Source organism: Miscanthus floridulus, chromosome 16 (assembly GCF_019320115.1).
Source record: "Miscanthus floridulus cultivar M001 chromosome 16, ASM1932011v1, whole genome shotgun sequence".
In the NCBI taxonomy this organism is placed as follows: Eukaryota; Viridiplantae; Streptophyta; class Magnoliopsida; order Poales; family Poaceae; genus Miscanthus; species Miscanthus floridulus.
The window spans coordinates 60,084,973-60,157,061 of record NC_089595.1 but is presented as its reverse complement, the minus strand read 5'-3'; the positions used below and the strand labels follow the sequence as shown (position 1 = coordinate 60,157,061).

Genomic DNA, 72,089 nt, shown 5'->3' with positions numbered 1-72,089 from the left:
ACACTTTGTGATATCCTAGTGGTTTGTGAGTTTTCGGATGTATTTCCAGAGGAATTACCATGCTTACCACCTGATAGGGAGGTGGAATTTAAGATTGAGTTAGTGCCAGGTATGGCACCCATTTCAAGAAGGCCCTATAGAATGCCACCCAATGAGTTAGCAGAACTTAAGGTTCAATTACAAGATCTATTGGACAAAGGTCTTATCCAACCTAGCTCATCTCCGTGGGGATGTCCAGCCTTGTTTGTGAAAAAGAAGGACAAGTCACTGAGAATGTGTGTAGATTACAGACCACTCAATGCTGTGACCATCAAGAATAAATATCCATTGCCCCGAATAGACATCTTGTTCGATCAGCTAGCGAAGGCAAAGGTATTCTCCAAAATTGACTTGAGATCAGGCTACCATCAGATCAAAATCAGACTGGAGGATATACCTAAAACTGCTTTCTCTACTAGGTACGGCTTATATGAGTATTTGGTTATGTCTTTCGGACTAACAAATGCTCCAGCCTACTTCATGTACCTGATGAACTCGGTATTCATGCCCGAGCTCGACAAGTTCGTGGTCGTGTTTATCGATGATATATTGATTTATTCAGAAAATGAGTCAGATCATGAAGAGCATCTGAGGATTGTTTTATCCAGATTGAGGGAGCATAAGCTATATGCGAAATTTAGCAAGTGTGAATTTTGGTTGAGCAAAGTACCTTTCTTAGGTCACATCTTATCAAGAGATGGAATCTCTATAGACCCATCAAAAGTACAAGAGGTCATGGAGTGGAAAGCCCCAACTTCGGTTCATGAAGTTTGGAGTTTTCTAGGGTTAGCAGGATATTATCGTCGGTTCATTCTAGATTTCTCAAAGATAGCTAAGCCTATGACCAGACTACTTTAGAAAGATGAGAAGTATAAATGGACACCAGAATGTGAAGCAGCTTTTCACACCCTCAGAACTTTGTTGACTACAGCACCTATGCTAGCACAACCAAACATTGAAAAGCCGCTTGATGTATTTTGCGATGCATCGGGAATAGGTTTGGGATGTGTGCTTATGCAAGAAGGAAGAGTTATTGTATATGCTTCTCGGCAATTGAGAAAGCATGAAGTTAACTACCCTACGCATGATTTAGAACTTGCAGCAGTTGTTCATGCATTAAAGATATGGAGACATTATTTGTTGGGCAATGTATGTCATATATATACTGACCACAAAAGTCTCAAGTATATCTTTACCCAACCAGAGCTGAACATGAGACAAAGAAGATGGTTAGAGCTAATTAAGGACTATAATTTAGAAGTGCATTACCATCTGGGTAAAGCTAACGTAGTAGCAGATGCACTTAGTCGAAAGTCTCATTGCAACACTATAGAAGCATTATTGGAAGATGGTTTCAACTTGTTACACCCTACTGTACTACACAATATCATGATCAGTTGTTCACTTGAGAGCAAAATCATAGAGCTACAGCAGACAGATGTAGGAATAAGTCACATCAAAAGAAAAATGCAAGAGCAGAAGACCAAGCATTTCAGATTGGACGAAAGAGGTGTTTTATGGTTTGAGGACCGACTTGTGGTACCAAAAGACCGCGAGCTAAGGAATCAAATTTTAGATGAAGCTCACTCGTCCAAATTGTCTATCCATCCGGGTAGTAGTAAGATGTATCAAGATTTGAAAACACATTTTTGGTGGACTAAGATGAAGAAAGAGATCGCAGCCTATGTCGCTAGGTGTGATAACTGCAGTAGAGTAAAAGTTGTTCATATGAAATCTGCCGGATTACTTCAGCCATTGCCTATTCTAGGATGGAAATGGGATGAAATCAGCATGGACTTTATCACAGGCCTTCCAATGACACCCCAAGGTCATGATTCAATATGGGTTATTGTTGATCGTCTCACCAAGTTAGCACACTTTATACCCGTGAACACATAGTATATAGTTGGGAAATACGCATAAGTATATGTTTCCCATATCATGAGACTGCATGGAGTACCCAGGACTATAATCTCAGATCAAGGCCCACAGTTCATAGCTCGTTTCTAGGAGCACTTACACCAGGCTTTGGGAACCAAGCTAATCAGAAGTTTGGCATACCATCCGCAAACTTCAGGACAGACAGAGCGAGTGAACCAAATCCTAGAAGATTTGCTTAGAGCTTGTGTTATATCTTCACAAAGTTCATGGGAGAAATGGTTACCTTTAGCTGAGTTCTCCTATAACAATAGTTATCAAGCGAGTATCAAGATGGCTCCATTTGAAGCATTGTATGGCAGAAAATGTAGAACTCCATTAAATTGGATTGAGCCTGGTGAAAGGAGATACTTTGGTATTGACTTTGTCAATGAAGCTGAAGAGTAAGTACATGTCATCCAGTAGCATATGAAGGTAGCTCAATTGAGACAAAAGACTTATGCTGATAGAAGAAGAAGACCACTAACTTTTGAAGTGGGTGACTATGTATACTTGAAAGTATTGCCCATGAAAGGTGTGAAGAGATTTGGGATGAAAAAGAAGCTTTCACCTAGATATGTGGGGCCATACAAGATTTTGGAATGGAAAGGAAATCTTGCATATAAGCTACAACTTCCACCAGAGATGAGTGCAATATTTGATGTCTTCCATGTTTCTCAGTTGAAGAAATGTCTTCGAGTACCTGAAGAAGCTATTGCACCCACCAACGTGCAGCTTCAATCGGATTTGACCTATGAAGAAAAGCCAATTCGAGTATTAGAGGAGTTGGAAAGAGTAACACGGAGTAAGATTATTAAGTTCTATAAGGTGGTGTGGAACAATCATAGTGAACAAGATGCTACGTGGGAAAGAGAAGATTATTTACGAGAAGTTTATCCCGCCTTTTTCCAAGAATGGTAGGTCTTGCAAATCCCACGACGAGATTTTTATAAGGGGGAGGGGCTGTAACACCTCAGGTGTTAGCCTTGCATAACTTGACTTGCATAACATGAGCATGAGCATCAAGCATCCATAAACAAGCATTTACAATTGAAACATTGGATTGAAACATCTGCAACATTTGCTTGTTATCGCATGTTTCCTTGAACATATGCAACTTTTCTCATTATTTCATGTCTCCATGTGTAGATGCATATGATCATGAGTGTATACATGTAGATGGTTGATATGAGTCACAAAAATATCTTGGCAATACTTAGGTTAGCAAATGGAACATGGTTCATGAATGTCACTTCCCATAATCAAGCCCTTAAGTCATGTTTCATGTGATTTCACTAAATATCTCTATGAGTGACTAATACATGAAATGATTGTATGACCTTGCAATTTGCTTAAACATGTTTAGAGTATCATTATGAACAACTTTGATATTCATGCTTAGGGGTAATTAGGTCATTAAGCCATGGTTTGAAGTGTATCATCATTTAAATGTGACATGTTTGACCAAGTTTGAACTAGGTGTTAGAGACCTTGCATGGAGGTGGTCACTAAAGCAAAGTTGTAGTATTTGATATAAGGAACAACTTTTATTTTTGGGTCCTTGAATGATTCAGCTCCTAACATGTTTGAAATTGGATCACAAGAGTCAGCAAAACAAACAATTCAACACTTATAAAATTTTTTCTAAGTCATGTTCAATGACCGACTAATAGGCTAACATTGGGGATGATATAACTTTGTTTTAGTTGCGAATTAGCACGAGATCCTTGAATAAGAAATGAAGCTGGTACATAGGTCTACCATTTCAATGTAGAGCGTTTGCACGTTGGAGCCACGGTTTAGCGGTTACATCGGCTTGAAAACCCGCTGTTAGGCTGATCGTCGCGTTCACTGACGAACTGACCGAACCGTTTTGGTGGCTGACCATCACCAGGACAGGGCCGCCGCGTGGACACGAAGAACGGCCACGTGTCGCCGTTGCACTGACCACGCAGGCCACGGTGCGCCAGAGTCGGCCGTTATCACCCCAGCTACCGCCCGCTCCTGCCCGCGCCTCCATTTTCGCATTTCCGGCTCCTCCTTCGCCGTTTGCTCGCTCGTAGCAGCTGCAGCCTCAGCGCTGAGAGCCCGCCATCACCGTTGAAGGCACCAGCTCGCACCTAGCTACTCCATCACCACCGCAGCACTCCACCGCCACCCCAGCAGCTCACCGCATCCACCCATGCCCGTTGCCGGTGCTCGGTAAGCTCCAGCCCCGCACGCAGCCTCGCCGGAGTTCGCCGTTGCACCACGACGCCGTGGCCGGGACATCTCCGACCACTTCTAGCAGCGATAGTGAGTGCAATAGCTCCATAGTCGTGTGTCGATGCGTGTACGCGTATTTGATTGAGCCGCCGTGGCTTCCACCGGCATAACGCCGTTGTCCCGTGCCACCACCCCGCCATTGATGCCGCCGTAGTCGCTAGCTCTGACGAGAGGTCCCACCAAGTAGTCCAATAGACGCGTTAGGTCACAGGGATCACCGAGTGATGATGTCACCGCCGGCGATTTCGCCGTTGGCGAGCTTTGGCTGCGCCACCGTCGTGCAGCGTAGTTGCTCTGTTCTTGTCTCACTGACGCGTGGGTCCTCTGACCGGTGGGTCCCACCAGTCAGCGGCAGTGAGAGTATAGGATAGTTCATATATTCCAGATTTGAGTGTGTTTTGTAATTTTTAGATCTCCAGTTTGGTAGCTTCAAAAATTGTGAAATAAATTTGGTAATGTTCCTTAGGATGTTTAGTATTTAGGAAAAATATGATCTTGACACTTACAGTAGAAATTTTGGAAGATTTAAATGGAGTTTTGAAATGTGTTTTTGAATGCATGCAAATTTGTTTATTTTATATCTAGAGTTCCTGTGCTCCAAAAATTATGAAATTTTTGTGGTAAGCTATTCTTGTCATGTATGAGCTCTGGTAAAAATTTGAGGATCAGTGCATGTGTAGATTTATAGTTATAGATTTTTCTTTTATAAATAGTTAATCCTTGTATGAATTTTTATAAATTATTTATGAATCCAAAATTCATGAAATTTGTTGGGGTAATCCTAGTACCATAAGGATGCTCAGAAAAATAGGAAATCTGTTGCTTGACACTTTTCACTAGGGTTTTCTATTTATGCTATTTTAAGCCTTTATGCTTTGTCTTTTTTGTATAGAGTGTTTTACTGAATAAAATGGCATGAAACTTTTATAGTTGTCTTTTGGTAGCATTAGTAAGGCACTGTAAATTTTTAAGAATTTATTATGCACATTTGATATATATTTATTATTTAACCTAAGTATTTAAATAACATAATAAAGGCATTTAAATAAATAGTTTGGGCTTCACCATTATATTTTCTTGAGTGTATTTGGTATGCTTAAACTGGTGGTAGACTTTGTGTTGTCAAACTTTGAATGATTACATGAAGTAGAAGTATTATTACATTGTAATGCGAATTGGAAGGATTTCGGATAGATTCTGTAGTTTGATAAGTTGCATGATAAAAATGATGATTACTGTAAAAATGGTCAATAACAAAGTTGTAGATAATTTTATAAGCTTTCCAGAAAGTTTTGGATCACTACATTTGGATAATTAGAACCCCAGTTATGAGTAAAATAAGTAGCTGCTGTTTGTGAAGTAGTAGATGCATTGTCGAAGTAATTAATTACATAATCAAGAAGAGATATGCACCTACTCAGTAGAACATGATGCACTTGTTAACATATATGCATTCGCAATATCTTATGCCATATTCACGCATCTAGGATTGGAGGAAGAAATAACGTTGCTGGAATTCGACAAGGTAGAGGAAGGGGACCAGCAGGAGAATCCTCAAGTCGCAGCTCCCGAAGGCGTGGAGCAGAATCCTGAAGAGCTTCCGGAGTGTCCTGACCACCGCCCCACTTCCTTTCTATGAGGTAAGCCTCGGAGCATTCTAAGTCTCTCAGTATTTTACAAATGATTACTTAAGTACTTATGATTGATGCATTAGGTTATAAGAGTTGAATGGAACCACTTGATGCATATACATTCCTTGTCCAGATATTACACCTTTAACCGGTATAGGTCCAGGATCGAATATATGCTTAGCCATGCTTAGACCAGTAGAAGTCGGGTGATGTCCTGTCACCTACGAGATATAGGTGGATACCGGAGCATGGTTGGCTATATTTGCTATCGTGGAACAGAACCATGGGGTAAAAGAAAATCAAGACCGGGCGGGATGTCGATAGAGAAGCAACAAGACATGGAGGTCTTGGGTGTGGATCTATCCCCGTCTATGTCGATTAAAGACCGTACCGTTGTTGCCGCTTCTGACAAGATTGAACGCATGCCTCTCACTTAGCTGGCCGGATAACTCGTTCCGACCGCGAAGCCGAGTAGCTCAACTCAGGCCGGGACCCATTCTGTTGTGCGCTCCTTCCGGGGAACGATCAGACTGAGCCCAAGGGCAGGCTAGGCCTGAACGTTCTGGCATCTGGTGTTCCAGATTGTGCAGCGTGGTACGAACCCGCGACATGTGGACCTGAGTTGTACCAAAGGTGACCTAAGGCTGCCTTCGCGCGGTATGCCTGGGTTTGTGTTAGGAATAAATTCCCAGCTGGTTGAAATCGATTCGAATCGCCGTCTCTCCCGGATAGTGAGAAACTTGGCTAGTCCCAACATTGTAGTAACTGTGTTATGGAACATGATGGTTCGAATGAATATGGAAGTACAATACCTTCTATGGTTACTATTGTATGCTTTTAAATTGATATACCACATGTTTGGCACAGGATAGTTGCTAATCTAGAGATGGATAGTTATAATTAATTGATAAAGGAATCCTAATTGTACAACTAAGTCAATTGCCTTTATGCAAAATGTTGTCAAGCTATCTCCACTTATACAGCCTTGCATAATCCTTGGAGTCATTTTATTTCTGGTTTATGACGGGTAAGTCTAGCTGAGTACCTTCTCGTACTCAGGGTTTTATTTCCCATTATTGCAGATGGCACTATGTATCATGGTTATTGCAAGAGTTGCTTCTATCCTGCCGTGGATGAGGAGTAAGCCTTGGGTAGGCTTCTTTATTAATCCCTATCTTTGCTTTTGTGGACCATGATCCTACTTGGCACTGTATCAAACTATGTTGGAAACTTTATTTTCGAACTTAATTGCTTCCACTTTATCTATCAAACTCGGTTTGTAATAACTTTTTATTCGTACTCTGATGATGAGATGTATCTATGAACTTTATGTAATATGTGGCATGTATGTTGAATCATGTACGATCTTGGTTGTTGTAATCGTTTATTGAGACCCGTCATGGTACTCGACGGACTACCGGGTTTATATGGGTTCAAGTATGACAGTGCGACCGCTTGCGGGCTGCCATTGTACTTGTACTCTTATAAATTGGTCGGTTCTGCGACACCAGCCATCCTATGCGACATGGTCTTCGTCATGGCCTTCATCACTGCCTCCTGATCTCCTAGGGGCATCATACAAGAGTTGATAGCCACCCTAAGGACTTTGGTTGTATTGCTGCTCATGGAGTCGATGGCCACGATCCCGGTTCTGGGGTCATGGCCTATGTTGGCCTAGGTGGCCTTGAAAGTCAAGGCTGTAGCTACGAGATCCATCCCATAGTTCGTGGGATTGTATGCCCATCGCATTGGGCTATATTTGGACAGTGATCACCTTATCTGTCATCACCGCCTAGCGGTCCTATCTTGTCTATGATGTGGCGTAGGGATGGCGCCTGCTCCAAGATGGATGTCTCCTTGGTCCTAGTAGACCGAGCAGGCATGCCTATCCTTGTTTTGATAGTTGTCTAATGAGGCTCGACCCCTCCTCACCCCTTTTGGGGGTTAGAATGAGAGAGAGGGTCATGCGGGTGGTCCTCTTTGGGCTTCTAGATGGGTCATGTAAAGTTTGATGCGATTTGGAGAAGGTTTGCTTCGGGTTTGGGGCTTTTTTCTCTATGTGACTGGGCCCTGATTTACCTGCTAAGTGGGCCATCTCCCCTTGGGCCCATGTCGGGTCTGTGTTACGCTTTGTCTAAATGTGCATATTGAGCACTTTTTCTATGTTATCCTGATATGTCCTTCCGTAAATGAACAATCACCAAAACTCATGAAATTTGTTAGTTCATAAACCCTAATACCAAGTTTGGTGTTCATATGAAAATTTTACGTGGGATTCGGTGGTTAAATTTAGGACCGCCAATAATGTTGTAGAAAGTTGTCATGGCATTCCATAACCACACAATCAGATATGTCTATTCCCCTTGATTCTTGGACATCTTGGCACCATATGTCTAGATTCTTTTTACTTGTCAGCATAGAGGGGGGGTTTGGGCTATTGGACCTATGATGTCCTCCTTCATTGCACCAATAGCACCTCTCCCTCCATCTTGTCCTCGCTAGTCTCTTTCCTCACTTTTTTTCCTCATGGTCCTTCAAAAGCCTATATCAGAGTTCTTCCTCTTTGAGACAAGCACCATCCATCTCCATCCTCCTCTTAAAGCATCTTTCTTATTCCCTCTTAGAGTGGAACACCTCTCCCCCATGCTCAAACATGTGTGCTCCTCATCTCTATCATCATTCCAGTGAGATTTGAAACACATGTTTCCATCATCCTCTCCCCTGGCCTAGTTCCTAGCCTTTTTTATTCCTCTATCCCCCATACCCCCTTTGGTAACCCCTTAGTTCCTTGGCCACCTCCTCCCCTCCAACCCATGAGACCCATTTCTGGCTACCTGAGCAAACGAACGTGAGTCAATAAGCTTTGCCCTCGATGCAATCTCTAGATCAACTCCATTCTTCCTGGATAGCCATCACTGCCGCATCAAGAACCCTAGTCTTTGGCACTCAAACCCATCTTTCTGATTTGATGGGGACATAGGAGTTTGCATATACAACCACACACACATCCTGGGCTAGAATATCTTTTGGACTAGGTCCAAGCCCATCACCCAACTCTAGCACCACCTTATTGTCTTCCCTTTCATCCTACTCTAGTTGATCAACTCACTATGGCAGGATATGGATTCTGCTAATATCTTCTACCAAGGCCTCTACCACCTACCTCCAACTCACCATCAACCACTTCTCGTATATCAAGGAACTTGGAAATCAACCTCTTAATTTATTCCTCTTACCACTTCTCCTAGGCCAATGCTGTTGTACTCACATTGTACACTAGACATCCATGTTCTGCCTATGTTGTGATAGACTAAAGAATACTCATGGGTTGACACCCGAATGTGGCGTCATGGTGGGATCACCATCGGTGCTGTTTCTGCGGTGGCCCTATACAATATGACACAATCATGATTAGTGAGCAGTGGGGTGTTGCAATGAGTGAGGGTCACATGGTTCAGAGACCGAAGCAACCGAGATGATTTAATCAGGCACAATCATCGTTGTAGTATTGATTTGACATGATAGGTTGTCCGCTAAGCGTAGTTTGTCCCCAAGTCAGCCGTATCATGTGATGGGTTATGATTCTACATGAAGTGTCACTAGACAACAGGGGTTAGGAGAAGATAGAGGATGTTTTTCGAGTCCTCATTGGGAGCCCCAAACTAGACACTTGTGGTTAGGGATGAAAACGGTACATATATTTCCCAATATCTGACTATCTCGAAAGGGCCAAAATCCTTTATGGATAGTCCGTATCTGAATCTAAACATTTAATGTACGTACTATATCTGAACCTAAATACTGAAATTGGAATTCTAGTATTGTTGGGGTTATGATACCCTAGGTATCTCAAGACACCGATTAGTTAGCCACTTAGGTGGCCCATGATGCACAAGTTGATATAAGCCCGAATGACCATGGCCCAACTAACTGTGTAGACATGGGCTAAATGCTATGACATGGAGTTAGTTACAACCTCTCCCTCCTCCATTCGCCGCACACCGCATGACCTCCCTCTCTCATCTCGACCCCTAGAAGGGGGCAAGGAGGGGTCGAGCCACACCGGGTATAACTGTCTAGACAAGGATAGGCATGCCTGCTTAGTCTGCCAGGACTGAAGGGACAACCCTCTCAGAGCAAGCATCATCCCTATGCCACACCACAAATAAGACTAGACCGCCAAGTGGTGATGATAGATATGGTGACTGTTGACAGTCACTAAATTCCTATTTTGACCATCAACATTGCACTTGGAGATCTTTGCTCATGTAAGAAAACTATACAAAAATGTCAAATATCAAGCACTAGAAGGCAAGTGGACGTGGCAAAGGGTCTAGGCTCACTTGGTGGGGCCAGCTAGCCCCACCTGGTGCCGCCCGATGCCCCTTGGTCCCCTGCCATGTCACTGATTCACCCCAAGTGCAAGAAACACACTCCCAAGCCTTCTCCACAGTTGATTCCAAGTCGGTGCATGATCAAGGGCCAAAAAGAGGCATCACATGGATTGCTGACACCATTCGGTATGTCAGGTGCTCAAATGAACAAATGGTGTTCGTACCCACACCCTACTACACCCCTGGGGCCACCACGCTGAAGGCAGAGGGCCCACTCCATAGTGGCACTCTGGTCAGTGCCCCCCCCCCCACACCGCCCAGCACCCCACTTTCACTCCACCGCCTCTCCTTTGGACACATACAAGGAAACACACTTGGGAGCAATCCTACGTGTCAGTTTAAGGTGGTTCATTGGTGGTTTGATCTGAGGGCAAGGAGAGGATGTCACTCGGATCACTAACATGGCGATGGAGTAGCCCCTACTCCACCTCCCACTATAAATAGGACCCTCACCCTTGACTCGTAACACACCCCTACATCAACACACCAAAGAGATGTAGCTCTCTCTACTCTCTCTCAAGATGTAGCTCTTCTTGTAGTAGCTAGTCTTGGTGGGAGCTCTGGACCAGCCTTCAAGAGTCTAGTATAGCTTTGTCTTTCTCTTATAAGTACTTTATTTTAGTATGTTACTTTCTATGCAAGTATTATTTCAAGTCATTTTCTTTATGTACTAGTCTTGTTCTCTAGTTATACTTTGGTTATGCTTATAATTCCAATGATAAGTGGGCTCTCTGTAGCATGAGTTGTTCATCACTAGTTGATGCTCTAGTCTTAATGTGAAGCTAGGGTAGTATCAAATAGTGTAAGCATGGTGCTTATACTATTGGGTACCTTGCAATGTGGCTAGGTCTCTGGATAGATTGGGGTAGTTGGTAGGTGGTGATAGCCCTATCCATCCTATGTATTCCCCCACGATAGACCTAGTTGTTAAATCATAGGGCAAAGGTGCATTGTGTTCAATCAACCCTCTAGGTGAGTTTGGGGCGGGTACATCCGAACTCTTATTGCATCCTACCTTGCATTATCATTGGTTTATTAGTATGGCCACAGTCACTAGCTAGAATACTGCTTGAATAGAAGTAACTTAGGATTCTAAGTATTCTCTTTATTATTGTCCATCTACTTAGTTATGTTTCCAATTTACCTTTTCATGATTGGATCCTTGTGTGTCACCACACCTTATTGTTTATCACTTACCCCCACTTTAGTCTAGTCGGTATATTAGTTAGTAGATACATGATGGTTAAGTATCTCCATCTTTAACCCTTACTTCCCTACGTGGTATAATATAAATAACGATAACCTAGAATACTCCTGGGGTGAAATGCTACAATGATACTCTAGTGCGCTTGTGGAATTATCTACTTGAGCATAAGAAATATCAACAAGCATTTCTGGCGCCGTTGTCGGGGATACAAACCTAGTAGCGAAATTAAGAAATGTCAACAAGCATTTCTGGCACCATTACCGGGGAAGCCATTGGCGTAAAGATTTTGATATAGACCTTGATGTCTGCTATTCTAGTTTACCACTAGCTTTTGTGGGATTATAGTTTTACCGCTGCATGTTTGCTTGAAGCATAAATGTTTAGTGCTTTCTTTGGGTAGCTCCTAGATTCTAAATTGAAGTTGGGCACTATGCCTAGTCTAGGTAGATGACAAATTTCCTTTGTTATCTATCTATTTAGGTTCTTAGACTAGCTTTGTAGTAGACATAAGTTAAACAGGAGCAACGGATTCATATGTTGGCTATGCCATTCAGTATGATATCAGCTGATGGTTTGCGCTATGGGAAAAAGCTAAGTGTTGATAGTCACTAACACCAATTATAAACCATCAACATAACCTGTATTTATACTTAATTCCATCACCAAACATAGGTATAGGGGTTTAAACTAATAAATTCCATGAGTTTTGGTGAATCTATGTTTTCAGAAGGATATATCCAGAAAATAGCAACCGGAACCACTATTGTACACTCCAAACAAGCAAACCGACGACAACAAGTGATTCAACCCACGAAAATTATGAAAGACAACTCTAGAAAGTTCCAGAAGACAACACGCTGAAGCTTGGGCCAAACGGCCACAAAAGGGGGTCGGCTGGCCCAAGCCATTGGCCAGTCGGCCTGCTCCGGAGTCCACTCACCCTCCGCCGCTTCTTATGTGTTTCCAAGATCTACACCGTTGATGTTAACTCGGTTATAGGTCGGTTTATCCAACAGTGATCGGGGGAGTTGATGTCGATTGATGACATGGCGATTCCTTGCCCCTACTCCACCCTAATTCCTTGCCCCCTACTCCACCTCGGCCTATATATAGCGGCCCCCCCTAGAGCCATCCTAAAACCCTAATTCATATCATGAGGATCAGAGCCAGCTATCAAGAGAAGATTAGTCCTCCATAGGATCTAGTCTTATAAATAATAGTGAGATAGATAGTGAGGTAAGAGTTTGGAGGAGGTGCCGGCATGTTGGTGTTTTCTCTACGGCTTGTACCTTGGTGGATTCAAGTTCTATCTAAGCTTGCGTCTAAGATTTCTCTTGTAATCAACTTCTGAATTCAAGTAAGAGTCTTGTTTATATTGTTCTTCAGGTTCACGACTCTTTTTTGAGTGCTTTACTCTCTTCCTAGGGGGAGTAGAGTATCAATGATAAGTATAAGCGTGGTGCTTAGACTTAGGTTAATCGTGGATGCACCCTACATTTCCGAAAGGTGGTAGATTGCGTGAGTGACATAAGTTCTATATAGCCTGTACTATATAGCTTCGTTGATCCTTTGTAGTCCACCTCCTGTCTGTAGGCGCACTGTATGAATGCAGATTGCGAAGGAAAGCATCCTCTACTAGTGTATTTCCCTAGTAATGGCCCTAGTTGAATAGTCAGAAGACATAAGCTTACCTAAGTCAGAACTAGAGAACGTTAGTTATCCTCTCTATGCTCCTATTTATCCTAACCTTGTTGCTACCCTTAGTTATGTTAGACCATAGTTAGTCTCACATGTTTCCCTAGTGGATATGATACTTGGAATACCTCTAGGTGAAAGCTACAGCAGTATTCATGCACTTGCAGATTTATCTATGTGTGTTAAATATACCAACAAGCTTTCTGGCATTGTTGCCAGGGAAACGATTGTTGAATTAACTTCAAGCCTAGCTTAACGTTTTATCTTTTATTCTTTCTTTGATTTTATTTTTTCTTTTATAATGGATTCCACTCCTATCTATCAATATGCTAAACCCACGAGCGCAAGCCTAAAGCCACCAGAATCTTTAGAGCCTATCATAACACCTGGCTATGAGCTGCACCCGTGTTTTATAAAACTGATTTAGGATCAATCCTTCTCAGGAGAAGGCTATGAAAACCCATTCTCACACCTACAAGAGTTTGAACAGACCTGTGCATGCTTGCATATCGCTGGCATGCTGACAAAACCTTAAGATAGAAGTTGTTTCCGTTCTCTTTGACGGAAAGAGCCAAACAATGGTATAGTCAAACCGTAGGAAGTATGCAAGGAGATTGGGAAATGTTATGTTCTAAATTTTGTTTATGTTTCTTTCCCATCTCTAAAGTGGTTAGCCTTCAAAAAGAGGTGCTAAATTTTAGACAACTAGAAGAAGAATCTCTTGATACATCATGGGATCATTCTAATGAACTCAACATCACTAGCCCAGACCTTGCCATTCAAGACCCTAGTACTTCTTCAATATTTTTACATGGGTCTTAGCAAGGATTCCATAGAATCCCTTAATGTAGCCTCTAGAGGAGCTTTCCTTCATTTATCTGCTAGTGAAGCAAGATCTGTGCTTGATAGAATTAGTGGAAAGACTCCCTGCACTAGCATTCATAATGAACTCCTCGAGGCAGAGAAGGAAATCATCTCCCAAACAAGACAAGGAAGTTTTGATAGCCAAATCACAACCACCCCAATCCCAAGATTTAGCTACCGATCTTGAAACCATCAATATCCGAAAATCATCCAAGGAATGAAGAAATTCAACCTTTTGAAATTTCTTGTGAGGATGATCTTTTTATGCTGATTTTGGGAAAGGCTTAAACTTCTAATTCGACAAGAGACCTTCGAGCGAATATAATTCAAATCCTCTCAAGAAGGGATCTCTTGGAAAGCATCCTTATTCTCATATAGGACATTGGGAAGAACACAAGGGTGGCATGCCTAGTGAAACCATAGAAGGAGAGCTAAGCTATCTAGAACCCATTCCTATTCTCTCCCCTTCTATGCCCATATTAGATGTCTCATCTAATCAAATCTCTAAACCCATCCTTGACCCCGATGATCCCTCTTATGCTCTCTCTCTCCTAAGTCTCATGATGACCCTAGAAATCCGCTAAGACAACCAAAGCATAGGAATCATGAAGGCCACAAGGATGACCAAAAAGAGCAACGACAATGGCTGGAATGTATTAAGAACTTGTATGTTGTTGCTAAAGAATGGATGGACAAGGATGAAGCCTTATGGGTAGAATCCAAACTTGGCTTAGATCCAAACGGTGAGCTTAAATCAATCTCTTTAATAAACATGACTCTTCCAAGTTTGGAGGAGGCCTTAGACGAGAACAACTCGAGAGCCACCAATCCATGGGAAATCTTGGACAATAAAACATCCAATGAATGTCATAGCATGGAATGATGGAGACAATGTTTCCGCCTATAGACATTCAAGAAGAAACACCCTTAGAGCATGAACAGAAAGATAACATCAACGAGCATTGAAGTTATTTCATGAACACCTCATCAAATCCATGCTCGCATAAGAAATCTCCTAAATTAATTGGTCTCTCCAACAGTGCCACACACGAGATCTTCAACCCCCTCATTCTCCTTGTTCATAAAGACTTTGAAAGGGTGGTTGTAGATGCATATGTTTATCATAAAATATTGTAGATCTCGTTGTGTGAATCTTGATATAGGTACACAAAGGTTGATGTTGGAGGGGAAACCACTTCACCAACTTGAGTGCAATTAGAAGGTTTCCCAAGGATGAGCTTTTGTCCTAAAGCAAGAACTTTTGGGAGATAACATGAGCTTTCACTTTTTGTTGTAATGCCCTTGTGAAGTGAGCATAGAAACATAATTGTGAAAATATTTCTTCATGTATTTTTGACTAACCATTCCAGGTTTGAAGCAAAAAGAATGAAGAATGACAACTCAAGGTATGTCCAACCAATCATCATGCAACACTGAATCACATCCATCCAAACTTGACTTTACCTTGCAAAATTCAAGCCTGGGGGATGGGCTTCTTTGAAAAATCTTATGCCATGTTGCTAATTCATCTTGGTTGTCTCTACCTTTAAATCAGGCTCAACTTGCTAAACAACAATCATGTTCATTCATCTCTATTTGAATAAATCTCTACAATACTTTCATGCTACCTTTGTTTATGATAGTATGCCTTAGTAGATACTGAATATTTTGTTGGACTAACCCTATGCAGGAAACTTTTAATTCAATGTTGGTAAGTCACGAGATGAATTCAAATCGGAGATGAAGCAAGACACAACTCTTTCATTATAGATGTAAGAACTACATACCTCATTCAACATGGATAAAAGAACTATAAGTACCAAAGTTCATTCACTTTGTCTTTTGCTGCAAGTTACCTTTGCCTTGAGCCATGCTTGTATAAAACATGATCTCTCTACTAAAGTAATCCCAAAACCATCTTTTCATTAGCATAGAGGAAAATTACAAAATTTCGGACAAACAACTCGTGTTTCAAAATTGTATATTCCTTCAGGTATGTGTTGTCCACTAATCCTTTGCAGGCATAAAACAATGAGTGAGGCAAAAGGACTAACAAGGTGTCAAAAGATTGAAGAGCAGAAAGATGGCACGACAAAAGGATGAGAAAGAATAGGTGTGAACTAGGAAACAAGAAGCTTATGAACAGCTCAAGCTGCGAGACTAGCCGAACAAGGAAAACTTCAAGCAAAAGGGAAGGACCATCATGAGTCATCTACCCATCATCATATGGTGACATTATGCTCCAATGACAAAGGTAACATCCTAAGGTAAATGGTCATTATTTAAAAAGCTTTGCCTTGATTCTGGTAGGCACATAAATAAGAAACAAAATATGTTTGAGTTACAATTTACCTGATCAGACCTGATTAGCTCAACATGTCTTGTTCTTTAAGCTTGTTCCTAGCACCACTTTCTTGATCTCATAGTTTTGACCAAATGAGCTAAAATATTGCACATCCTATCTCAAAAAATGATAGTCGTAATCATATAAAGATTGGTACATTATTCATGGATAGACAATCCTTCCATGGGTTAAGCAATTCAACCCTTTTGGCCAAATATCTTCAAATGCTACATTCATGTTCAATCTTCTGATCTTATCAACCATGATATAAATGAACAAAGCACACAACATCAACTTCATCTTGTTCAATGTGCCTAAGGATAGAGAGGAATAAGTAAAATTTTGGTTATGTTGGTGTTCTCCCACCAATAGAGCCCATGCACTTGATCTCTACCTTGTCTTTTGAACAGGACACACTTCAAGCAAAGTGTGGGGCAAGACATTCGATTCCCCAAATTTCTATAAGTGAAGGTAGTGAATCTGTCAAACCAAAATCAAAACTCACAACCAAGATAGGTTGGGCGAAAGAAGGTGACATCACCATTAGAGACGTCATCACAAGAATCCTCATCTTCAGAGCGAACAGAGGTACTTGATCAATGAACTTAACAAGGAGAAGTCTAGATCGATGGACTTAAAACACCAAACCCTCATCGAAAGAGCTAGCTTGGGGGAGAAGCACTCCCATATATCCAGGTAAGTATGCTTTCCTTTTGTTCTAGTTTTAGTTTATTTTAAATAGTTAAGAAAATGGTGAATGAAAACAAAATCAAAATTTATCTTTGCATTAGTCATTTATAGTAATAATGTGTGATCTATTAAAATTGAAAACAAAATAAAAGGTATGTCTAGTTTCCTTAAATTTGTTTTTAAGAGCTGAATAAAATAAAAGAGGACTTAGAATAAACTCTTAAATGGAAATGATGAATAGTTGCTCTATTGTAATTCCTTTCAAGTACCTAGCTTTTAGCCTCGAATTCTCCTGAGTTTTGGATACGACTGATTTGATATAAAGATTTACTCTGAACTTAAAACTCGTGGGTAGAGAATGCTTGATCTATGTCTAGGTAATTGACGGATATGATATGAGAAGGTCTGAATTATTGTTTATCTTGTTCCAAATGACACTAAAGTTCTAAAGATTTATCTTTAGAAAAACACAAAAATGCAACATGATGAGTTCCTGTATGACAAAGCTTGAATTCCTACCATAGCCATACATATTATTTAGGCTAGGAAAACTTTCACATATATGCTGCTTGTAATTGCATTGAGTTTTGTCAAGCTTTGTTGATCCTTATGAGAGGTTTTTCATGCTCTTTAAATCAAGATCACATACACACCACTCAAATATGCACTACTCCTACATTGGGGGTAGGCGCAAAAAACATACTTTCCATCTAGATTCACCCCCAAAATGTTATGTTTCTACACTAGGAGTGAACACCAAAAATATGCTTGTTAGGTTTCTCATCCACCAAATAAATGCTCCAAGTTCTTGTTGCTATCTCTCAAAAGTTTTGTTGCAGAAAAGAGACATGGGGCTATGCAAAAGTTATTTATAAAAAAGAAAGAAAAAAGAAGAAGAGATGAGAATAAAAATGGACAAGTATCTGAGATATTTAAAACGATGGGTACTTAGATGCCCATCTAAAAAAAAGAGAAGAGAAAGAGAGATGAATAAGATAGCCCCTGCTCTCTAGCAAATGTTTTCAAGTTTTAAAGGAGAGATATGTTTTCAAGGAGCATAGTAGAATTAGGTTAGCCACCATCTATATCCACCATATATCCACACACATGCACATCTTGATTGGATTGTATGACTTGACTCTCTTTGGATCCGTTGTTTGACTTTGCAATATATGCATTGCAAGTATGCTCTAGCTTTCTCCCAACCTATGAACTCCACATAAGCCTTAGTAGAAGGAAGAGAAATGGCATAACATATTTATTGCCTTGGTGAGGATCCACAAATACCACATATATTAAGAGACTTGAGAGCGTCATATAATGGAATCTCTGAGTTTTATTTTGAAAACTTATAAAAACTCTAGAACAATGGTGAAACAAAGAACTTGAGACATAGTGCTTGATTTGATTGTTCTGTCTTTCAATTACTCAAGACCCAAGTGAAGGTTAAGAAGCCCCATGGTTGAAGGTAATATGGGTAAGTTTGAAAGTCAGATCAGTTTATTCTAATCTAGAGGAGAATTTTTTATTGAACGCATGTGTACTTTTGAGGCGTGAAAACATTATAGCAACTCCTGATCCATTGCTGAGTTTAGCTTTGCTCAGGGACTAGCAAAGGTTAAGCTTGCGGGAACTTGTTGACGGTCACTAACTTCAATTATAAACCATCAACATAACATGTATTTATACTTAATTCCATCACCAAACATAGGTATAGGGATTTAAACTAATAAATTTCATGAGTTTTGGTGAATCTGTATTTTCAGCAGGATTTATCCAGAAAATTGCTCCTGGGACCACTGTCATACACTCCAAACAAGCAAACCGACGACAACAAGTGATTCAACTCGCGAAAACTACGAAAGACAACTCTAGAAGGTTCCAGAAGACACCATGCCGAAGCTTGGGCCAAACGGCCACAAAAGTGGACCGGCCAGCCCAAGCCCTAGGGCAGCCAGCCTACTCCGGAGTCCGCTCACCCTCCGCCGCTTCGTATGCATTTCCAAGATCTACACCATTGATTTTAAGGTGGTTATAGGTCGGTTTATCCAATGGTAATCGAGAGAGTTGACACGGATTGATGACGTGGCGATTCCTTGCCCCTACTCCACCTCGGTCCTTGCCCCCCTACTCCACCTTGGCCTATATATAGCAGCCCATAACTCCCCTAGAGCCATCCTGAAACCCTAATTCATATCATGAGGATCAGAGCCAGCTATCAAGAGAAGATTAGTCCTCCATCAGATCTAGTCTTATAAATAATAGTGAGATAGAGAGTGAGGGAAGAGTTTGGAGGAGGTGCCGGCCTATCGGTGCTCTCTCTACGGCTTGTACCTTAGCGGATTCAAGTTCTATCTGAGCTTGTGTCTAAGATTTCTCTGATAATCAACTTCTGATTCAAGTAAGCATCTTGTTTATATTGTTTTTCAGGTTCATGACTCTTTTTTTAGTGCTTTATTCTCTTCCTAGGGGGAGTAGAGTATTAATCATAAGTATAACCATGGTGCTTAGACTTAGGTTAATCATGGATGCACCCTGCATTCCGAAAGGTGGTAGATCACGTGAGTGACATAAGTTCTATATAGCCTGTACTATATAGCTTCGTTGATCCTTTGTAGTCCAGCTCTCGTCTATAGGCGCACATAGGACGCAGTTGCGAAGGAAAGCATCCTCTGTTGGTGTCTTTCCCTAGTAATGCCCCTAGTTGAATAGTAGAAGACATAAGGTTACCCAATTCATAACTAGAGAACTTTAGTTATCCTCTCTATGCTCCTATTTATCCTAACCTTGTTGCTACCCTTAGTTAAGTTAGACCGTAGTTAGTCTCACATGTTTCCCTGTGGATACGATACTTGGAATACCTCCGGGTGAAAGCTACAGCGGTATCCATGCGCTTGCGGATTTATCTATGTGCGTTAAATATACCAACACTAAGGCATAGACATTTATGCTTAAGCATTAATTTAGGTAGCTTTCCTTTCTAAAGAACATGGGAAAACTATCCGTGCTAACTAAATAGCAGTGCCAACTTGTCGTTATCATAGAAGAATACCTTTAGCCTCAATGACAACAATCACCATTGTTTCTTTGTGAGTTCCTTTGGGTATGTGCTGTCCACTAACCTTTGCAGGAAAGAGAAATGGAGATCAAGATGGTGTGGCGGAAACACGAAATTCAAGCTGAATTCAATGGGGAAGTCATGCTCAATTGACTTGACACAAAAAGGCCTCACCGACAGGTAAATCGGTATGTATCCCTTATTTAATTTTCACAAATTTTCAGTCATGCATAATAAATTAGAATAGTCATGTCTTAGGTGAAAAAAACTAAAACTAAAAATAATAATAATAAAATAAAGATTTACTTGCATTGTTTCTTTGCATAATAAGCTTGCAACCACTCCTTGAATAAAGCCTCTCTTAAAAAAAGCAATGAGGGAAGAACATGCTTCTAGGGCAAGCTCCTTTTGGGTATGTTTGTTCACTAACTATTTTTAGATTACAAAGAACCAAGGGGAGTACCGTGTCCAAGAACATAATTCTTGCATCAACTCTATACATCTTGATACTTTTTGGCATTGGAAGATCCTTCTAGATATACTCCAATACTTACACTTGGATTTTGATTTCATAAAAGTCCAAGTGTAGGGGAGCACCTCTTGTCCTGATCCATTCTTGCTAAATTCTATTTTAAGCTAGAGATGTTACCCCTTGCCTTGCTTTGTGAAAAAAATCATGTTTAGTCTCTTCTCTTTGTTCTCACCCGAAAAAAAGGAGAAATAACTTTGTAAAGTGAGAACAAAAAGCATCTTGTAGAACATGTATCCTTCGAGTATTTGTCGCTAAACCTTTCAGGTTGAACACAAAAGGATGAAGGATCAACACAACAAAGGTGACAACAACTTGAGAAAAATGCTATATACTAAAATCAAACTTAAAATGTGAATCATGCCAAACTATGAACATGACTTTATAAAGATTGTCCAACATAAATTTTATTCCTAGTTCATAAACTTGTTACTTGTGGACATATCTTTATTAGGAAAACATGTCAACTAAGTTGTTGTGAAGTGAAGTATGATAAAGACTAAAGACATCCTATCTTTCTATGTAAGCTCTTGGAGATTTCTGTTTTGATAAAACATCAAAATTTATAGCCTCACTTCTCCTCAATGGTGAGATTTCCTACAAAAGCCAAATATAATATTATATGTTAAGAACCTTCCACACATGCTACTTGTCTTCGAATTGAGCTTTGTCAAATTTTGTTGACCCATGTTGAGAATTTTATCATGCTCTTAAGATCAAGGTCACGTACACTCCACCAAATATATGCTATGCTTCTACACTAGAAGTAAGCAAAAACATGCCTTTCCATTTACAGCAAAAAAATACTCCATGTTTGCTAGCATGGTTTTTCTCCATCATTATCATAAATGAGGCATGGGCTATAGTATTCAAAAAAAAGAAAAAAAATGTGGACACATGAAGGTCTATAAAAAATGTGAGGACACATTTTGGTCTAGAGTTATGCAAAAAAAACTAGCCCTGCTCTCAAATAAAGGATGGAGAAAGAATCATTGCTATGGAGTAATCATGCTTATCCCATTTCCACACACATGCACACCTTGATCTAAGTGTATGATATTTTTCTTCATGGATCCATTGTTTGACTTAGCAATATATGCAATGCAAGTGTGCTTTACTCTTATCCTACCCAAACTCCACATAAGCCAATTAGAACTAGGAAGGAAGGCAAACATCAATGCCTTGATGAAGATACAAACACCATTGAGTGACTTGAGAGTACCATTTGATGAGAAGTATCAGCTAAGTTTTCAATTGCAAAAGTTATAAAAAAACTCCAAGTATGCTTCATAGGGGATAGTGATGACTTGATGTCAAAGCAGTTTCACTTTTCAACCGCTCAAGGCGACATGGTAGACACTTCAAAATCCACAAGGTACGAGGTATGACTTGGCATATCTTTTATGTTAGCATCATATCTTTTGAAATCTTGTTTCATATTAAATTGCACCTGAATCTATGTTTTCCCACTTTGCTTGAGACGAGCAAAGGTTTAGTGTGGGGGAGCTTGTTGATGGTCACTAAATGCCTATTTTGACCACCAACATTGCACTAAAAATGGGTCTAAAGTAACAACATAGTAGTGATTTATGTTTATAATTCACCTATTTCCACTTTTACTTGGAGATCTTTGCCCATGTAGGAAAACTATACAAAAATGTCAAATATCAAGCACTAGAAGGCAAATGGATGTGGCAGAGGGTCTGGGCCCACTTGGTGGGCTAGCCGGCCCCACCTAGCACTGCCCAGTGCCCCTTGGTCCCCTGCCACATCACTGATCCACCCCAAGTGCAAGAAACACACTCCCAAGCCTTCTCCACCATTGATTCCAAGTCAGTGCATGATCAAGGGCCGAAAAGAGGCATCACATGGATTGCTGACTCACCATCCGGTATGTCGGGTGCTCAAATGGACAAATGGTGTTCATATCCACACCCTACTACACCCCTATGGCCACCACACCGAAGGCAAAGGGCCCACTCCATAGTGGCATTTTGGCCGGCGCCCCCACCATGCCACCCGGCGCCGCACTTTCACTCCACTGCCTCTCCTTCGGACACATACAAGGAAACACACTTGGGAGCAATCCTATGCATCAGTTTAAGGTGGTTCATTGGTGGTTTGATCTGAGGGCTAGGAGAGGATGTCACTCGGATCGCTGACATGGCGATGGAGTTGCCCCTACTCCACCTCCCACTATAAATAGGACCCTCACCCTTGACTTGTAACACACCCCTACACCAACACACCAAAGAGATGTAGCTCTCTCTACTCTCTCAAGATGTAGCTCTTCTAGTAGTAGCTAGTCTTGGTGGGAGCTCTAGAGCAGTCTTCAGGAGTTTGGTATAGCTTTGTCTTTCTCTTGTAAGTACTTTATTTTAGTATATTACTTTCTATGCAAGTATTATTTCAAGTCTTTTACTTTATGTACTAGTCTTGTTCTCTAGTTATACTTTGGTTATGCTTATAATTCCTATGATAAGTGGGCTCTCTATAGCATGGGTTGTTCATCACTAGTTGATGCTCTAGTCTTCACGTGAGGCTAGGGTAGTATCAAATAGTGTAAGTGTGGTGCTTATACTATTGAGTACCTTGCAACGTGGCTTGGTCTCTGGATAGATTGGGGTAGTTGGTAGGTGGTGACAGCCCTATCCATCCTATGTATTCCCCCATGATAGATCTAATTGTTAAATCATAGGGCAGAGGTGCTTTGTGCCCAATCAACCCTCTAGGTGAATTTGGGGCGGGTACATCCAAAATCTTATTGCATCCTACCTTGCATTATCATTGGTTTATCAATATAGCCACAGTCACTAGCTAGAATAGTGCTTGAATAGAAGTAACTTAGGATTCTAGTATTCTCGTTATTATTGTCCGTCTACTTAGTTATGTTTCCAATTTACCTTTTCATGATTGGATCCTTGTGTGTCACAACACTTTATTGTTTATCACTTACCCCCACTTTAGTCTAGTCGATATATTAGTTAGTAGATACATGACGGTTAACTATCACCATCTTTAACCCTTGCTTCCCTGTGGTAAAATATAAATACTGATACCCTAGAATACTCCTGGGTGAAATGCTACAATGATATTCAGTGCGCTTGCGGAATTATCTACTTAAGCATAAGAAATATCAACAAACATTTCTGGTGCCGTTGCCGAGGATACAAACCTAAAGCGACGTTAAGAAATGTCAACAGTGACCATCATCTAGATATGGCTCGATGCGACAAGCATAGGGCCCCACACACTATGGGATGGACTCATAGCTATGGCCTTCACTTTCAAGGGCACCTAGGCCAACATAGGCCATGATCCTAGAGCCTAGGATCATGGCCATTAGCACCACGAGCAGCAAGATGGCCAATGACCTTGGTGCAGCTACCAACTCCTGTATGATGCCCCCAAGAGATCAGGAGGCAGTGAGGAAGGCCATGATGAAAACCATGTCACACAGGACGGCTAGCGAACCAGCACCATGCCAATAGTGCCGCCACAGCTGGCGCCACCCCATACCATGACATGAGCACAACACCATGACGACAACCACACTCGGACATACGCTACACCAAGACAAGATGGCCTTCATTGCCAGCCAAGTAGCTAGTTCCCCACCCTTAGGCTCACGACTACACGGTCAGGAGAATCTCCTTGTTTGTATGTAGCCTAGCCCCGGACTCTATATAAGGGCAGCCAGGGCACCCAACCCAGGGGTCAAACTCTCAAGACTTCATTCAGGCAGTCCCTCTCCACTCTCCTACCTCTTTTGCTCTCTTGCAACCCCCATTCTAAGAACTACAGAGCATTCAACCGAGGAACATGCACTCAAGCTTCTCTGAGACTGGACAAGGGCTCTAGCCTAAACTAGTATAATTCCTTGTGTCTTTTGGATGCTACCATTGTCTTCCTAGAGCAGCGCGACATTCATACAAATTCACTAGTCGATCGATAAAATACCGACAGTTGGCGTGCCAGGTAGGGGGCAATCGCGCACTCTCTTTGTTGAGAAGGAGGTGATGGCTCCTCACGCCATTGATGGATTCACCTGTGAAATGGCCCCCAGTGGCTGTATCTACCATGGGAACCCCAAGTTCACCAATGTCGATGGGCCAGCACCCATGTTCGCCTTCGGTCCTGGCCAGGTCCTCCGCCCTAGAGTCCTAGACTCCGTGGCCTACGGCAGACACGGTCTTGGAATGGCCTCTAGAGGACGCATCCTAGAGTTCACCAACATAGGAGGGCAAGTACCCCCTATTATTTCTAGCCATGGATAGGACTTCCACTAGGAAACCCAAGACTCACAGCTCATGACAAACTCACCCATGGAATGGCCCTCAGCAGCTACATCTGCTTAGGAGATCACGCGTTCACCCATATTGACGGGTTAACGCCCGTTGCAGACTTCAACCCCATCCAAGGTCCCCACAAAGGGAGTATGGATCCCATGGAAGGATCATTTCCTGAGCAGCATCTTCACCACCCATAGGACATGGTAGATCAGGGTGCACACGAGCAATGAAACCATCCACCGCCATGCGGTGTTGTCGCAAGTGACCAAACGGCCATCTGGCATCATGCCTCTCAAGGTCAAGCCTGGGGCCCAGGCCAAGCTGCACATGCTGGACCGACCGTCCACCATGTCAACATGAACTGTCAGCTCCCCCACGGAGGCGTGTTCATCTGAGGACATGTGTCCTCCGAACGCACGCCACACTGCGCCAAGCCAATAGGGCCATGACATGTTCGGCTGCACTCACAATAGCAAGTCCTGCTTCCTCTTCGTTATGAACAATGACCCCAGCTTAAAGCAGGGAACCAATGACTATGAAAGCGTTAAGGCATGAGGACTCAGGCACTAGGACGCTCAATCCCTCATGATCCAGGATTTCCCCATGAAGAACGCGAAGAAATCATCCTCGGGGCTCACGAGCCTGCCAGGGATGGCGAGTCAGCAAGGGTCGATCTAAAGCTGCCTAGGAGGTTGCCTAATCTGGTTGTGACTACTTCAGAAGGTAGAGAAGTGCCCTCACTAGCTTGCAGCCTAGGGACCACGATGACCTCACCACGCACACACGCTCGAGGGCTCGTCATGCCCCGAGCAGCGACAATAGGACCCTCGATGACTTCTGGTACACCACTCTGTTACATCATCTTTATCCCTAACCCCTCTACCTAAGCACATTCATATACACAAGTAGGATCACCCAGAGTTCCAAAAACACAGAGCCAACCTATAGGGTAAACCTAAGATCATGATACGCGTACAGTTTATTTTGGTATCAATCGCCTTCCAAATGACCCATTCCGGCTTACGCAAGCAGCCGAGCACAACTCACTCGCAGGGTCCACACATATAGACACAACACATATGCTCTAAGGCATAGCACTATTTGTCATCTTCCCAGTGACCCATTGCAAACTTTTCTTGTTTGCACCCTACACCGTGACAAATTAGTGATTTGCCCCTTAACTTCTCATTCGTACTAAGAGATCATTCTAGCCGAGCCTCGCGGACTAGCTCCAAGGCAAGATCAAGCGCCCAAGCTTGATTTGAGGAGAACAGGATGTTGTTTTGCTCAAGGTAAGGAAAATGAGTACAAAGAGATCTCTTGTCGCCTACTCGTCCTTCTCGCATCACACTGGATCTGTGACCTACCCCTGAAGTCTCGCTGCGCTAATGAGTCACGCGCTCTTTAGCCCCACGGGCTAGCCCCAAGCTAAAACATGCACTCACATGTATGAGACTAGTGGAACAGTGCACATTCTGACTCGAACAAAAAGAAAGCAAAAAAGGTAGCAAGATGACAAACAAATGCGTTGACTAAATACTGCGGGGACCAAGGCACATGTCAGCGGCATGAAACATCTAGCGTTCACCTCAAAATTGCCCCAGGTCCACAATGCCACCATCACAGCACGTCAAGAAGCGCATGTCAAGAGTGACACTCTAGCGGCGCACTCATTCCCGAGTGACCCGTGTCAATCAGTGCATGTCAATCGACACAACTCACTCGCGGGGGCTACACCTTGGTACATCATGTGTCAACGCACATCGATGGGTCGCACAAAGCCAAACCCTAAGAGCTAGGTCTAGGCAAGGACAACCACCCACGCATAAGGAAAAGGGAAGGAAAACATCGCCACAACCTAAAGTGATGAGGTCAAGAGAAGGCACAATGCCACTTGATCTATCCCACAACCCCACAGTCATGAAAATGGAGTCGAGCTAAGCTAAGCCTCGTGGCTTAATCCCTAGGCATGGTCGCGCGGCGATGGCATATTGAACGACTGGATTATCGACGATCACGACGGATCAATGGCAACGAAAGAAAAAATAAATCGAGACAAGCAAACTAAGAAGGCCTTTTTTATTTAGTTGAGGACCCTAGGTACAACCTAAGGCCCATGGCCACTACTACAAAAGATGTCCTCCACATTCATGATGGTTGCCATGGTGGTGGTGAAGTCGCCGACCAACTCCACCCGGTGAAAGTCCTGGCCGTTGCGCAGCTTCATGGTAGTGAGGGCAACACTGGCTCCCTATTGGATTCCCACCACCATGGCCCACTCATGGTCCACCATTAGGAGAACCTCCTAGAGGCAGACTTCCTCCATCTCCTAGCAGGAAGTCACCAACTACTCCTCCAGTGCTAGGAACAAAGTGACATGAAGATCAAAAGCTACAGATAACCGGCGAAGACATCAAGACGGAGGAAACCCTTACCCAAGATGTAGGCCTAGGCATCGACGGTCATCACCTGCGTGGCATCAGTCTCCCTCTCCAATGCAGAGAAGGCCACCCCATTAGCATTGAGGCAGCGCTCTAGCTAGCCCATCTCGCAGGTGGCGTAGGAGTAGCACTGGTGGACCTCGTCCACCACGCGGATAAGCTCGTTGAACTCCCGATGATCATCTGAAGAAGATGACAAGGTGGAGGACAATCTCAACCCCATCATCGGTGGCATCATGGCACAGGCAGCGCTAGAGGCCCCTCCTGATGCAGCATGGGAGATGGCCCTGAAAGCATCACCAATCAGCATAGGTCAATTCTAATCAAAAAACATTGCTTAAATACTCACCCCTGTTCACATAGAAGAGCTCAAAGGCACGGTGGCAGTCTACCCACCCCTGGTGACTCCTCTCATGGATGCTTGCCATGATCCATGGACACGGTTGGAAGAAGAGTCTATGAACACCCAAGAATAATGACGAGGAAGCGGCGGAGTAGGCGACCCAAAGCGGATGCCTTTCCCACCATACCTCTCCTACGTACTTATACCCATGGCGGATGCCTCGGGCGCACGCGTGCTCACTCACATTTACTAACCGCTTGGGGATTCCCACTGTGCAGGTGAAGCGATCGGAGGGAAGGAGGAGCGTCGGCCGCCCACACAATGGCAGAAGCCAAGTAAGCTCCACGTTCCCCACCTTTCATATTTTTTGATTCATGCACTCGCTCTCTGCGGCGCACGATCACCTGCGAGTGGGCGCCATTAAGGCATGATGTGACTAGGGAGGCCAACCGCCCCCTGAATCCATGCATAGAGCAACCCGCCGCGTCCATGACCCCATGTCAAACTTAGCAAACCCGCTCTTGGGCTAGCCCTTAGATAGGCTAGAGGCCACAAAGGGATAGGGGCAGGGTGAGATGGGCCTCGGTGACTCTTATCGATGGTGCGGAACCTCACGACCATCTCTCCCTGTGTTCGAGTCATTCGCTTCGAAGTTGCCTGGGTTGACCCCCTCTAGGGGAGGCATCTTGCCCTCTAGCTGCTGCGGAGGCGTTTGGGACCGACGAGCTTGATGGCCAACGATATATGGGATGTCTCACGACGAGGCATAGCCGAACTTCACATTGATTATAGAGGATATTGGGTCCCACTTGTAAGTAAAATGGACCCTAGTTCCATCTACTTTGGATTTTGGTGTTTGATGATCAACACAACCAAATTGGACTAATGTGCTTTCTAGTGTTTATTTTATAGTTTAATAGGATGCAACACAGACTTGGATCAACTTTGGAACATGAAGAAAATGATCAACACTCAAAAGAAGACAATGGAAGAAGTGTTGACAGCCTAGAAGTGAAGCAAGGAGTCTAAGACGCGAAGATGTCGAAGCCCAAACAAAGCCACGCGAAGAAATGGAAGCAAATGGTCGCTGAGTGGGCACCGCCCTTGGGGTAGCAGTGCCATCGTCCTAGGGGTGGTGGTGCCACTAGAGTAGGCTGATATAGCTAGAAGAAGAGGGGGCACCGGACAGAGCCGTGTGCACCGCCCTAGTCACCGCCATGGGGTGGCGGTGCACCAGACAGGGGGTGGCGGTGCCACCGCCCTAATTATCTAGAGAACAACGAGTTGGGACTTGGGCACCACCCTTAGGGTGGCGGTGCACCGCCTCGCTAAATAGTACCCCAACAGTCGGTTGTTAGTGACCGATGGCTAGCTGACGTGGATGGCACTACCTTGTCCGGTGCCTAGCACCGCCATGTCCGGTGCCCACGTAGAAATGTGGAGCTCAGCCCCAACAGCTATATCTCCACTTGTGGCCTATATATATGACACCAACCGGCCATTTGAGGTGCGTGAGAGCTGAGGGAAGATAGGAAGGCGTTGCTACACCTCTTTTATGCTCTCCACATGCATAGAGCTTAAAGATCACATGGTGATTAGCGTAGGTGCTTTTTGCGAAATGCTTAGCTTAGTTAGACCACGCTCATATACGCTTGCTCTAGGCTTAGGTCTAGCTACAAGTGAGGTTTGCATACCTCTCATCCAAAGGTGTTTGCGCACACTGTGCTTGTACTCGGCAGGGCTTGTAGTCTTGCGAGACCACACCAACCACGTTTGTGGTGTGGCTGGCACCATGTACCAAAGGGAACAAGGCCTGCGGCATTTTGGCCAAAAGCTTGATAGTAAAGATGGCGGGGAGCAGTCTAGGAGAGGCTTGCCAGAAGGCACACCGGAGACCCACTTGCAAGTAGGGAAGGCCTGGGGCTATCCACGGAGTTACCCGATCAGGAGCTTGGCCCTTGCAAGGGATTTCAAGCGAGGGGCTCCAATGAGGACTAGGAGGAAGCTCGAGTGCTTCTCGATACCTCAGTAAAAATACCAGAGTCGTCGACCGGAGTTTGCATCTCTACCTCATCTTTATCTTCTACATTTACATTGCTACCTTGGTTGTGTGCTTTACTTCCTTTGCTTAGTTGATAGGCTAGTTGATAGGATTGGAACCTAGGTTGCATAACTCTTTTGGGGTAGAGATAGCTACACACCTAGCAAAATCGTAGTTGCACATTTAGATAGATTACTTTCTTGCATAGGTTTTGATTAGGTGGAATTAGAGGCCCTCATTAGAAGTAGAATTTTAAGTTGCCTAAATCAACCCCCCCCTCTTAGGCGTCATGGTCCCTTACACCACTCGAGTTACCCATTGACCCTAATGAGGCACACCGCTCTAACCATGTGGTTACAGTGGACAAGCCTCTGCCCGCGTGGGGCAAAACCAAACTTGCTTGTAATAAGGCAACACAACCTCTCAGGTCACCAAGGACACAAGGAAAAATAGAGATGGGCCCTCGTGACCCCCGCTAGAGGTCAAAGCCAAGCCATGACCAGCTCCTCCTAGTGTCCCTGGTTCGCGACCTAGGGCTAGCTCTAGGATCTCACAAACCGTAAGAGGTCACAACCCCTCTGGGAGAGATTGATGGAGCAGACTCGCGACGCAAAGCTGGGTCTTGCAAAATGCGATAGCAACCTTACCACACATGGTCAAAGCTGCTCAGGCCCAAAAACATCGATCCTTGGCTAATAGAGGGTCTCCTGGACAAACCTAAAAACATGATCATGATCTGCCAAAGGTCGGCAAACCATGACCAATGGGATCTAGGGTGTGAGACAAGTCAGAAGTGCTCAAATGGAAAGGCCCAAGGTCGCAAGATGGCCTTGCCACCCTGCGCAGCGAGAGGTAGATGACCCGCTCGAAACCTGTGACCAATCTCGACCAAGCAGTTCGGGGACTCAACAAAACCTCGTTAGAGGTCGCAAAACTTTGAAAAGAGGTTTCCTTAACGGCTCATTTGGTTGGGGGTAATTGAAAGCAGGGAATGGGAGTTTAGAAATTTTTGTTTGTTCCGTGGAAATGGGAGTTTTGATGGGAAGGGAAAGGGGAGTTTAGAGGGTCAACTCCCACTAATCAATTCCCTAGGAGAGGGGTGGGAATTAAGGGGAGTTGTGTTCATAATAATGAAAAGTAGATCCTCACTGTCCATCATGATTTGTCTTTTAATTTTCCCCTCAAAACCTCCACACCAAACAGGGGATATGAATTTCCTCCTCAATTCCCTTTCTTATTTCCCTCCACGAACCAAACAACCGATTGTCAATTTCCCACCTCAATTCTCTCTATCAACTCACATCAATAATTCCCATGTCTCTTCTCACGCAGTTGCCAAACACACCCTAAGCTTTTATTCATACTTCATGATCACAAAGCGACTGGGGACAATCGATCCGCATACAAGGAACAAAAAGTTGAGTACCTGACCAACCATGGCCAAGGCACTCCAGCGGAAAGGCCCAAGGTCGCTAGACGACCTCATCACCCCACGTAACGAGAGGTCGATGACCCGCTCAAGAGACCTTGACTTTGGACTAACGAACCCGAACCCGACCAAACGGCTAGGGGCTCACATGACCTCACGAGAGGCCGCACAAAAGGAATACAAAACCCGATACCTTCGGGGTGCACGCTACTGGAACAAGCGAGACAAAGCAAAAAATGACTCGCAAGCCTTCCTACAGCGTCGTAACCCCCAAAGGCATAGAGCACGGGGGGAAGAAAGTGGCAGAACTACCTTGCTCTGACAAGCACCTTGGCGACCACCTTGGTGTTAAGAAGGAGCAAAAGGGTAGCCAAAGTGTAGCTATGTCACAAAGGCTGCACGGTCCCCTAGACGATAGCCAAGCCATCCTGTGCTCCCCTGCTCCCAAATCTCCTTCAAGCACTAGTTGTTGGAAGGAGCAACGTCGGCCTCTAGGCTACGCAAATGACCCCTAGCGGGTTGCATGCCTAAAATCTCACTATCCTCGTAGAAACACTCTCTCAAACTTGGTCGTCCAAGGAGACTAAGTAAAGTTCGAAAGAGTGACAGCAAGTAGATCAGATGGAAGAAAGGCCTCTATTTAATGGTCCAAGGGTGGACTATGCGGCCTGGTACCCCCATGCAGTGTGGCAAACTATGGGAGGTCACAACCATTATTAGATGTTCGCGTAAGGCTGGGGAAATCAAGGTCCTACAAAAGGCAGAGCCAGTACAGCATCGACGAGACCACTAAGCCTTGCCTGGATCACACACCCTGGCACATAGCACACTAACACGGCTAGGCTAGGCAGAACAGCCACATACCCCATTGAACGCACCAGCTCACAAGGGGTCGAGCCCCAAGCTCAGACCAACCACGACTTTGAACCCATACTTGATGCATTCAGAAACCAGCGCCTTCACGATCACTTTGTGATCCCAAAGACACATAGGGGCTAATGTTGGGATTATGATACCCCGGGTATCTCAAGACACCGATTAGTTAGCCACTTAGGCAGCCCATGATGCACAAGCTGATATAAGCCCGAACGACCGCGGGACAACTAAGCTGTGTAGACATGGGGCCAAATGCTACGACGGGGAGTCAGCTATGACCTCTCATTCCTCCCTTCGTCGCACGCCGCACAACCTCCCTCTCTCATCCCGACCCCTGGAAGGGGTGAGGAGGGGTCGAGCCTCATCAGGTACAACTGTCCAGACAAGGACAGGCACGCCTACTCAGTCCGCCAGGACCGAAGGGACAGCCCTCTCGAAAGCAGGCGCCATCCCTACGCCATGCCGTAGATAAGGCTAGACCTCCAGGTGGTGATGATAGATACGGTGACCACCATCCAAATACAGCCCGATACGACGGGTGTACGGCCCCACCCACTATGGAATGGGGCTCGTAGCTACGGCCTTGACTTTCAAGGCCACCTAGGCCAACATAGGCCACGACCCTAGAGCTTGGGATAGTGGGCATTAGCTGCACGAGCAACAAGACGACCAAATGATCTTGGGGGTGGCTACCAAGTCTCGTATGATGCTCTCGGGAGATCAGGAGGCGGTGACGAAGGCCACGACGAAGACCATGTGGCACAGGATGGCGGACGAATCGCCACCATGCCAACAGTGCCGCCACGGCGGGTATAATAGCACTACGCCACCCCATACCACGATGTGAGCACAAGATCATGACGACAACCACGCACGGACATGCGCTACACCAAGACAAGACGGCCTTCCTTGCCAGCCAAGTTAGCTAGTTTGTCTCCCTCAGGCTCACGACCGTACGGTCAGGAGAACCTCCTTCTTTGTATGTGTCTTGGCCCGGACTCTATATAAGGGCAGCTTGGGCATCCATCCCAGAGGACAGACTCTTGAGACTTCATTTAAGCAGTCGCTCTCCACTCCTACCTCTTTCACTCTTCTTGCAACTCCCATTATATGAACTTTAGAGCATTCAACCAAGGAACACACACTCGATCTTCTCTAAGACTGAACGTAGGGCTCCAGCCTAAACTAGTATAATTTTTTGTGTCTTTTGCATGCTATCATCATCTTTATGGATCAGTGCGACATTCATACAAATTCACTCGTCGTCGACGAAATGCCGACAAATATGTATATGAGAAAGATATAAATATCCAACAAGATCTGTATCTGATTTGATATCCTAGAAAAAATATGCGATAGAATGCTGGATCACTAATATAAGTATATCGGATCCGATTTCATCTCTACCCATGAACATCCCTGCCTATGAATGTGGGACATTCTGGCTTAGGCTATTGTCCGGTACAAGAGAACCATACATAGTGGAAGGCGCCTGGTGGTGTCCTTTTCGTTCCCTAGCAAGCATTTACTACTACTACCTAACATGGGATCTTGTGGATTTTTGTGGATTATATTTTTGTGAAATTATTTGCATGACTCTCGTCTTAGGCATTCAGATTATGCTATAATTTATGTTGATCTTATTTGCAATGGGCTTTTTACTGGCAGGTAAAAGACAATTAGAATGGAAATTTAAGAGCTATAATATACAGTACTACTAGAAACCTGACACTCTTGCATGATACAGGCCTCCTGGACCCTGGTTGGTGAACTGCATGATGCACGATGCATGGACGTCGTGCCCTGTCAGATGGCAGCAGACGATAGCAAATAATTCAGCAATTATATAAATAATAATACATAGGGGGTGTTTGGTTCGGTCGCGGCTAAAATTCATATCACATCGAATATTTAAATACTAATAAAAAACATTAAATATAGATTAATTACATAATCAATTACATAGATGGAGGCTAATTTGCGACATGATTTTTTTAAACCTAATTAATCTATCATTAGCATATATGTTACGGTAGCACCACATTGTCAAATCATGGACTAATTAGGTTTAAAAGATTCGTCTCGCAAATTAGTCGTAAGTTGTATAATTAGTTTCATAATTAATCTATATTTAATATTCTATGCATATATCAAACATTTAATACGATAGAAATTTTAGGAGCGCCCATATACTACCCCAACCATAATTGAGGTTGCTGGTGCATGTTTGGCCAGCGAATGCGCCCGAGCCAACCATAAAGAAGTGCCGTCTCCCACCTCTCCCAAGTTTAGGCCATCCCCGCCCCACCTTCCCGTACTCCCCTGTTCATCCATCTCAAGAACTCCTCAGATTGCGCTCGGTTCGCCGCTTGCATGCACAGCCCGAGCCCGGGTACGAGCATATTCGTTGTCTCGTGGCCTCTTCTTCATCTCCATCCGCGCTGAACACGCCAGCCTGTTTAGATCCAGGCCTCCTTCCATTGCAACCTCTCTCCTCCTACCCCTTGAGGCCTCCTGGTCTTCTGCATTCCTGGCTCATTGGTCGCCACAGGCGTGGAGTGCTGCAAGATCTTCGTTTTTGCTGGTAAGAGAAATCGATCTTGCATGCTTGTTTTGTTCTGCATTATTTTCTCTCTCTCTCTCTACATATACTACGACACCTCAAATTCGAAGTTTCGGTTTGTAGTAGAACCCATCTTGTTGCTGATCTCTTTGCTGCGTGCGGACGACGAGGACCAATAATATAGGTTTCCTAATATTCTGAGTTCTGATAAATTAGTGCCATCACTTATTGTATTTTCCTAAATCATCATTGTGGATACATTTATTTTTGTGGCATATTCGTTTATTACAAGCATATATAAAACTAAAAGAATGGTATCCACAAAAATACTATTGAAACAATTACTCGAAGAAACACATAAATGTTGTTGGCAGTTTGGTGTGTAGTTACGTCCACCAACCACTAACAGAATATTCAACCGTAAATGTGACCACCTTGTCAAGTAAGAGAATCTGGGTGGGCGGCTTGGTGGGCAGCTTTGAAGCTAGTCTGCTTTCGATTTCTGAATACTCCTCGTGTATGAGAAATTTCTTTCAATGGTTGCACGTTTACCATCTTCTGGCACAGTTCTTAATTAAGGAAAGAAAATTACTGTGAAGAAAGCAAGGTAAAGGACAGATGCGGAGTGATAATTTATCTTGACTGTACAATAGACTCTACCGAGATTAAGAGTGTGACAGTTGGACTAGACTTGACAGTGGAGCTATTGTAACTTTCTTGTTGTGAAGTTTTCTAATTTCAGATATGCTATATATTGGCCTCATGAGAGCTACCGGTGTACAGAGGGAAAATGGGTTGGAGGTGATTGTGGTTTGATGCCTTTGGAAATATGGTGGGATTGCTTGTTTTTTTAGTATACTTATGAAATGGATTAGAATGGCTGACAATTAAAGCTCATAAGGGATGATGACATGGTTGATTGAAGAATTTGAAATTTCAATCACTGGAGCCTGAGAAATAGATGAACCCTTTTAATTAATCAGCAGGATCGCCTCTGTTTCATAGTGAAACAGAATAGGTTTCTGCCTGCAAATAACCAGTTTAGGACATATGCAATTAGACTAAGATTTTCTTTTGTCTCTGTTGTGCAAATATTCTCAAGAGCTGTGTACCATTATATTAAAAAGAACAAGAGGGGGACTAGAGCTAGACTTCTTTGTTTTATAAGAACTGAGCAATACAAATCCACAAAAAAAAAATATCTAGGGAGAGTACAGTACTAAACTTCCACTTTTCTCAAATTGAGTAAACCTTCTGACAAAAATTTGCTTTTGTAAGGGTGTAATAACTCTATAGGAGTTTTTTTTTCTTTTTTCGAAAAGGTCGGCTAGAGATCTGCTGAATTTATATTAGAAGGAAAAGAGAAGAACAAAAACAAATACAAGCTACGTGCCTCCTCCTTCCGAGAGGCAACCACACCACCGAACACAACTCACTGCATATACGAAAAGGGTGAGCAATATCCATCTATTAGAGGAATCCAAACCAACATGACCGGTGTGTAAACTAAGCCTTCTGAAAACAGCTAAAAACAAAACGTGACTCAGTTTCTTCTTCTGTCGTGTACCAAGTGAATATATAAGGTTCAAACTATTTCAAAATTTTATTAAATTAGACATAATAAATTTTATAAATGTGAATATTAATTTTATATCATTAGTCATTAGTCATTTTCATAGAGATACCTTTTAAATAGTTTCAGTGGATGCGTCATTAATAATATATCATTAATAAGTCACCATAAAAATAACTTTTTAAATAGCTTTATCATGTGCATGTTCCTTACGAATATGGTTAACAGTCGGATATTCCATGAAATTTTTTAATACATTCATTTTAGCATCCATATTAGAACCATATGCAAATACAAATATCAATGTCCCAATTTTATCGAAATGAGACAAAACAGATAATTGGAAATCCATTTCCACCCTACAATATTGCTTCCATAATCAGTGAACGTGGTGATATGGTTCAACCCCAAGCAGCTGTTTTTTTTAACGGAAACTGTGGGGGGCAAACCAACCCCCCCCCCCCCCCCCCCCCCCCCCCCCCCCCCCCCCCAAAGGAATAGATGGTCCAAGAGACGACCAAACAAGCAGTTGTTTTGTTTTAATGGAATTGCAAAATAACACATTTGCTAAGGCCATGCCTTTTTGGACGGCATCTTTGACTAACCATGTGATTATTTCCAACAATGAGATGAAACATTCATGCTTCCTCCGTACCAAGAACAATTTTGATGTTCTAAATTGTTCTAAGTCAAGTGATCTTAAATTTGACTAAATTGATATAGGTAACTATAAACACTTATGACATCAAATAGGTATACAAAATAATAATTCTAATGGTCCTAATTTGGTATTATAAGTATTTTTACTATTTTAATAAATTTTTCAAACTTATTATAGTTTGGCTAAGGACGATCCAAGAACATCATGGTATTTAGGATAGAGATACTGGTGGAGATTTGTCATGGCCTTCTAGTTGTTTAGGAGACCTACTTCAGTCTCCAACCCCATTCTTTGTCAACATTTTGCAGGAAATCGAACCTATAATGCTTAAAACACTACATAAATCTCATGACCGCCAGTTCCAAGCACCTCATCCCCGATGATTTTAAGCCTCGATGGTGAAAGTGGGAAGTGATAATAATCTTCATACCGACGGTTTCAAACCGGCGGTGAAAATGATGATCGCCGCCGGCTTGTTATATGGCAGCCAGCAACAGCTGCTCTCCGCCGTCACCATCTCCGTCTCCTTGCACTAGGGGGGTGTTTAGTTTCCACCGAATCCAAACTTTGGCATTATGCAAAAAGAAGATTCCCCGTCACATCAAACTTGCGGTACATGCATGGAGTACTAAATGTTGACAAAATCAAAAACTAATTGCACAGTTTGGTCGAACTTTGCGAGACGAACGTTTTGAGCCTAATCAGTCAACAATTGTACAATTATTACCAAATACAAACGAACGCTACAGTGTGCTACAGTGCTAGCACAGTGGTTTTTGTTGCCCGAAATCGAGCAACTAAACAAGGGCTAGCCTGTAATCGTCTCCTTGTCCGGCATGCCGCCTCCTCACGCTACAACCCACCTCTGCCGTAGTTAGGTCTGAGAGAGGGAGAGAAAGTGAGAGGATCGAGAGAGATATGAGAGAAAGACAGAGTGATGGAGATGGCAACACTTGGATAGGATTAGGGGATGACTAGTGGTGCTCAGTGTGCGGCGGGGGGCTATCGTCGCGCTAGGCCGGTGCGCATTGCGTCATGCTATGGAGCCACCGCTGCGAGTGCAGCTGTGAGTCACTAGGATAGAGGGAGACGGGAGGGGAAGAGAGAGAGAGAGAGTGATGGAGATGACAGCACATGGATCGGAGCAGGAGATGATCATTGGTGCTTGGGCCTTGTTTAGATTACCCCAAAATTCCAAGTTTTTTCACTTTCTCTCCATCACATCAATTTTTAGCCCCTTGCATGGAGCATTAAATGTAGGTAAAAAAAAAAACTAATTGCACAGTTTAGTTGGAAATCACGAGATGAATCTTTTGAACTTAGTTGGTCCACGATTGGACAATATTTACCAAATAAGACGAAAGTGCTACTATTCATCGGGTTGAAATTTTTCTCAATCTAAACAAGGCCTTGGTGTGGTGTGGGGGGCTGTCGCTGTGCCAGGGCGCCAAGCCACCTAGGTGCACCTAAGTCGTGCTAGGACACTAGCGCTGTGCCTGCACCATAAGGGGATGCCACGACTATGAATCACTAGGACAAAGAGAGATGGGAAGGGGAGAGAGAGAGGGGTATTTCTTTCTTCATGGGAGAGAAGAGGAGAGAGGGATAGAACACAAAGGCTGTGTTTAGTTGTAAGAATTTGGATTTTGGGGTTATTGTAGCATGTTCGTTTTTATTTGGTAAATAGTGTTCAAACATGGACTAATTAGGCTCAAAACGTTCGTCTCGCAATTTCCCACCAAACTGTGCAATTAGTTTTTCTTTTCGTCTACATTTAATGCTCCATACACGGGCCGCAAATATTCGATGTGACAGGTACTGTAGTAACTTTTTGGAAGTTAGGGTAAAACTAAACAAGAGCAAAATAGAGGAGGCATAGGTGTAATGTATCCATGTGCTGCCCCTGCCTGTCAAGCACTTAAGGAAAACACATGCGGTGGGAGCAGTGGGAGAGAGGCACGAGCGCACCAACTGCTCCGTTGTCAGGGACTTTACATCGACGATTGGTATAATGAATCATTGGTGGCCCGTTCATAATATGAACAGTAGGTGAAAATCATTTTCAGCAACGGTTTGTATTATAGATCGGTACAAAAATCATTACCAATGGTTTTGTTCAAATTGACGGTAAAAATGTCATTGGTGAGAACAAGTTATGTAGTAGTGTTTCTCGATCTAGTGATGTAGAAACTGATTGAGAGTTGGGTAATAGGATTAGGGGCAGTAGGGCTAAAAAACAGAAAGACTAGAAATCTCAGTAGGGTTATACCCTATAGTGATGAGTGAGGGAGAAGAGCTACAGCTAGTGCCCAACGGTCTAACTTAGAGCTAGCTCACTTAATTTTTTAGTCACTAAACAGTGGAAAAAGCAATAGACTAGTGTAAACCCAAGAGATTGAAAAGCAAGAGACTAGTGTGAAACCAAGAGATAGTCCTGCACGCTACACGATGTTTATCTCTCTCATGACATGATATACCTAGGTCTTGTTCGCTTTGTAAATTTTTTGAACATGATGAATAGTACTATTTCGTCTTATTTGGCAAATATTGTCCAATCGTGGACCAACTAGGCTCAAAAGATTCATCTCGTGATTTCCAACTAAACTGTGTAATTAGTTATTTTTTTTACTTACATTTAATACTCCATGTAAGCGACTAAAAATTGATGTGATGGAGAAAGAGTGAAAAAACTTAGAATTTAGATGGCATCTAAACAAGGCCCTATTGTTGCCTCTCTCTCCTCCACGTTTACCAGCTTAGAGATAATGCTAGCTTTATATTGTTGAAGACCTCATAAGAGGCCTTGGAACCACTTTGGCGTGCGATAACCCCACCACCCGTAGGTTGTAGCAAGATGGACCAAACACAACCACACAGTAATGATGCTGGCTGACTACCTAGTTGTGTAACCAGTGACACCCACAAATGGAGCAGCGCGCTCCACACCTTCATGGAACACCTAGGCATTGAGATATACTTGACTCGAGATGCTGGATGGGGGCCAAGGAGAATGTTGTTTGGTGGACGCAACGCCTAGGGCCTGATTGGTTTCATGATCAGGGGAGCCTGGCTTGCTCCTACGGACCGGACTGGGGTGGGACAGGCCTGTTGTATCTGTATGCAACACCCTCTTGTTTAGTTGACCGAATGAATAGATACTAGATCAGCACATTAGTTGTTTTGTTGCCCGTTCGCTAGCTCGCAGTTGCGCTCGCTGAATCTCAGTTGAGCCAGAAGGTGCGCGCTCTCACGCCCATCGGAACCAGGCTCCAAATAAACGAAAACAAGATTTGTTTGCTGGGAACCAGTCTACGCGGGGATGCTTGCATGTCGCTAGCCAGGTTGTGTCACTCACCCAGCCATCCAACGACGTCATGCCCGCACCCCACAATCCCGGGCCGCTCGGAAGTAGGCAACAAACGCGCCCTAACTAAATAGCAAAGTCGTAGAGGTCATCAAAAGAAGTGAGCATGAATGCACATTCATGTCGACTTCTGTTAGCCTTCTTCCATAGGCTATACTTACATAGGGGGTACGTATAGTTAGTTTTAGTTACGCTAGACCCAGGATGCAAGCCTGCTAGCTCAGTTAGTTAGTTTAGTCTTATTTTTCTTCGTCCTATTTACATTCTAGGTTCTTTCAAAAGCATATACAGTTAGACCGAATCTAATTTTCATGCAACATCACTTACCTTTTTAAGTTATTGTGTGCACTTGTTCATACCCTACACGGAGCCAGGTAACCTATCTGTTGACGCTTAACTAGGTCACCACACTGGTTAGGAGCTAGCTAGATCGCTCAATGTAGGGCTTAGCCAACTTTTAGATCACCCGGCATCTAGGGTATGTCCGCACATGGACCTGGTGCCTCTAGCGATGAGCACGAAACGCAGGACACGTCACCAGATGAGCCTTGTCAGGAGCAAAATACGCAAGACACGCCGACGAGGTCTTTTGAGACCCAAAACCAGACACGCCCACCTGGAGGGACCCCATAGGGACATGTGACGGCTATGGGTTGTCCTAGCTAGCCTAGCCGCTCTAGGGTGTCATCATCGTCGATCCACCGGCCAGCAACGGTGATGAAGCATTGGGCACATCAATCGGTTGTGACCCTTATATTTATAAGGAGGGGGTGGTCTTATCTCTCAGGAGGTCAAAAACACTTTCAAAACCCGTCAAAACACGAGTTAGATCCGAACTGGCATGTAGAAACCAGCCTGGCTCATTCCAAAACCGGCCTTGCCCATCCCAGAACCGGTCTGGCCGGTTTTTCTGCACCTCCAGGTAGAAGCCTTCTGAAAATCGTAATTAATTCATATGGACTCCAAATGAGACGATCTTTATATACGTTTTTCAATCTGCTCAACAAGAGGAACGCAATGGTGCAATCTAATTTTGGGAACCGGCCAGGCCAGTTTCGGCTGGGTCAGCCCGCAAAAAAACTATTTTCTTCGTTCGGGCTCCAACTAAGATGATCTAAGTATGCTTTCTGACCGTCTCGACGAGATAAACATGATGGCAGACCCCATTATGCCCTTTGCACAATTTTGGGTGACTACACTATCTAAATGAAATTGTGCATCCATTGGTGTACTTCATCCAGCTATTATTGGGATGAGCCACGGTACAACCCAGTTCATTATTCAGGTCTACTAGCTAGTTCCAAGCCACTTCTAGCCTATCAAGGTTAATTAGTTGAAATGCCCACATGCCATTAAGGTTTGGGACAAATCTCGTAGGCTTGAAAACTGGCGACAAATTCTAGTCCTGTGCTTGACCTTAACCAAAATAAGCAGGAAACATGGGCCTCAGTGCCATCAAGTCTTCCGTAGTATTTTAGCACATATGTATTTTTAGGCGCATGAACATCTTTATCTAAATGCACAATTCATTTTTCATTCTAATATATTTTCCATTTCATCCATGACTTGCTTTCTACAACTTTTTAAATTAATTCTTGATAAATTATAATCTCTCTATTTCTAACTACGAAAACTAATTATTCTTCTTTTTTGAAATGGATAAAATTAATTATGCTTGTTCTATTTATTTGCAGCTCTATAAACATTGTGTTCTGTATTGTGAGGCCATTTTAAGGAATGCAGAAAGATGTGTTTGCGTGAAAAGGATTTCTGTTGTAAAGAGGAAGACATTTCTCCAATTGATTTGAAATCACTAATTCTTGATGAGCGAGGATTTTAAGCACACATTAGATGCACAGCAGAAATTAACTGTGATGCCACCGATGTCAGATGAAATATTGAAATGCTAGGTCATATAATTTCTGAAGACGGTTAAAGTTTTTCTTTACCAACTTGTCTTGCTACAACTTCATACAATCATTTGGTAGCAGGTATTTATGATGGAAACAGAGAAGAATGGAAACATTCTTATGCAAAGGTATGAGATTGGCAAATTATTGGGGCAAGGAACTTTTGCCAAGGTATACCATGCTAGGAACATAGAGACGTCTCAAAGTGTTGCTATCAAGGTTATTGACAAGGACAAAATTTTCAAGGTTGGCCTAATGGAGCAGATCAAACGAGAGATATCAGTGATGAAACTGGTGAGGCACCCAAACATCGTGCAACTTTATGAAGTCATGGCTACTAAATCAAAGATATATTTTGTGCTTGAATATGTCAAGGGTGGTGAATTATTTAACAAAATTGCTAAAGGAAAGTTAAGAGAAGATGCTGCAAGGAAATACTTCCAGCAATTGGTTAGTGCAGTTGATTTTTGTCATAGTAGGGGTGTGTATCATCGTGATTTGAAGCCAGAAAACCTACTCGTTGATGAGAATGGGAATCTAAAAATTTCAGATTTTGGATTGAGTGCTCTTACTGAATCAAGACGCCAAGATGGTCTTCTACACACAACTTGTGGTACTCCAGCATATGTGGCACCAGAGGTTATTAGCCGAAAAGGATACGATGGTGCAAAGGTTGACACATGGTCTTGTGGAGTGATCCTATTTGTTCTTATGGCTGGATATCTTCCTTTCCAAGATTCAAATTTGATGGAGATGTATAGAAAGATTGGAAAAGCAGATTTCAAATGTCCACCGTGGTTTCCATCTGATGTACGCAAGTTAGTGTCAAGAATTCTTGATCCAAATCCAAGGACTAGAATGCCAATTACAAAAATAGTGGAATGCTTTTGGTTCAAAAAGGGTATTGACAGCAAGCTAATCCGAAAGAATATTGAGATAAAGGGGAAAGTTTCAGCTCTAACTAATGTTAAACAGGATGTAGCAAAGGTTACCAACCTTAATGCTTTTGACATTATTTCCCTTTCAGAAGGCTTTAATCTTTCAGGCTTGTTTGACGAATCCGACAAAAGAAAAGAGGCAAGGTTCACATCTAGTCAATCAGCTTCAACTATTATCTCAAAACTGGAAGATGTCGCCACCAGTTCAAAGCTTACAGTAAAGAAGAAAGAAGGTGGTGTGCTAAAAATGGAAGGTGAAAATGAAGGAAGGAAAGGTGTACTGTCTATCGATGCAGAGATCTTTGAAGTTACTCCTTCCTTCCATCTTGTAGAGATCAAGAAAAACAATGGGGATACGATAGAATATGAAAATTTGTTTAAACAGGACATGAAACCAGCGCTCAAAGACATTGTTTGGGCATGGCAAGGTGAGCGTCAGGATCAATAGGCCGAGAATCGTAATCAGTTATAAATTACTAAACTAGTTTGTTTCCACAATAAGCCATAATGTTGGTTAATGTTCAAAAGTTGTATCTGCTTCGAACTTTCTCGCATTTGACATTAACATGTGATTTGGTTCAGAATTTGTTAAGCAACATCGTTGTTATGTTGCATCTATCATTAATTTTTTTTTTCTGTTGATAATCTACAACTAGATTGGTGAGTGTATAGTTGCCGCATCAAATCAGTTTGGATTGTATGCTAGATACTTATTTTTAAATTGTAATGGGTCGTTTTTCTAGACATTCCTTTTTGTTAAAGAACTCTCTAACCAAAAATTAAGGACATATTAAAAATGGCAACACACAATTTTGAAGGTTCTATAAAATATATTACCATTTGTGAGTCTACTACTTATTTAATCATGATGGAGTATGGAATATTCTACAACTAGGTAAATTTGACATGGCCAAAATATGTAGAAAAGATAAGGCCTTGTTTAGTTTTAAAAAGTTTTTCCAAAAAGTGCTACAATAGCCCTCATATCGAATCTTGCGATACGTGCATAGAGCATTAAATGTAGACGAAAAAAACTAATTGTACAGTTTAGTTGGAAATTGCGACATGAACGTTTTGAGCCTAATTAGTCTATGATTGAATACTAATTGCCAAATAAAAACGAAAGTGCTACAATAGCCAAATTTCCAAATTTTACCCAACTAAACACAGCCTAAAGATGATAGAATGTCTAGAGAATAGATATTTTGTTAGAAGAGTGTGGAATGTGCTACATGATACAATCCTAAAAAGGCCAGGTCTAGACCTAATATTAAAGTACATAAACTTCCTTCTTCCAAAACATCTAGAAGCCTCCATTGTTTGTCTCCCACCCTGCTTCATTGTCCTTGTTTGGCCCATTTTGCACCACCAACGTCGGGCAAAGACAGTGAACTCGTGTCAATGGTTCTACCCGACAGTCGCTCCAACTCGGCTCATCACAACAATAGACAACCCGTTCGTTTCGTCGAAAATGATCCTGGATTATTTAGTGCTGGCTGGTTTGGCTGGTTTAGTGTAAGAAAAATATTGTTCTAGCTTATAATCCATGATCGTATACGATTGTATAAGCCCAGCCGAACAGGTTGAGAATCGGTTCTCTCCAACGGCCTAGCTTTATGCAATCTGATTTCCTTGATATAAATGTACAGCCTGTTCGTTTCGTCGTAAACGATCATGGATTATTTACTGCTGGATGGTTTGGTGTGAGAGAAAAATAATATTTCAGTTTATAATCTACGATCGTATACGAGCAAGCGAACAGACCAGTAATCTACCTCTCTTATGCATTATACTACACTCTTAGGACATGCATGCCTAGCTTTTTTATTGCATTATAGGTGGATCCTAAACCTCGACGAGTACCCTGGGGCCTACTCTCTTATGCCAATGACATGGACCCGCCTAGCATCAATTTTTCAGTGGTCGAGACCAATAAGCTTGTTCATTTGGCTATGGCTTGTCGTAAACGATCGTAAATTTTCAGCCGGAACAATATTTTTCTCTCACACAAACTAGCCAACAGTATTTTTTTACAAATCAGCAACGAAACGAACCAGCTATCCGAACACGCTGAATGTCTACGAGGTGACTCATGAGGAGCATGTGGCAGGCAGAATCGTTGAGGATTGGGACCTCAACAACTTTGGTTGTGGTCGGAGCATCTTCGCTCCTAATTACAACTCCCCTGGTAAACTAGTATAAGAGTAGTCCAATATTATTTTTTAATATTAGGAAGATCCTACAGCAGGTTACCAATAATTTCTCTCAAAATATGGGACCCAACTGTCAAGTACAACTTATTTATTTATTTTTCCTTTTTTTTTTCTCACCCCTCCCCTCGCTTCATCTTCTTCCCACATCGCGTCGGAGGCAGCCATGGCGGGTGCCGTCGCCTCGGAGGTGCCCGCGCCAGCTCCGGGCAGGCGTGCAGGTGAGAGGCTGAGCTTCGGCAGATCCGCACCAGCTCCAGTCGGGCGCCAACTCTGATAGATCCGCGCCAGCTCTGGAGGGACGCGGGGAGGCGGCGTCCGCGATGCGCGAGTGAGCTCCACCGAGGTGCACGAGACGGCGGCCATGGCGAGCTCTGCCGAGTCATGCAAGATGGTAATCGCGCCAAGCTCTGCCGGGCGCGCGAGATGGCAGCCGCAGCGAGCTCTGCTGGGACACGTGAGGAGGCAGCCGTGACAAGCTTTACCGGGCACGCGAGATAGTGGCCGTGGCAAGCTCAACCGGTCACGACAGCTCCGGGACCACCAGGGCAGGATTGGAGGCCTTTCGCAGCTCCAGTCCATCGCACCCGCTCCGCCCCGTTCCGCATCGCCATCGTCCCCAACTCTGGCCATCACCACGCGAGGCCCAGCCCCAGCCGCTACATCCTCGGGTTGCGCCGCGTCGGCCCCGACCCCGGCCCTGCCCGTGCCGTCCATGGCTCTCCTCTGCCCCAGCTATGGTGCCGCCCAACCCGCTGCCATGGCCATGCGCCCCTTCTGTCCCCAACCATGGCGCTCTGCCCGGGTGGCTTCTTTGCGGGCTTCGCCGGCGGTGCCTCCTTCTCGCCATGGACGGCGGCGGCAGCCATGGCTCCGTGTGCAAGAAGAGCAGAGGAGACAGTGGGACCCACAGTACTGGGGGAGATGCAACTCCCGTTAATTTGAAGGGCGATGGTCAAGATATTGGTGACCACAGAAAAAAATCATTGGGGACTATTAGAGAAGAAAAAGTGGACTATCAGCTCCAATACGATAGTTTTATGGGGACGAAGAGTGGGATTGGAGGTTTGCTGAAGATGCTCTCGTAGACTTCAACGGCGAGTGTGAGTACGAAGGTGTCTCCAGGGCAACCAACTTTGACGAGGTGAGTTGAGTATGTCCGTACTAATGCTATGGTAAATATAAAATAAGATAAAATTTATAAAAAATAAAATGAGATTCACGTCTCATATATGTATAACCAAATATTTTAACAATATCAAAATCAAGATTGCTAGCTTCTAAATTCAATGACATGCATATCGTGGATGAAATGATCCAAAGCATTTACGACGCATAAAAGTTGTCCATAATAAATATGTAGGAAATTTTTCTAGGAGTAAGTAGAAAATTCAAGATAGCAATTAAGTACACTTTTTTTTTGTTATGAATTTGCTCCTCCATATCATTGTTCCCTGACTCATCATAATCATATCCTCTTTATCAAGTGCTCCATGTACCTGCACAACAACCACCAATCTCAGCTCCAAATACAAACTGTGATCTGAAAAAAAAAAGTCTAACTGTTGCTGCTGTTCAAATGCAGCTACACATTGTGACTTCTGACTGATATTTTTTATTTAAACAAGAGAAGACAGCATGACTGGAAAAAATAACAGAACATCATAATGCCTTTGTCTAAATTTATTAGCTTTCAACTCATTTAAAGTCTTCATCTAGCAATATGAAATTGGTACTTTTTTATTAGAATCACCCTCTTCCCCTACTCGGTGTTGTCAATGGAAATATTACTTCTTCTATCACAGAGTCAGCAAACCCAAACGGAAGGGTGGCAGACTTCACAGCATCCAGGTTCACTTGTCTCAGTACATGTTTACGGGCATTTTAGAGTATAGTAATTCTAATCCCACCGTTTCAATCCTAAATATTTTTTAGCTCAAAAAATTTCAAGCAGGCTTCCTTCTGAAGCCTCAAAATACTTAAAGACTAATTTCTTTCAGAATTAATCAACGCAAGAAATAAAAACATCATAACTGACCTCGTGTCATATGCACATGTTTAGGATCATCAGAATTCAGTACCGTACAGATGCTCAAAAAAATTCAGTACCGTACAAAGGAATAACACAATCAGACATATGGCGAGAAAGAGCAAGCACACACCCCAGGCGCGGGGGTAGAACCAAATTCGAACCCTCCCCACACGAATGCACCCAGGGCAAACAGAAATGGGAGAAAAATTAGAGGAAGGAAGCTGCGCATGGACCTTGCCGCCAAAGAAGATCCGCTCGACGTCGAATGACACGGAACCGGTATAGTCGCCCATCGCGTCTGCCTCCTGAGCATCACAACCAAGGCCTGATCACAACCCAATCTGCCATAACAAAGAACAACGTGACTGTACCCTCACAGAACGTGGCGAAGCACACGAGTTTGAAGCCACGTAGCTGGCACCCATGTCGATTGGAGTCCCGTCGCCGCCAGGGTCCGTCGTGCGCCCGGACCTGGCCGTGTGTCACGAGTAGGGAACATACCTTCATTTTGGCTATAGTCTTACTCAGAGTTGGACCTGGAACTAAAAGGAAGAATTAGTCTCTGTTAGAAAGGCCAACTAGGACTAAAGTGTCTGATTCAACGGCTAGCATTGCAGGCTTGCGCAGATTTGCAGGAGGAGACCTTTAGTTTACGGTGGTGGCTTCAATCGAGACTAAAGATCATCCTCTAGTTCAAGATATTAGCCAGGACTAAACCTTTGATCCCGGTTTGTAGTTCCAATCGAGACTAAATAGTGACTTATAATCTCGGTTTGAGCCACCAACCGGGACTACAGGTCCCAAGCTATATACCGTAACTTTCTCCTTCCTAATCCTGAGTCATTTCAAGCTCTATGCTTCCTCTCTATTCTTGCTCGTGGAAGGAGTTCATGTTTGCAGGATTTATGAAGGCTTCATTCCTCCATCCAGTTTTGGGTTTTAAAGGTTAGCACCTTTATTCTCTCATGTTTCATTGCTAGTATGGCTCATTACATCATTTACAAATAGAAAAATTTGTGGGTTTTTTTTAGATTGGAAATAAAAGTAGTTTTTTTATTTATACGTCATTTGAGCTCAAACTCACTTGGTAGTTTGCATATGTAGATGAAGGAAGCCTATAGTAGTTCATCAAAACTAGTATTCACCTTTCATTGCTAATATATGTAGCTCATTTCATAGTTTAGAAATAGAGAAATTCGAGGTTTTCAAATTAGGAATAATGGTGGATTTTCTTTAATTTAAACACCATTTGAGCTCAAACTCACTTGATAGTTTGCATATGGTGAAGAAGAAAGTTTATAGTAGTTGATCAAAACGAGTATCCACCTTTCATTGCTATTATATAGCTAATTTCATGGTTTACAAATGAAAAAAAATATATTAGTTGATCAAAATATGTATAGAGAGTAGATGGCGACTGCTTCCGGGTCCTCGGCCTCGCATGGGGTTCCTGAGCGACTAAGGTAGGACCTCACTCTCATTGCGTGCGACGAGTGTAAGCAAAAGACTGTGTTGGAGTACTGAGTGAATAAGCAATGTCCCAACCATGGTCGCATCTTCTACAAGTGTCCGGATCGCAATGTGGGTTCTTTTGGTCACGTTTTTTATGGTTTGTAGCCGCTTTTTTATGATTTTGATTAAAGTTCTTGATTTGGTGTTCTTGTTTCAGTGGAATGGTACCAGATGTAAAGGTTGGTACTAGGAGGAGGACTATATTAAGGATGTAAAAAAATCGGCTGAGGAGAGTGCACATGTGCATGAAGAGGCAGTGGACCAACAGAGCAAACCTATTGATGAAGAATTGACGAAGAATTTGTCTATTTTAGTTGGAATTGGTTGTGAAATACTTATCCTGTTGAAGTGCAATGTAGGTTTAGTTTATTTAGTACTATTTAGGATTGTCTATAATGTATCATGGCTTTAATAAATTAATGTTCAAGTAAAACAGCTATAGTAGGATATTCATTGAATATGTTGAGTAATTGATCTTTTGGACCTTTGAATTAATTAATCATGCATGTATTGTAATATATGGAGATTGGCATGTTCAAGGTTTTTATTTGCTCATGTAATGTAGACGAACCAGCAATGGATGTACGTTGACCGCCACTCCCAATAGTTCATTGAGGGCGTGCATGATTTCCTACGTATGGGCGAGGCCTGGGGGCAGTTGGGGGCAAAGCCCTAGGGTCGCTGCCGCCGCGGGCACCATTCATGCGAGGAGAGACTATAGGAGACGGAGAGGGAGGCGCGGCCGGTGGGGGAGCTTGCGTCGGGCGCGGCCGCCAGCCAAAACCCTAGCCTTCCGCTGGACTTGGGGAAGGAGACGAAGGCACTCGAGGAGGACAGAGAGAGGGGCGCGGTGCCGACTAGAGTAGAAGATGGTGGTGCCGGCTGAAGAGGGATACTATGGGCGAAGAGGGAGGCGCCGCTGTTGGCCTAGTCGCGGCTCGTGAGAGATCGCGAGCGGAGGGGAAGGCAGCTCATTGATGTTTATTTTTTTCGGAAAAAGGCACCCAATGAATCGAACCGTTGACATGGGCACGTGCGTGGTGGATTAGGGGCGGAGGGAGGGCGCGCGTTCGTAGAAGGTGCAGACACATTGAACCATACCCGTTGGATTTAGCTGAGTAAGGAGAGAGAATGGCTGATAGATGATCAGGTGTATATGTTTTTAAGATGGTGCATTTTCAGGGTATTGTTTGTGTGGATGGAGTAAAGGTTATCTCTACGGAGCAGGCAATTGCAGGGTGGACCGAGGATAATTGTAATAGATGGTTTATTTAGGAGTAGAGATTGAATTGGGCAAAATATAATCATCTTTACAACATTATCACCTTTTATTGATACATTGTTCTATCAATGATAATACCTGCTGACATGAGTCTAACATAGGGGTATGCTAAGTCTCTGAGAAGAACGCGATAGTGTGAACTGACCCCTGTCTGATTCTCTGAATTGCTCGGGGGCTGTACCAATTGGGTACGCTTGCGCGTACCCTCTAGCGAAAAGGAATAGCTCGGTAGCCTAAAAGTGACCCTCCCCCGATGAGGCTCGATGTGAGGATGGCAAGGCGGAGAAGGCTAGAGCCATCGTCCCTCGGGGCTCGGGGTCTCGGCTAGAACGCGGGGATTCTCGACCGAAGGGGAGCCTCGATCCGTCCTTAGCCCGAGCGGTCATCCCAGAAGCCAGTGCCAAAATCTGTAAGGCGCTGAGAGCCTGACGGACGTACAAGCACTACATCGCCACCCGTTCCATGGCGCAAGGCACTGTCAGTTACTCACCCGGTAGGGCCATGCCCGGGGCGTGACGCATCAGGACAAAGATCTTCCCAAGCCCATGGAGCGCCGGGTTCCAGGCCTGCTCGTCAGCTCCTTAGGGTAGGAGGGAGTCCATGCATATCAAGAAATCCTAGAGAAGGCACGGTCACGGATGGCTCCCCAGTAGCAGACAACACCTGACGGTCAAGCGTCATACTGTAGTAGGGACGTGAAGGAGTGGTTGCGGCACTGTCGGCCCCCTCCTACCCAACAAAGAAGGACCTGGACGGCGCCAATACGGAGGAACAAGAAGCACGATACCCTAGAGAAAACCCTGACTTGTACCTCGTGCCAGTTCCACCACTGAGCGCCATGCTCTTGGGCCACTGTCATCGCAGGGTGCCGCCATGCCGGCCGGGCACTGGCACAGTGGCACTAACAGAGATGGGCATCCAAGGGACACCCGTGTAGTCCGCGTGCGGTGCACGGATGTTGCTGCCACAGGACAGGCGCGGGCACAGCTGGTGCCGCCACCGTCGAGCGGGATCATGGCAATTGCCACCGACTAGGCGCGCGGAACCACCGCTGCAGCACCCGAGCGCGCGGGGTCGCAGTCGGCCAGCACACATCAACAATCAGCGTGGTGGTCGAGGAAGTCGTCCGTCGGTCGATGATGTCAAAAAGGTAAGAACACAACGAATTGAAGAAAACAACATCTGTACTTACAGTTTCGCCCAGTTTTTTAGCACTACTTCAGCAATACTTTTTAGCGAACGAAAAGTGTTTTTCTCTTGCAACAAATCAGCATCAACATCAGCAGCAGCCAAATTTCAGCACCAACAGTGTTTGTCTATATGCTCTTGCTTGCTTTTTCTTCAACAGTGAATGCAAGCGTCCACATTTTTGTTCTTTCGGAGTTCTCTTCTTGGTCTGATTTGCAGGCCGCAGTGCCACTCATTCGTTTGTCTCCAATCTCCATGTTTGTTGCAATCTTGCAGAGGACAGACGAAGAAGATAACAACAGCTGTCTTGCAGGGAAGCACGGGCTGTATCGCTGGCATAATCTTCTTGCACAGTGGCCGATTACTGCATCAGTGCACACCTCCAGCGAGTTCTTGCGGCCAACCGTCGTTCCTCTGTTGCCAGTTCTTCATTCAGTGAAGAACGTAGTTGATTGGGGCCTCTCGTCGCTAGAGAGACAGAGTGCTGATAACGTGTTACAGCGTCGGTACAGAGCGTAAGTGCCAATAACCTACCTATTACAGCGTGGTAGAGAGTGAAAGCGTCGATAGGCGAGTGACAGCGAGAGAATGAGATTAACTGTTGATTGGCATCGTGCATCTGGACAGTTGCTTTGTAGATCACTGACGTTCTCTGTGTCTCTATTGGAAGCGTCATTAGAAGTTACTACAGTAATAAGAAAATTATCACTAATTGATGACTTCACTATTAAATAATTCTCCATAGTTATTACTTGATCTAGTTATTACAGTATATTCACTTGTTACGGCAGTAAAAATCAAATAACTACTACTTGGATATTTCTTAAAATTACTCCAAAAAATCAAATAACTATTAATTAACTAGAATAACTCTTTTTTCCTGCAAACTGAGCGTAGAAGGTTCTTAGTGATGAAGCCACTCCGCCTGGTTTAAATCGTCGATACTCAATCTTCAAGGCCAAAGCAAATTATTCTTGTGATTTGACAAAAAAAAAAGGAGAAACAATTTCCCCGGTTGAAGACTTTCCCGGTCATTTTATTTTTATTTTCCAAAAAAACATCATATCAATTATCAACATTATTTTTTTATCTTTACCACACTACAAATACTTGAGAGCATCAACCATATCATGTTAAGCGTATTTCTCTATGGTGGTGTTTGATCAAATTAGCAAGTTAATGTTTAGAGTCTATTAGGTCTTGGTAGCCCATAATTAGCCTATGTTAGCTCTTATTATATATTAATTAGCCTACACTACTATATGAACAGTTTTTCCTAGGATATATTCGCCGCTGATTTTATTCAAACTGTTGGTGACAATATGGGGTTGCATGGGGCTGTTGCACTCCAATTTTTTAGCTCCACTCTAGCTTTATCTTGCCAAACATCTCCGGCTCCTAAAACTCCGCTCTAAGAAAATGATGGAGTTGACTGCCAACTCTACATTTTTTTCTAGAACAACTCAAGGGGTACGCCAGGATTTGGTCTTTTGTACTCCCTCATGGAGTTGGGCAAAATTACTGACTAATGCCACCCGTTAGAGCAAATCCAGCAACACTACCCAAATGGCCCCTTATCCCCAATTTTGGTAGTGGAGCGAAAAGACGCAGCTCCAGCAGGTCCCCTACTCGACCTCCCAAATTTACGAGCTACCCAAATCCCCCCCCCTAACCCATTCCTGTTGGCCCCCTACTGGACAACCCAAAAATTTCTTCGTTGTTTTCTTTGACGTGCAGACGTCTTCCGCTGCCCGGCGTGGCTTCCCTGCCCGACGCGCTCTCCCCGACGTGGCTCCCTGCTGGCCACTTTGAGAGCCTATGTTTGGTTTTAGATAATTGAGACAACCAAGTGGACTAACCTTCTATTCTAGTGTTGTGATTAATTAAGAAAGGTTTGTTCACATCCAAGGTGGAGCAAGATGGCACTCAAGATGATGGAGATGGCCACATGATGGTGATCAAGTGCTCCAACTTTGGAAAACAAGAAAGAGAAAAAAAACTATGGGCTCAAGACAAAGGTATAACTAGGGATTTTGTTTTGTCGGTCAAGACGAAATAGAGTGCATGATTAGATTTAGGATAGATGGTCGTACTATTAAGAGGGGAGCTCTAATTAGATAATTCGGTCATCTAGTGCCACTAGATGTTGGAATACTTTGCATATGCATTTAGGCCTAGTGACACACTCAGAGGGCAAGTGCAAAAATTTATGAAAAAAGCTAACTTGGCTCTAACATATTTGTGAAAACATTTGAGAGTTAGCTCGCTTGCAAGGTGGCGCTTGGTGTTCTCGGTGCTACTGTTTAGCAAGCACCTGACGAGTACAGTACACGCACCGGATACGATGGTGACCGATGCACTCTGCATTGTGTTCAGCCGAGCACCATGGCATCCGGTGTGCACCGGATGTGGTGGCACTGGATACATGATCCAGAGGCGATGTACCTCAGTTATTTCTGTGATATAGGCACCTAACACATCTAGTGTGACACCTGATGTGTCATCGGCATTGGATTCCAGAGAGCATGTTGGTGGGGCTCTCAGTGCTTGTATGCATAGGACATGTCAGATGGCGTATCCAGTGGTCGCACCGGATCTCTGACAACGCGACAATGCCAATGGTTGATTTTTCGAACGTTAGAATATAGTCGTTGGGTCGCACCGGACGTATCCAGTGTAGACATCCAGTTCACCTGTAGTCAGCCCAAAAAGTGCATAACGCTTGGCTTCTCAATTGGGCCCATAAATAGATGGTGTGGCCAGCCTTGGCCACTCTCTTGACCTCCATTAAGTTGTGCAAACCCCCTGAGAGCTAAAGAATACAATCCACTCATTTGCATCACTTTGGATGACATTTGGAGTGATATTGATAGCTTCTAGTGCATTGGCTTAGTGATCTTTCATCTTGTGGCACTAGTTGGATGAGTTGGTCTTGTAAAGCTCTTGCTACTCATGGTGATTGTCATCACATAGCTGACCCTGAGCTTATGGGATCGTTGAGCGGCTTTGGTGACTGTTGCCGGCTCTGCTCGATTGATTGTGAGGGGTTCTTGTGTTTATTTCCCAGGAGAGATTCACAAAAAGCAACTCTATTGAAATCGTGGACTAGGAAGTGCTCTCTTTTGTGGTCTTTACGGTGCCCAAGGTGTCGGTGTGACGTGTGATGCCAATTAGCGCATGAATCACCGAGTTTGTACTCACCACAACATGGATGTTGGTTGCCGGCAAGTAACCCAACCATGGGGATAAATCTTGGTGTTCATATTGTCTCTTGCCTCGTTTGTTTGCTATCTATCACACTCACAATTACATTTCATATATTTGTCTTGTGTGGTAGTCATATATTTGTCTTGTGTGGTAGTTGCTTGTGTAGCTTAGTGTAGCATAGAGCTAGTTGTAGTTGCTATTAGTTATCTTGTTTAGTTGCTCCTGATAGTTATTGTTAGTAGTGGTAGTTGCTAGTTTGCTTGATTGTGTGAAAAAACAACCTAGAGATTATAGCAGCTAGCATTGTGTAGAAGGTTTGCTTGTGGTGAAGTAGAGCTTTGTGTGAAAAAACAACCTAGAGATCATAGCAACTAGCATTGTGTAGAAGGTTTGCTTGTGGTGAAGTAGAGTTAGAGCAAATTGCATAAGCACTGTCTTATTTCATAATCAACTTTGCTCTAGTGTATTCTGATTTCATAGGAAAAGTTGAATAGGCTACTCACCTCCCTTGAGCCATTTAGATCCTATCACGCTCGCTCCTCTACAGCAAGGCATCCTTCTGGCAACAGGCGCCTTTAGCGTGGCGGCTGTCCCCGGCGCGGGCGGGCCTCCCTGGAGCAGTGGCTCCCTGGTGTGCACATGGTGTTCGTCCTCGGCGTAGTGGCTGTCCTCGGTGCAATGGCCATTCCCGGCTTAGTGGAGGGCATTGCCTGGCATGGAAGCCTACCTTGGTGGCCTAATCCGGTGGCATGACCTGCACGGGCATAGTGGCCCTCCATGATGGCACCTCGATGTGAGCATGTCGGTGTTTCAAGTAGCCACCGACTAGTAAATTTCTAATATTGCGCGTCTGGCTCAGATGGTGTGCTTAGAGGACACAAGGTTTATACTGGTTCGAGCAGAATGCCCCTACATCTAGTTCATTACTGTTGTTCATGTTACTAGCACTGAAAGTTCGTAGTAGGGGTTACAAATGGTTGAGAGAGGGAAATGTCCTAAGTCTCTGGTAAAAGGAGCGAACGGGGGCTGAGAGCTTGGTCGCTTCTCGGTTGTATGCTTGTGTGTTCTGATTGGTCTGGGTTTGATGGGTTCGAGTCCCCTTCATGGGAGGCCCTGCTTTCCCTTTTATAGGCCAAGGGAAAGCATGCGTTATAGCGGAGGAAAAAGAGGAGAATGAGAAGGAGAAGAGGTCCTCTAGGATCACTGGGTCCTTCTTTTCCTTCATGCAGGTCCCACCGACCCTATAGACATCAACAGGGATAGCTCCATGTCGTGGCCCTATCCGTCATGGGCGCCATGCGCAGGCATCGTCTCGTAGTCGTGGCGCTCCACTTCCTCCTAGCGGACATCGTGGTGAACTGACGCACCTGTCAGTGCTCGTACGAAGGTTAGGCAGAACAACACTAGTATGCCCGATGTTGTTCCTGATGGGAATCCCCAGGCATGGCATGTCATGGCCATAGGTTAGATCAGGGTGTGCCGGTCATTTCCTTGGTGTCTGAGCTTTGACCTAGGCCCATTCGCTTGGACCTGGAGTGGTTGGCGGTGGTATGGGTCCTCTTCGGGTGAGACAGATCCCCCGATCTCGGGGTCTGGGGTGGCGGAGTCCCCCCTAGAGGCTGGGTGAGGCAGAGTGCAACCCCAAGGGTCGGGCAAGGCAGAGCCTGTGGCCTCGGTGTTGGGCGAGGCGAAACCCACCCCCAGATGTCGGGCGAGGCGAAGTCCGCCCTTAGAGGTTGGGCGAGGTGGAGCCCTCCCCTAGAGGTCGGGCGAGGCAGAGCCCATAGCCTCACTATCGGGCGAGGCAGAGCCTACCCCTAGAGGTCAGGCAAGGCGGAGCCCGCCCTTAGAGTACGGTCGAGGCGGATTTCGCCCTTAGAGGTCGGGGTGAGACGGAGCCCGCAGCCTCGGTGTCGGGTAAGGTGGAGCTTGCCCCTAGAGGTCGGTCGAGGCAGAGTCCTCCCTTTAGAGGCTCGGCTAGGCGGAGCCAGCCCTTAGAGGTTGGGCGAGGCGGAGCCCACCCCTAGAGGTCGATCTTAGTGGAGTTCGCCCTTAGAGGTCGGGCGAGGTGAAGCCCACCCCCAGAGGTCGGTCGAGGCAGAGTCTGCCCTAAGAGGCCAGGCGAGGCAGAGACAGCCCTCAGAGGTCGGGCAAGGCGGAGTTGGCCTTTAGAGGTCGGGTGAGGCGGTGTATGCATCCTCAGTGTCAGGCGAGGCAAAGCTTGCGCACCTGGGGGTCAGTTGGAGCTGTAGTCGCGCTCTTGACTACTCAGATGAATCAATGTTGATGGTTATTAGCTCCTCTTTGGGTTCCCTAGTATTGGTCCCCGACAGTAGTCCTCGAGCCTGTGGAGGAGTATAATACTACTTCGGAGGCTTTTCTGAATGGGAGGACTCTGAAGGCATTGACTTTCTTTTGTCGTCCACAGCGTGACCTAGGGGCGGTGATTCCCTTTTCTCGAGCCCCCTCCCATAGAAGGGGCTCGGTCGAGGATTGGTTCATCTTTGCAATTGTCTTCCCTCGAGCATTTTTTCTGATAAAAATGGAGGGGCCGAGCCGTGCCATGATTTTCCTCTAAGGATGAATCATGGCGCCCGGTGAGCTATTAATGGGCTAGTCTATGTGGGGCCCCTAGCATCCCATTCATGGGGATCCAGCTTGGGTCAGCTTGGTGATCAACTCCAGATTCTTAGCGGTCAATCCATATAGTTCTCGGGTCCGTTCGACCGGTCCTGAGGGCTATGTGCCTTTCTTCGAGGAAAAACCATGGATCATAACCGGTCGAGACTCAAACGTGGGCTAGGATGCCCACGACACTCGTGCGCCTAGGTGCTGGCCCCTAGCGGGCCCATCCCTTTCCACCTCTCACTCTAAAGATGCTTGGAGTGGTTGTTGAACCTGTCGATGGGCTAACCTGCGAACTCCTAGGCCCAGTCGGGCCAAAGAGGCGCTTTTAGATCCGTATTCCTCTTACTCTGACGAGTCATGGCCCGTCTAGATAGGCAAAACATCCGGCGAGTTTTCCAAGGGAACAAACAGAGATTGCATGCGCACGTTCCGCGGTGAGATGTTATGGCAGATCATGGCAGGCATGGAGATCTAGGTGGGTGGTTGGTTTCCTCGCATCTGTCGCCCCTATAAAACCAAAGGGTTCGACCCCGGATTCAATACCTTGCATCCTTGCCTTCGTAGCGACGACCTTCACTGCCAATCGCTTAGGTTTCCTGTCTTCGCATCCCAGCCACCATCAAACTTGGATCCACCTGCCCCCATCTCTAATGGATCCATGGTGCCATTCTGACATCACCTTCCAGCGCATGGAGGGCCGCGTCCATCGCGGTCTTCTCCGCACGCGGACCTCGGCCGAGGAGTGGCTGCTACGCGGCGAGGAGGATCTACCATCACCGTCCGTTGGCTACGTAGTGTCATTTGCCCACTTCCATGAGTGTGGGTTCGCGAACCCCACCCATAGATTTCTCTGTGGGCTGCTGCACTACTACAGGATCGAGCTACAACATCTAAACCCCAACAGGATCCAACACATGGCGGCGTTCATCGCCCTGTGCGAGGGAATCCTGGGGATCAGCCCCCACTTCAATCTATGGAGGTACTTCTTCGCCGTCATCCTCTAGAAGAAGAGGGAGAAGGGCAGTAGGCAGGAGCTACACAGCCGATGGGGTGCGTCAGCATCCAACTCCAGAACAATCGGGTCGGCGAGTACCCATCGATGTGGTTATCAACATCCAACAAGGAGTGGCACTCGTAGTGATTCTACCTCAAGAATGACGCCGCTGCCCCTCTACCAGAGTTCACCAGGCACCTGATTGAAGAGGCCCCAGAGTCATGGAGGAAGTGGGGCATCCCGAAGAATGACAAGAAGAAGATTCGGGACCATATCACCTCCATCCACATCCTGAAGGAGAGCGGCCTGAAGGGGTCAGGCACCATCAAGGCCTCCCATGCAAGGAGGGTGGCGCCATTGATGACGTGCATTCTCCCACTATATGCGATGGCGCCAGAGGCATTGTTCGACGGAACGGCGCTTGCCGAGGAGGCGCTCCCCAACTCTGAGATCGCGCAATGCATCAAGGAGGCAATGGAGCCCTCACGGGACGACGTGGGTGCCCCCCTTGATTTTGTCTACCCTATGCCAGGAATCCTCTGATGTAGCCAGAACTGGGCCACATCATCTTCGTAAGTTTCCCCTTCTCATGCCTTCTCTTCAATTGATTTCCCAACCTCTCGATACTAACTTTGAGAGGGGCGGGACCAGCTGAGGGACCTCATCTTCATGGATCACCCAACGCCATTGCCGAGGGATTCATCCATGAGGGTGGTGAATCACGCTGAGGGTGAGCGACTAAGGAAGGCAAAGGAGGACAAGAGGAAGAAGAAGCAGCAGAAGCTATAGGCACGGGAGCGAGGGGAGGACACCGACACCGACAACGATGACGATGATGGAGACGACGACAAGGTAGTTGACGACATCGAGTGGGATGACCTAGAGAACAAGGATGTGCTGATAGGTATCGATTCATCCTTGTAGGAGTTGGGACCCTTCCCATTCCACAGAGGGGAGGGCATGTCCAGGGAGCTAGCGGAGGCGAGCCGTACTGTCGGTCTGCCCCAGGTGTCAACAAGGGCGAGCGGTTCTACCATCGTGCCTGAGGTGCCAGCGAAGGTGGGCGACCCCATCGTCTCACCCCAAGAGCTAAGGGGAGCGAGCCCCTTTGCCTGGGAGCTATGGGCGGGCTTGAAACAGCCTCATTCCAACAAGGTGGAGCAAAGTTCGGGGGGTTCACCCCCCAAATGCATCTGCTGCCCGACGGCGCTGAGGTGGGTTATCGGTTCCTCTGTTTTTTTTCTGTTTTGGTCGGATTTCATCATGACTTAAGCTTTTCATCCCTTGCAGCATTGGTAGGCAGTGTAATCCTTTAGCACTTGCGCCGAAGAAAAGTATCGCTCTTCAAGTGAGGCGGCAGTCGTTGGCTGGTGTCACACCCATTTCAGGTGGGAGCGGTGCTAGTGTGACTGCATCGCTGGCTGGTTAGGCACCGCCCATAGTGGCGCCCGTGCCCTCGGTGGGATGAGCAGACGTGGGCACTCAAGGGGTGCCCTCGGATGTTGCCGAGCAGCCAGTGATGGCTATGATACTGCTGCCGACAGTAGGGAAGACGGGGCTACCGACGGCGGGGCGGACGGGGCTACCACCCGTGCTTGTGGCACCGACCATAGTGGACACGATGTAGCCTGTCGTGACCCCGCCAACATAGGTGGAGGTGGTGGTGGTGGCGGTTGTGATAGGTGGGTCATAGCCTGGCATAATCGTGGCGGCACCTGAGGCACCGGCATGACCCACGCCATCGGTGGCCCAAGTGACGGAGTCTGGCATGGGCCGGATGGAGGGGGACACGGCTGAGGGGTCCACAGAAGTCATGGTCCTAGGAGAGGGGTCGGCGTCCGTACCGCTGACCCCTTCCATTGCCGGTTGGGGCGTCGTGGTGGGGACATCACGACGAGAGGGGTCGGCAGCGCTTGGAGCCGGTAGAGAGTCGTCCCTAGCCCTAACATCGGTGGACGATGACTCTCCTACGTGAGGTGAGCCCCTGCTCTAGTGGATGAACCCGCAGGAGCCAGCGTCAACGCTTTTCACCCTCGCCGCCGCCGCCAAGAGCATGGAGTGGGAGAGCCTCAACATGGGGATCATGTCCATGCTCGAGGCCCTAGACCATGCTAGCGGTGCCTTGCATGACATTGTCATTCCCTCCGGTCGGGTATTTGCTTGATCCTACTTCTTTCCCTTTTCTTTCTCTATATATTTTTTGTTTTCTGACCATTGTCTCCCTTCAGTCCCTCATAGCTCACAGCCAGGGGAAGTCTCAGTTCCTTCCTGAATAGAAGGAAACCTGGGATCACCTCGTCGAGGAGGCATGATTGTGCGAGGAGGTTACCGCTCAGCTTATTGCCACCTAGTAGAGGGTGGCCGAGTTGACTCCCCTCGCCGAGGAGGCGGACAGGCTTCGATCATGGGTGGTCGAGGCCCATCGGGACGCTGATGAGGCCAAGAAGGTGTTCGAGTCCCTATCGGTGAGGTCATGGAGGGATGACGAGGAGGCCGTCAAGGTCAGGAATGAGTGGGATGAGCTACTCTAGAGGGATGCCAAGACCATCTAGTGGATCTTTGACCTTCTGGACGAGGTTGAGAAGCAAAGGGAGCTGAAGCTGGGGGCCGAGGAGAAGCTCGTGGCCCTAGAGAAGAAGTCGAGCCTAGATGCTGCGTGATTGCTCGGCTACGCAAGGAGCGGATGAGCTGCTCCAAACCATGGAGAGGCTCTGCTCGGAACATGGCGTAGCTCGTGAGGAGCATGACCAGGCCTTTCGAGAGCGTGACCAGGCTTGCCAAGAGTGCGACAACACGCAGCAGAAGGTCAACTCCCTCTAGACCGAGCTCATAAACATGACAGCCCAGAAGTAGGAGGCCAAGAGCATTTCAGCTGGGCTGACCGTGGACCTTGCTGAGGCAAAGAGGAATCTTTAGGCTAAGAGCGACGAGCTCGGTATCCTAAGTGCCACCCTTGGAGTGGTCTGCGATGACCTTAAGGTGGTGCGGTCAGAGGGGATCAGCTCACTCGTGGCCCGTGCCGTCAAAATCATGGCTCAAGTGCGCCAGCTCAAGAGGAATGCCCTTCGCACCAGGGTCAACCAATCCTTCGTGATTGCTCATTCTCATTATGGGGACAACATTGACCTAGAGACGATGAGCCACACCTTCGTGCTTGGCTATGATGTCCATGAGCTAGAGGAGATGGAAGCAGCGGTGGCTCCCCTTTGGCAGGACCTGGTGGACAGGATCGAAGGCATAGTTCTCCCTTGGAGAGGCTAGTTAGCCAGATAGGTCGGACGATCATCCTTGTAACAAGCAGTCAAGTTCTAACCCCTCTGTACTATCTGAACAAACTTATTATTTTGTTTCATTTGATTGAATCTATTTTTCTCCCTTTTTATGTGTGAAAAGGGGGTAATGCGTTTTGACCCTTCTGTTTGTTAAGATCGTAGAGTTCGAGGTGTAGGAGGGAAACTCTGATCAGGCTGGTAAGCAGGAGTGCCATAGCTGCTAGGGCATAGGTTTGTTGTAGTCTAACCAGCCTTACTCAGTCGTTCATTTCCATAGACCTTGCCACTAGGTTTAACGTGAGGAAGAGGTCGGGCGCGGTGACTATTTTAGAAAGGGTGTATATATGCCCTTATCAGCCCCCAAGTGAGATCCAACCCCTTGTTGTTGCTGGGGTCAGGTGTCACTGAAGATCGAGGAGAGGATATCAAAATTAGAAGGAGAAAACGTCTCTTGTTTTCGCACGTACCCCTCCCTAGGATCTGAGCCACCGTTCTATGACCGTGCATTTGGTCTCCTTGCGTGTCCAACTTTCCTCAAGTCCCCATGCATAGCAGGGGTCTGGTCGAGGGTTGGATCGTGTTTGTTATCGTTACCCCATCCATGGTTTCCGCTACTAGAGGGGTTGAGCTAACGTCACTTGCCTCGATGGCTCGAGTGACACGTTCGGTGAGCTCGCTAACGGACATGTTCAAGTGGAATCTGGGTCTATCGTTCATGATGGTGTCGGCATAGCCCTCATTTGGCATTCCACTGCTCCTTAACCCACCTCCCGGCAGATGCCCGTGTCGCTCCAGAGAGCGAGTCAGGTGACCCGCTGGCCTCTCCTCGATGGAGATTCTGTGGGCTCGGCTTGAGGTTAGGATCGAATGAGAAGGTTGAGATGACCCTATCCGCTTCTAAGCGGGTCGAGCGAAGGCCTTTGGGGCTCATCTACGTTTTCTCCCCTCGCTATGTTCGATCCGAGGTGGCCTCGAGCCCTTCATGGACTGGCCTTTGAACCCCGGTCAATTTGATTCCCGAGCTAGGTTTGTGTAGCTCGAGCCCCCGTGCCTCATTGGGCATGGTAGGGTCGGCCAAATTTCTTGTGTCACCTCATCCATGGTTTCCACAACCAGAGGGGTTGAGCTAATGACACTTGCCTCGATGGTTCAAGTGTCACACTTGGCGAGCTCGCTAACGGGCATGTCCGAGTGGAATCCGGGTTCATCGTTCAGTGACGGGGTCGACATAGCCCTCATGTGGCATTCTAGTGCTCGTTAACCCACCTCCCACAGATGCCCGTGTCACTCCAGAGAGCGACTCGGATAGCGTACACCTATCATTGTCTTAACAGACCTCGGATAGCGTACACGAGTTCCCAACAACTTAATACGTCTGTCGGGTGTCCTTAGGAAACCCGAATCATCCACGAATCTTTTTCAAATAGGATCCCAATCACAGACATTGCAGATTACAACAGTTTATTCAAATATATATATCAGAGTAAAAGATAGCGAAAGTCTTAAGATAACATAGTTTACAAACCAGTTGTTTCAAACTTACATTACCATAAGTGTCATACAACCATAGTAGCGGGATAATATTACATTAACATTATTTATCATACAAACTAGTGCCTTGTCCAAAGGCCATTCATCATTCCTCATCATCATTGACTTCAAACACAGAGATGCAGCAGGGACCAAAACAAGCCTGCGCATGCGACTCACCTGCAACAAGGGTTAACAAACCCTGAGTACAAAAGTACTCAACAAGACTGACCCGACGTAAAAGGGGGTGAAGGACTTTAGAGATGCAGGTGTTGGGTCAAGGTAAGGATGTAGCAAGATTCAAAAGTTCTTTGCCAAAAGCTTACTATTCTTGATTCTATTTTCAAGTTTTACCCCTAAGTACTTTAGTTCATTATCTCAAAATAAGTGTTCATTTCCCATATTCCAATCCTTCTCATTCCATTCCTTTTTCTCATGTTTTAGTAATTCACCAGTCCTGCATTGCTTTTGTAATGAATCGAGTCACCACATTCGTGGAGCACCGGCAATTCAAATTGATTCAAGTCCCAGCTGGGGATTCCTTATCACACGACATATGTAGAACTTAATCTTGCTTATATCAACCTCGCTACCAGATCCTCCTATAGTAAGCCATCTCCATGCCACCCGAGAGCACATCACACCTCAAATCCGGCCACATTCCAGCCACGAGGGTACATGCTACTCCCGCCATCTCTCCACTCCCAGTTCATGGGCATTCGTCTTAGTATTGGATTAGCCGAAGTAGGCTTACCGGAGTATGTGACCAGTACTACAAAGTGTCTCGTTCAGAAGATCCATAATGAGTGGCCTTTAAGCGACATAGTTGGCAACATTACCCAACATTCAAGATAAGTCACCCGACTAGTCTCTAGTTCATTCTACATTCTTTCTTTCTTTGGCCAGTATGCCATCTTTGATTGTATCAAAACTTTTACTTTGAAAGCCTACCATAAAGCATACTAAGTGTTCTACGCCTTTGTAAATGAAAACATATTCAAGGATGGTAAACAATTAACAAGGTAGGCAATGCATCAAGTTGGTAACATTTGAATTAATCAACTTAATGCAATAAGTAACATAGGTGATAAACTTTTCAAAGTAAACAAGATAAGGGTTTAATGCATAAACCGGGGCTTGCCTTCGTTGACGATCTCGGGTTCTAGATCAGTACCACAATTATCGAATCCTGTGACAACCGGGGATTCTTCCACAACTTGCTCAACTAGAATTGTTTCACTCTCGGATTCTATAGGAAATAATAACATATGCTTCAACACGATGATAATGTAAACATGATGCTTTCATGGTGCATGAAATATAATAACACCTCAAATACAACTTTCCTTCATGGTACAGTTGCAAGACAACAAAACCAACTTGCAATTCTACCATCAAGGACCACACAAGTGACTTGACCAAATTGATCTTGAAACCCTACTGGTCATAAAACATGACCAAAACAAGATCAAACACTAATCTAACACTTAGGGTTTGCTTTTATCTATTTTTGAATTAATTTGGAAATAAGCCCAAAAATGAACTTATTCCAAATGACCTCGAAATTTTATGTAAGCTTCCTCATGACAAATTAGTGTACCAAAACAAATTTCATAATTTTTGAAGTTATACAGTGGCCTACAAAAATCATGGAAATTGCATTTATCAATTAATTGACTGAATTTTTAAACATTAAAAATTTATTCAAATGTCAAGTTTCATATTTTTAAACCATAATAGAACATGTACAGAAGCTACACATAAATTTTCAGAATTTTTAGAGCTGTAATTATTTTCCTATAAATTTCCAAAGTTGCTGCACTATTCACAATTCAGAAAATATCAAAACCTCACTATTCTCTCTCTCTCTCTCACTGACAGCCGGTCCCGCTAGTCAGTGACACAACACAGAGCATATGGCGGCGCTGTCAGCTCCAGCCAGCAAAACGCACCGGCAGTGAGGTTCTGACGAGACGGACTGCACCAGCACGACCTATGCCACCCCGCGAATCCATCCCAACCCTCAGAATGGCAGCAGACGCACCAGAGGGAGCTCCACGCTAGCCATGGCGGTGCGGGCACGACGGCGCACAGTGTAACCACGGCTACGATGCAGTAGAGGCTAAAGCGAATCGAGCATCACGCTCAGGAGCTCACCGCGAACACGACGGTGTGCTTGGTGAAGGCAGAGACGGGCTAGAACGTCCTGGCCACGGCGAGGTCGATGGTGGCGGTACTTCGGCCGGCTCCGAGGAAGAAGGCGTCGTGCTGGGCGATTCTGGCCAACTTGAGTGATGCGAGCAAGCCGAAGAGAAGCACTACTTCGAGGCGATCACGCTGGCTTAGCTAGGCATGATGGGAAGGACTCGACGACGGCTACGGCGAGCGGCGGAGCGGCGCGGTGGCGGAACAGAGCAGAGAGGAAAAGGAGGACGACAGCGGTGGTGCTCCTATTTATAGCAGGGAAGAACGTGTCCAGAGTCGACAGCTCATGCACGAGCTCGCCACGGAGCCTGCTACGTGTCACCGCGCGAGAAAGCGGCAAAAATTGATCGGCGGCGGCAGCTACGTGGCGCCGGTGGCAAGCAGGGAGGTGGCGCTCGGCTTGGTTTTGATTTTTGAAGTATTTACAGAATCGATTCACTCCTTTCATCGACGACACCATGAGGTAGACATGATCTCCCACTTTGAATTCTAGCGGTCGTCTCCTCTTATCAGCATAGCTTTTCTATCGGGATTGAGCTACCTTCATATTAGCTTGTATGAGTTTAACTTTCTCTTCAGCTTCCTTGACCACATCTGGTCCAAAGAACCAATGTTCTCCAGCTTCTGACCAATTTAAAGGTGTCTGGCATCTACGGCCATACAATGCTTCGAATGGTGCCATTTTAATGCTCTCTTGATGGCTATTGTTATATGAGAATTCAGCTAAGAGAAGGCATTCATCCCATTTAGCACCATAGGAAAGGACACATGCTCTCAACATATCTTCAAGAATTTGATTTACCCTTTTAGTCTGTCCATCTGTTTGCGGATGATACGCAGAACTACGGATAAGTTTAGTTCCCAAAGACTCATGTAGACTTTTCCAAAACTTGGATATGAACAATGACCCTCTGTCAAAGACAATGGTCTTGGGTGCCCCATGTAGACTGAAGATTCTATCAAGATAAAGCTTTGCATACTATTCCGCTCAATATTTATCTCTGACTGGTAAGAAATGAGCTATCTTGGTTAGGCGATCAACAATAACCCATATTGAATTGTGGTCTGCAGATGTCCTAGGCAATCCCACGATGAAGTCTATACAGATATCTTCCCACTTCCAAGATGGAACTGGCAATGAATGTAATGGACCTGCAATCTTCATGTGAACCGCTTTGACTCTGACAAATATCACATTTGGCCACATATAGCTCCAGATTTTTGGGTACTACCAATCTATCTTTGAACCATACAACATCAGATTCATCAATCTTGAAACATGTTGGTTTTCCAGATCTAACTTTATCCTTGATATGGGCTATGCCCTTACTTTTCCGTTGAGCAGCAATGATCTGATCTTTGATAGTGGACTCAACTGCAATATTGGACAGGGAACCTTGTTCTATGATTTGTAAATTCAGATGCTCCATCTCTTGACACAATGTTCGTTGCATAGGTTCTACAGTCAGACAATGGCAATGACTCCTACGACTCAGGGCATCGGCAACCACATTAGCCTTGCCCGTATGATAATGCACTTCTAAGTCATAATCTTTGATAAGTTCTAACCATCTTCTTTTCCTCATATTCAACTCTGACTGAGTGAAGATGTATTTCAAACTTTTGTGATCCGTATAGATATGACAGATATTGCCCAATAAATAATGTCGTCAAACCTTGAGTGCATGAACAACAGCGGCTAATTCAAGATCATGGGTGGGATAATGTTCTTCATGCTTCTTGAGTTGTCTAGAAGCATACGCTATGACTCTGCCTTCTTGCATAAGAACACAGCCAATACCAATTCCAGATGCATCACAATAGATATCAAACGGCCTCTCGATATCAGGTTGTGCTAATACTGGTGCAGTTGTCAGCAACTTCTTCAATGTCTGAAAGGCCTTCTCACATTCTGTTGACCATACAAACTTAGTTTGATTTTTTAGCAGTCTAGTAATTGGCTACGCAGTTCTAGAGAAGTCAAGGATGAATCAACGATAATACCCTACCAACCCCAGAAAACTACGAACTTGATGAACAGTGGTAGGTGCTTTCCAGTTAAGGACTTCTTCTACCTTGCTCGGATCAATAGGACCTTCAGCAGATAACACATGACCCAGAAATTGTACTTCCTCTAACCAGAATGCACATTTACTGAATTTGGCATATAATTGGTGGTCTCTTAATCTTTGTAGAACAATGCGGAGATGTTCCGCATGTTCCTCTTTGCTCTTAGAATAGATAAGAATGTCATCAATGAACACCACTACAAACTTATCCAACTCGGGCATGAAAACTAAGTTCATCTGGTACATGAAATGAGCTGGGGCATTGGTCAGCCCAAAAGACATGACTAGATACTCATATAGACTATATCGGGTAGTAAACGCTGTCTTCGACACATCTTCTCGTCTGATCTTAATCTGGTAATAGCCTGATCTCAAGTCTATCTTCGAGAACACCTTAGCTCTCGCAAGTTGATCAAAAAGCAAATCAATTCGGGGTAAGGGGTATTTGTTCTTTATGGTGACTTCATTTAACGGCCGATAGTCAACACAAAACCTTAAGGTTTGGTCCTTCTTCTTCACAAAGATAGCAGGGCATCCCCAAGGTGATGAACTGGGTTGAATGAAACCCTTGTCTAACAACTCTTGTAGTTGCATTTTTTATTCTACTAGTTCTTTGGGTGGCATCCTATATGCTCTTCTGGACATAGGTGTTGTTCCTAGTTTCAGATCAATTCTAAACTCTACATCTCGGTCTAGTGGTAGACCAGGCAGATCATCGGGAAAGACATCCGTAAATTCACATACCACTAGAATCTTCTTGGCTTCTTCAACAGTAGTTGCATAGACTGTTTCCACTATACTCTTAGGAAAGGGAAGTTGGATGAGAAGTTGGGTTTTGCTGTCAGGTGCATTTACCCTTATGGTTCTACGCAGGACATCTATGATAGCCCCATGTTGGGTTAACTAGTTCATACCAAGGATCACATCTATATCTTGATCCTTTAATATCAGCATATTGGTAGGGAACTCATAACCTCCCAAATAAATAGGTACATACTGAACTACCTCCCTGGTACAGATTCGTCCCTCGGGAGACTGTATATGATATGGTTCTTTCGTTTCCCTAATAGTTATCCCATGTTTCACAACAAATGTACGATTGATGAATGTATGGGATGCACCAGAATCAAATAAGGTAATTGCAGGATGCTTAGCAATGGAAAACATACCCATCATTACTGGTTCTCCTTCTGGAATAGATTCCACCTGAGTATAGAAGACCCTTCTAGTTTTCTTTTCAGCCTGACCCTTCTGACTGTTCTGAGCATTGCCCTTGTACTGATTCTAAGCTTGAGGAACATGGGCTTTAGGTGCATCAGGATTATTCTTCCTAGGATACGGACATTCTTGGGAAAAGTGTCCGGGTTTACCACAATTATAACATGGATAATTGTGATTCTGGGGAGTAGCATTGCGGTTTGCATTATTTGTATTATTTTGCTGCTGCGGTGCTTGATGAGGATAAGGTGTATTAGTTGCAGGGCGAATAAAGATTTGTTGCCTGCTTTGGCTTTGTTGTGGGTGGAATGGCGTACAACCATGATTCTGAGGATGGTAGACTATCTTTTGATGCTTTCCACTCGACGATCTAGAAGCAAATATTCTCTTTTTCTTCGCCTCCTTGTGTCGGCGGTAATTCTCCTCTGAAGCGATAGCAATATTGACTGTCTCATGATAAGTTGCATTGCCATAAGTTGCCATCATGGTCTGAAGTTTAGTGTTCAGACCTCTAAGGAAATGATTCTTCTTCTTCCTGTCAGTATTCACATACTCTATAGCATACTGTGACAGGTGATTGAAGCGCCCAACATAGTGCATTACCGGGTGCTCCCCTTGCTTAAGAGCCAAAAACTCTTCTAACTTCATGGTCATCACACCATCTAGAATATAGTGTGCCCTAAAGGCATCCTTAAACTCCATCTAGGTGATTTGGTGACCAGCAGGCTGTATAGCTACCAAATTTGCCCACTAGGCACCAGCAGCTCCTTGGAGTTGCTGTGCCGCAAACCTTGGTTTCTGAATCTCGGTACAGTGAATCAGCTCAAACTTTTGCTCTATTATCCTAAGCCAATCGTTAGCTTCTAAAGGCTCTTCTGCCTTAGAGAACACAGGTGGACATGTGTCGGTAAAATCAACATAGGTTGACTCGTCATTTCCATTATTATGGCGGCCACGATTAGGGTATGGTGCCTGTTGGTTCTGAGCCAATTCCCTTAACAACCTAGCATTCTCTGCCATTGCGTTGATGAGAGTGGCTATGGCATCTGCCATAGTCGGAGGCATTGGTGGAGGATTTGGGAAACCATCATTGTCATGCAAGCCACTTGCACCAGCTCGGGTGATAGGACGAGGCATCTGGTAGAGAGACACGTTGATTTACATTATTATTTATTGAAAGCAGTTAAAAGGTTTCATGCTACAAAGGGTTACTTATTTAAATTACATGTCTTGTATCCCACAAGACAACCTTGGTTTTCTAGGAAAGCAGTAAAGGAACTATTACTACTCCAAGCTCTTAGTCATCGGCGTCTGTGCCCATACCGGATGAAACCTCATCTTCATCTGAGAAGTACACTAACTCCTCAGGATCCTCCTCCTCTTCTTCATTCTTGACTTCTCCTGGATCTACAATCATTTCTTCATCTGTAACTTCACCATCCCCATGAGGAGGATGAAGTTGAGCATATAGCATGTGGACATTCTCATGAAGAATGGCATTGTCCATCTCCAGGTCTTCTACGTAGAACTCCAACTCATGGACGCGTTCATTGGCCGCATCCTCTCGTGTCCAGGCTTCATTCCGCAGCTCCATGGTCATGGTGATGCCCCTTTGCATTTCTGCCAGCTCCTCTTGATCTTTGGCATGAGCTCGACGAAGAGTGTTGATCTCCTTGGTAAGGTTCTCGATGTTGGCGGGATTGCTTGAAGATCCTTCATCTCCTAGGGTCTTGGAACTTCCTTCCCCAAGCTCATGGTTTCGTGGTGCCAACTGGTGATGAGGGACTCCATGAGGTCCGATGGACTTGCATGCGGTTACCTTGGTCTTTGCCATAGCCTGTAGAAGTTAGGGTAGGACTATAAGATTAGCTCGAGGATAATGGAGGTTAGCAAGAATAGGATTGACATTACTTACCCAACCACTTTTAAGGGGAATTATTATGCAAGGTGTTCAAGCATGATGCATGAATCGATCTTACGAATCTAGGTACAAAAGATTTATATGATCAAAAGTACTAGATTTTTAGTACATAAGACAAACCTAATCATATTATCCGCTACGAACTTTCAAATAAGATAAGATTGAGGCTAGATCAAAGGTAAGAAGAAAGAAATTTGAACTTTAAAATATCAAGTTTACTTTCTTTGATCCAAATCAATTTGAAGGTTTTCCAAAGTAACCTACAATGATCTTAGATAAGAACTGCTCTGATACCAGCTGTGGCAGAACCTCCTAAGAAATTGGGCCCACGTGCACCTATCGTTGTCTTAACAGACCTCGGATAGCGTACACGAGTTCCCAACAACTTAACAGGTCTGTCAGGTGTCCTCGGGAAACCCAAATCATCCACGAATCTTTTTCGAACAGGATCCCAATCACAGACATTGTAGATTACAACAGTTTATTCAAATATATATTAGAGTAAAAGATAGCGGAAGTCTTAAGATAACATAGTTTACAAACCAGTTGTTTCAAACTTACAATACCATAAGTGTCATACAACCATAGTAGCGGGATAATATTACATTAACATTATTTATCATACAAACTAGTGCCTTATCCAAAGGCCATTCATCATTCCTCATCGTCATTGACTTCAAACACAAAGATGCAGCAGGGACCAAAACAAGCCTGCGCATGCGACTCACCTACAACAAGGGTTAACAAACCCTGAGTACAAAGGTACTCAACAAGACTGACCCGACGTAAAAGGGGGTGAAGGACTTTAGAGATGCAGGTGTTGGGTCAAGGTAAGGATGTAGCAAGATTCAAAAGTTCTTTGCCAAAAGCTTACTATTCTTGATTCTATTTTCAAGTTTTACCCCTAAGTACTTTAGTTCATTATCTCAAAATAAGTGTTCATTTCCCATATTCCAATCCTTCTCATTCCATTCCTTTTTCTCATGTTTTAGTAATTCACCAGTCCTGCATTGCTTCTGTAATGAATCGAGTCTCCACATCCGCGGAGCATCGGCAATTCGAATTGATTCAAGTCCCAGTTGGGGATTCCTTATCACATGACATATGTAGAACTTAATCTTGCTTATATCAACCTCGCTACCGGATCCTCCTATAGTAAGCCGTCTCCACGCCACCCGAGAGCACATCACACCTCAAATCCGGCCACATTCCAGCCATGAGGGTACATGCTACTCCCGCCATCTCTCCACTCCCAGTGCATGGGCATTCGTCTTAGTATTGGATTAGCCGAAGTAGGCTTACCGGAGTATGTGACCAGTACTACAAAGTGTCTCGTTCAGAAGATCCATAATGAGTGGCCTTTAAGCGACATAGTCGGCAACATTACCCAACATTCAAGATAAGTCACCCGACTAGTCTCTAGTTCATTCTACCTTCTTTCTTTCTTTGGCCAGTATGCCATCTTTGATTGTATCGAAACTTTTACTTTGAAAGCCTACCATAAAGCATACTAAGCGTTCTACGCCTTTGTAAATGAAAACATATTCAAGGATGGTAAACAATTAACAAGCTAGGCAATGCATCAAGTAGGTAACATTTGAATTAATCAACTTAATGCAATAAGTAACATAGGTGATAAACTTTTCAAAGTAAACAAGATAAGGGTTTAATGCATAAACCGGGGCTTGCCTTCGTTGACGATCTTGGGTTCTGGATCAGTACCACAATTATCGAATCCCGTGACAACCGGGGATTCT

At 44.7% G+C, this 72,089-nt stretch overlaps 1 protein-coding gene across 1 annotated transcript; it reads left to right on the top strand.

Moving 5' to 3' along the window:
• Positions 1-34,295: 34,295 nt before the first annotated feature.
• LOC136512269 (CBL-interacting protein kinase 18) lies at positions 34,296-43,707 on the top strand. The gene is made up of 2 exons (XM_066506240.1): positions 34,296-34,639; positions 41,911-43,707. The coding sequence occupies exon 2, from the start codon at positions 42,214-42,216 to the stop codon at positions 43,510-43,512; it is 1,299 nt and encodes a 432-aa protein (XP_066362337.1). The 5' UTR covers positions 34,296-34,639; positions 41,911-42,213; the 3' UTR covers positions 43,513-43,707.
• Positions 43,708-72,089: the final 28,382 nt, after the last annotated feature.

Bases quoted from the DNA above. Each gene is read 5' to 3' on its own strand.
- LOC136512269 (XM_066506240.1), top strand. From the start codon at position 42,214: ATGATGGAAACAGAGAAGAATGGAAACATTCTTATGCAAAGGTATGAG.